At 39.0% G+C, this 72,089-nt stretch overlaps 3 protein-coding genes and 1 non-coding gene across 5 annotated transcripts; 2 read left to right on the top strand and 2 right to left on the bottom strand.

The window, feature by feature from the left end:
• Positions 1-33,172: 33,172 nt before the first annotated feature.
• On the bottom strand, positions 33,173-33,277 carry LOC117279419 (small nucleolar RNA R71). Its single transcript, XR_004509849.1, has one exon. It is a non-coding gene; the product is annotated as a small nucleolar RNA R71 (small nucleolar RNA).
• Positions 33,278-33,865: 588 nt separating this feature from the next.
• On the top strand, positions 33,866-34,627 carry LOC138898525 (uncharacterized). The gene is made up of 2 exons (XM_070184600.1): positions 33,866-34,491; positions 34,549-34,627. The coding sequence occupies exons 1-2, from the start codon at positions 33,866-33,868 to the stop codon at positions 34,625-34,627; spliced, it is 705 nt and encodes a 234-aa protein (XP_070040701.1).
• Positions 34,628-40,356: 5,729 nt separating this feature from the next.
• LOC138898524 (uncharacterized) lies at positions 40,357-45,408 on the bottom strand. The gene is made up of 3 exons (XM_070184599.1): positions 44,800-45,408; positions 44,428-44,505; positions 40,357-40,455 (listed from the first exon to the last, which is right to left on the bottom strand). Exons 1-3 carry the CDS (start codon positions 45,406-45,408, stop codon positions 40,357-40,359), a joined length of 786 nt encoding a protein of 261 aa, XP_070040700.1.
• A 538-nt stretch (positions 45,409-45,946) lies between these two features.
• On the top strand, positions 45,947-53,872 carry LOC104089359 (F-box protein CPR1-like). 2 transcript variants are annotated; one of them, XM_070186017.1, is made up of 2 exons: positions 45,947-47,058; positions 53,537-53,872. In XM_070186017.1, exons 1-2 carry the CDS (start codon positions 46,035-46,037, stop codon positions 53,548-53,550), a joined length of 1,038 nt encoding a protein of 345 aa, XP_070042118.1. In that variant the 5' UTR covers positions 45,947-46,034; the 3' UTR covers positions 53,551-53,872. The 2 variants fall into 2 exon arrangements, with proteins under 2 accessions (XP_070042118.1, XP_070042117.1); XM_070186016.1 differs by having other exon boundaries at positions 45,947-47,242.
• Positions 53,873-72,089: the final 18,217 nt, after the last annotated feature.

The following is a 72,089-nucleotide window of genomic DNA, read 5'->3' as shown; positions in this document are numbered from 1 at the left end:
CTTGAGTCGCCGGGCGGAGAGTTTGGGGAGCTTGGTATATCTTCCAGCAGCAGAGAGGCGATTGACATTGGATGTTCAGGCCTTAGCTAGTCAGTTTGTTAGATTGGATATTTCTGAGCTGAGTCGAGTATTGGCTAGTGTGGTCTCTCGGTCTTCTCTTTATGATCGTATCAGGGAGCGTCAGTATGAGGACCCCCATCTACTTGTCCTTATGGACACGGTCTAGCATAATGATGCTAAAGAGGTCACTATTGGGGATGATGGTGCATTGAGGATGTAGGACAGGATGTGTTTGCTCAATGTAGATGGTTTGCATGAGTTGATTCTCCAGGAGGCTCACAGTTTGCGGTATTCTATTCATCCAAGTGCTGCGAAGATGTATCATAACTTGAGACAGCATTACTGGTGGAGGAGAATGAAGAAGGACATAGTGGAGTATGTAGCTCGGTGCCTAAATTGCCAGCAGGTGAAGTATGAGCATCAACGACCAGATGGGTTGTTTCAGAAGTTAGAGATTCCGAGTGGAAGTGGGAGAGGATCACTATGGATTTCATTGTTGGGCTTCCACGGACTCAGCGGAAGTTTGATGCAATTTGGGTAATTGTAGACCGGCTGACCAAGTCAACTCATTTCATTCCTGTGATGACTACCTATTCTTCCGAGCAGCTGGATCGAGTGTATATCCGCGAGATCGTCAAGCTTCATGGCGTACCAGTATCTATCATTTCTGACTGGGGTACGTAGTTTACATCACGGTTCTGGAGGGTCATACAACATGAGTTGGGCACTCGAGTGTAGTTGAGCATATCATTTCACCCTCAGACGGATGGACAGTCCAAGTGCACTATTCAGATATTAGAGGATAAGATCTGTGCGTGTGTGATAGAGTTTGGGGGTTCGTGGGATCAGTTCTTGTCACTAGTGGAGTTTGCCTACAACAACAGTTATCAGTCGAGTATCCAGATGGCACCGTATGAGACTCTGTATGGTAGGCGATATAGGTCTTCAGTGGGTTGGTTCGAGCCTGACGAGGCTAAATTATTGGGTACAGACTTGGTTCAGGATGCTCTGGAGAAGGTTAGGATGATTCAGGATAGACTACGCACAACCTAGTCCATGCAGAAGAGTTATGCGGATCGGAAGGTTCGCGATGTTGCATTCATGGTTGGAGAGTGGGTGTTGCTCCGGGTGTCACCCATGAAGGGTGTTATGAGGTTCAGAAAGAAGGTCAAGCTGAGCCCGAGGTTTATCGGTCCATTTGAGGCATTGCGACGTGTTGGGGAGGTTGCTTATGAGCTTGCCTTGCTTCCCAGTCTAGCAGGAGTTCATCCAGTATTCCATGTTTCTATGCTCTGGAAGTATCACGACGATCCGTCCCACGTATTGGATTTCAGCTCAGTTCAGTTGGACAAGGATTTATCTTATATTGAGGAGCTGGTGGCGATCTTGGATAGGTAGGTTCTAAATCTGAGGTCGAAGAATATTGCTTCTGTGAAAGTTCTGTGGAGGGGTCAGCCGGTCGAGGAGGTGACTTGGGAGACCGAGCATGATATGTGCAGCCGTTATCCTCATCTTTTCATCACTTCAGGTATGTCTCTATGCTCGTTCAAAGGCGAATGATTGTTTTAAGAGGAGGAGGATGTAACGACCCGGCCGATCGTTTTGAGTGTATTAGCCCCGATCCCCTATTTACTATTTTCTCCGTATCTGTTTCTAATTATGTGACTTGCCCGGAGGCCTTGTTTTGGTTTCAGAGTGATTTGGGACATTTAGTCCCTAAAACGGAAGCTTAAGTCTTAGGATTTTGACTGTAGTCGAAATTTTGTGAAGACGACTCCGGAAAGGAGTTCCGTCGGTTCCGTTAGCTCCGTTGGATAATTTTGGACTTAGGACCGTATTTGGACTGTGCATCTAACGTCTATAGCTAATTTAGGCTTGAAATGGCGAAAATCGAATTTTTGAGAAGTTTGACTTTTTGATATCGGGGTTGGATTTCGATTCCGGAAGTTGGAGTAGGTCCGTAATGTTAAATATGAATTGTGTGCAAAAATTGAGGTCAATCGGACGTGGTTTGGTAGGTTTCGGCGTCGTTTATGGAATTTGAAAGTTTAGAAGTTCATTAAGCTTGAATTCGGGTGTAATTCATGATTTTGTTGTTGTTTGACGTGTTTTGAGGGCTCGACTAAGTTCGTATGGTGTTTTAGGACTTGTTGGTATATTGGTTGAGGTCCCGGGGGCCTCGGGTGTGTTTCAGATGCTTATCGGATCAAAATTTGGACTTGTGCAATTGCTGAGTTTCTGGTGTTCTGGTGTTTCGCACCTGCGAGTGGGGAACCGCAGGTGCGGACACGCACGTGCATTAGGCCAAGCACAGAAGCGGGGGTTGAGGAGATGGTCAGGGGTCGCAGGTGCGAGGGAATTTCCGCATCTGCGAACTTGCAGATGCGCTTGAAGTTCCGCAGATGCGGAGAGTGAGCTGGAGGGGTGACGCAGAAGCGGACCATTGTCCGCAGGCATGCACACGCAGGTGCGTCCCCTTTATTGCAGATGCGGACCCAGCCCTTTTAGTCATTTCTGCACCTGTGAGGGAAATTCCGCAGGTGCAGCAGTGTGTCCGCAGATGCGGAATAACTAGGCAGAAAATGAGATTTCGAGGGTTTGATTTCCATTTCGATTTTGGGACTTTGAGAGCTCGGTGTGAGGCGAGTTTTTGAGGTTTCTTCAAGAAGATTGTTGGGGTAAGTAATTCTAACTCGGATTGGACTATATTTCATGAATCTATTGCTATTTTTATCATCTAATTAGGGATTTGAGTTGTAAATTTGGGGAAAATGGTAAAAACTTCATAGGCTAAAATTTTGAGTTTTGGAAGGTGAATTGAGGTTGGATTCGAGTAATTCCTGTATGGTTGGACTCGTGAGTGGATGAGTGTTCGTATTTTGTGACTTTTGTCGGATTTCGAGACGTGGGCCCGGGAGTCGGTTTGAGCATATTTCGGATTTTGGCTTATAGTTTCGTGTTTTTCTTGTGGAATTGATTCTTTTAGCCTATATTAATTATATCGTGTTGCTTGTGGCTAGATTCGGGGTGTTTGAAGATTGATTTGAGGGGCAAAGCATTGCGGAGTAGGATTTTGCGCGGGTTGAGGTAAGTAACAGTTTTAAATTTGGTCCCGATGGTATGAAACCCCGGATTTTGGTATGATGTGACTATTTTGGAGGTGACGCACATGATAGGTGACGGGCGTGTGGGCGTGCACCGTGGGGGATTGTGACTTGGTCCGTCTCATGAGACTGTAAAGTCGAATAGCCTATTGTTAATTACTTGTTCTCTCTGTGTTATAGAAATTTGACTGCAAATCATGTTAGAAATCATACTTAGACTTTGTGATGGTATTGTTGGGACCCACAGAGGACACATACTTGTTGAAGTATTTGATAATTATTGTCTTGTACTCAGGCATAGTTTTACTTGCGTATTATATCTCAGTCTCTTCTTGATTCTTGTTGATACACTGTGTTATTTTTGTTTTGGCTGGTCTTTATGATTTCTGAGAGCCCGAGAGACTAGAGAGGTGGATAACTGAGTTAGGGCCTGAGTGTCGAGCTGTGAACTATATGTGTGTATATGGATCGGGTTGCACGCCGCAACGAGCCTTAGGGTTGTATATATGGATCGGGTTGCACGCCGCAACGAGCCTCAGGGCTGTATATATATATGGATCGGGTTGCACGCCACAACCAGCCTTATGGCTATTTATATAGGATCGGGTTGCACGTTGCAGCGATATAGCGCTTGGGCTGAAGGAGCCCTTCCGGAGTCTGCACACCCCCAGTGAGCGCAGGTACCTATTGATTGTGAGTACTGAGGGCTGAGAGCCGAGTGATTGAGATGTTGTGACGAGTTGAGTGACTGTTGCCCTGAGAGGATATACTTGCTTTTTCATTTGTTGATGCACTTAGTTGCTATCTGTCATTGTCGTGAAATTTCTGAGGGATTCTATATCTGGATTTACCTGCATTATAATTGTATAAGGCTGATTTGATTTGAACTACCGGATTTGAAAGCATGTCTATTATTTGCTGGAATTATTGAAAATGAACTGTATTTGTATAGCTCGTCACTACTTTTCTCAGTTCCTTATTTATTTCTGTTACTTGCTGAGTTGGTTGTACTCAAGCTATACTGTGCACTTCATGTGCAAATCCAGGTGTGTTTGATCACAGAGGTCGTTGAGTTCGTGCGTGATCAAGCACCGGAAACTACGAGGTAGCTGCCGGCATCCGCAGACCTCGTCTCTCTTTCTATGTTTTCCTTCTCTTCTGTATAGATACTTAGACACTGTTTTATTAGACTGGATATCTAGATGCTCATGACTCAGTGACACCCCGATGTCGGGTTATTTTTTCGCACTTATGTTTTATTTTGGGTTTTACTCCCCATTTTTATGAAAAACTACGGTTATTTTAAATGTCTTAGTTTATTTCTGTTAAATTTTGAAAGTGTTTTGGAAAGGTCGACTTGCCTAGTATTACGATAGGCGCCATCATGATGAGTTAGATTTTGGGTCGTGACAGAAAAATATAATTAAATTATCAAAATAAAAAACCTTCCAAGTACTCGAGAAGCAAAAGGTTCAAAAAAGGAGAAGGAAAAAACTTATTTTATGAGCACTTATAGTAACGTCAAAAATTCAAAAATGTTCGCTCTTGATCGTTTCCTCTGATGAACATTGCAAGAGCAATATCCTTCGTTACTTTTTTTCTCAGTCCAAGTACTCTAGTTGGTTATGGAAGTTAATTATACAAATAGACAAAAATTGATGATTTAACTCGAAAAATACTAAAAAGAAAGAAGTTTTTACCCGAGGAACAATGAAGAATATCTCTCATCTGAATATGTACAAAACTCTTGGATTTGTTGGACTTTGTTATACATCTGTTAAAAAACCTACAAAATCAATATTTTATTAGGAAAAAATAGAAAAAAGATTTTGGTACGAAATTTACCTTCTCACAAATTAAGCAGCATACTGGATTGATCTGCAGCCCTTCTAACACTGCTTATTCTTAAAATTCAAAATAAATAATGAAACAAAGAAGAGAAAATAAAAGGCCTATAACTTACTTGGATCAAATAAGTAAAAGAAAGTATCTTGCTTCTAATTCTTTATAGTGTCGAATATCTTGGAGAGATAAAGGATCCTCTTAACTGAAAAATGAGAAGAAGAAAAAAAGCAAAAACTGCATTAAAGGGAGGTGGACGTAGGAAGAGTACATTAAGGTATTACTAGTGTTAGATCTGCGGATAATTTGACAAAATATTAATCTTATAAAATTATAATATAATATATTATATTATTTTAATAAATATTATTTATATTTTATTATTTAATATAGTGTACAGAAATATAACAAAATCTATACAAAATCAAAGGATACACATTATATAGTAATCAAATAAATATTGTATTCCTTGTTTATTCTTATTATTAAATTAGCAAGTACTTAGTATTATACATTTACTAGTGTGGCTTTTGATACTACTTCTCTTTTAATATAACATAGATATATATATATATTTTTACTCTGAAAATATTTTTTTGAAAACTTATGTTATATTGTTCGAAATTCATCAATTCTCTAGATTTATTGATAATTGTTTTGAGTGTTATTTATTTATCTTTATTTTTTTTAGTTAATTCAAATATAAATATCAGAAAATTATATTTATCCCACTTTTTCCTACATTCTTTTCTACTGTAATATTTGATTGATTTTCTCAATTTTGTAGTTTATAGAAAATGTAAATATTATAATATTTTTTTACTAAATTATAATTGTGAATTCATCAAAAGTATAAAGAGATAAGCCTTTTATTATTTTATAAAAAACTATCAATATTTTAATAATTAATAATTTATTTTATATAATATTCTTATCTTATGTATAATATCCTAATAGTATCTTTATATTTTTATATTTTTTATTATAAAATTATGAGTTCTATTTATTAATTAAATTTTCTGTATGAGAAATTTAATTAGTATATATAGATATAGTTTTAGTATTTTTACATTGTTAATAGTAATTTTTATTAGAAATGACTTTGTTTAATATTATTTTCTATTACTTTCTTTTTGTAATATAATAGAAGATATATTTTTTTATTTTTTGTGATTTTAATTTTTTATTTTAAAATAATTTAAAAACTCCAACTTGAAACTACTCTCCAATTTGAATGCTTGTTTTTTTTAATTTTTGTTTTTTATTATAAAATATTTTATTTTATTATTTTATAGATATTTAAATTCAAAAATAATAATCAATAACTAATTATTAACTACTTATGCCATGTGACTTTTCTCTAGGCTGCCACTTGGCTTAAGGAGAGTTTTTTTTTCTCCTTTTAATAATATATAGATTTTATAGATATTTAAATTCAAAAATAATAACCAATAACTAATTATTAACTACTTATGCCATGTGGCTTTTTTCTAGGCGGCCACTTGGCTTAAGGAGAGAGTTTTTTCCTCTCCTTTTAATAATATATATAGATATAGATATAGATTAGGAGAATTAAAGTAGGTAGTTATTCATTTTTCAGTTTTTATCAAGAAAGTTTTACCTAGCTATACAATAATAGAAACATATTTACCACCTTTATTTAAGTTTCTTATTAATTACTTTGTATATCTGCTTTCACTTCCTGAAAAAATTCAATAGGACATAAACAGTTAACAAAGCACCTCACAAATAAAAGGCAAGGTATATTTAGGAAGTGCCACATGCAGGGCTATTCCATGCATGGTCTCTCTTTAAAACGTAGCAAACATCACTTTCAATTAGAAACTGCGCACTTTGTTTTAAGGTACCTATCACCTACATTTGAGACATGTCAAAGTTGTTTCCATTCAACTTCTAAACAATGAACACAAATAAATATATATCCAGAAGGAACGTGGTACAACTTCAAGTGGTATACATAATCTTTTATAAATACCAAAAGAATAAAAGTTAAATCACAAGCAATACTCATGTTAATTTACGTTAATTATAATATGCTACCAAACAATGGATAAGTAGTTGAGTTAGAGCTGGAGATTCACATAGAAACAATGACCGAGCCTGGAACCGGTTCTTTTGGACTCAAAAAACTAAAATATGTAGAAAAAAACTGGCCACCATAATATGTATAGCGCGGTATTTCACCGCGCTATAACTTAACGGTTGTTTGTCCGTTAAGGTATAGCGCGGTTATTTACCGCGCTATACTTAAGTATTGGGCCCACCAATAATTCTTCTGATATTAACTGATACACCGGTATTTCAACATGGTATAACGCGGTGAATTATCGCGCTATACGTAAAATTTGAGCCCACTAATAATTCTTTTGTACTTAGTTGACAGACCAATAATTCTACTGGGTATAGCGCACATATTTAAGGTGCTATACATCAATATTTTCCTTATTTAAAGAGTTTCAGGAGGATTTTGTAAAAATCTATTCAGAATCCTTCAAGTCTTCCGAAATATTTATTCGTTAAGTTATTTTGCATTTTGTCATAATGTCTGAAGAGCGAAGAATTAGGGTTTCATTATATTGGGGGAGAGGGGGTGAGGTTGTGGTGGCGCGAGGTTGTGGTGGAGAATAACCCAGTACACTATAGTTGTTCTCCACAGTGTCATGTTAAGTTGCCACTTACAATGGAGTACGATACATTGGTATCGTTGTTATATAAAAAAATGAGTGTGAGCAAATGTTCAGTGAATATTAAAGTAACCGAAAGATATCTGTATTTTGTTATTCCGCAAGGGGTTGCTTGTTATGCTGAGTTTAACATCGAAGATGATGAAACTCTGAGAGATTTTTTGAGGACTCTGGATGAACATCGGGAATATCTTGTGATAAAAATGTTGGAAATGTACGTCAAGGCTGAAGACGTTCGCAATAATGAGGTTCCGTCAAGTAGGGATATCTCTCAATTATCGGGTAGTTATTTTGGAGCAGTTCTAGCCGAACAGGTTCCGGGTGAAAGAGTTTGGCCTGATCTAAACTTATCTCCACAGGCGAATGAGGAGCGAGGAAATAATTTCTCCCCTAGTTTACATAATCCACAAGCCGAGTGGTAAACTTCAATTTTTCTTTGTGTTACGATGTTTATTTTTATGTAATGAATTTGTATTAACACTTATATATATTTCACAGGGGGTACCGGCCAGATATGAATTTTACATCAACACATTATGATTTGTAAGTGAAGTGATAAAGCTATATGTAAAGTTTGGATCAATTTGAGAAACTCATTATTTTATTGGTTGTGCAGTGAAAACGAGTAACTTGAAGGTCATGTCCTTACTCAATTGCCCGAAGATGACATATTTAATCGGGATCTGGCAGATGCGCAGAGTCAGGAAGAGAATAGTGATTATGACAACAATGCTGATGAGTCTGGAGATGACGCACCCTTCCCTGATGAGGGTGATGAGGAGGAGGAAGAGAATGTTGAACCTGATTTGACGAGGGAGCATGCTCCACCTCCCGTTAGACCAAGAGTGTACGAGTCCCACATGTCGTTTCATTCAAGGGAGATTCTCTACCTTGATCATTTGCCAAGTATGCCGGATGTGGATGCCCTCACAAGGATCTTGACGAAATTCAGACAACAATGTGGGATGAATCTAGAGCAACGGTGCTGTCAAAGGGCATGCTTTTTGCTGATAAAGCGCGCCTAAGCAGGGTGGTGTGAATATGCAGCATAAAAGAGTGTCGTGAGATCGTGGTTCATGAGTCATCTCCGCATGTATACAAGGTTATTTGTCGTAGATGGTTTATGGGTTGTAATTGTATATTGCGTGCGAGAAGGCTGAAAACAAATATATAGGGTGTGGGTAAATACATTGGCACCCACAATTGTGAAATAGACACATTCAGTGGGAATCATTTTAACTTGAATGTTGACTTGATTTCTCTTGTCTTGATTTCGCACATTAAAGCATCCATAAGGTACAAAATCAAAGAGGTTATAACATTTGTCCACTAGGTATATGGGTGTACCATTACCCAAAAAAAAGTATTTCTCGGGCGCAAATGTGCATTTGAAATTGTTTATGGTAACTGGGATAAGCCCTTTGCAACTCTACCCAGGTACATGGACGCATTGCAATACTTTAACCCCGGGACTGTTGTTGAATGGAAGCTTGAGCGGAGCACGGGAATAGCAAAACCCATATTCAGATATGTGTTCTGGGCATTTAAACCAGCCATTGATGGTTTTGTACATTGTCAGCCGGTAATATCCATAGACGACACTCATGTCTATGGAAAGTATGATATTAAGTTGTTGATCGTCGTTGCAGTAGATGCTAATGGAAGTATATTCCCCCTAGTATTTTCTATTTGTGCCAATGAAAGTAAAGAGATGTGGACATTATTTTTGAACCACTTGAAGGAGCACGTTGTCAGACAACGTGTAGGTGTTTGTCTAATATTTGATCATCATGGCGGTATTTTAAGTTCTGTACAGAATTTGCATACATGGTAGGAACTGTATGCCTACCACCGTTACTGTGTGAGGCACCTGAAGGCCAACTTCCAGAGGGCTTATCCGAACAAGGACTTGCATGATTTAATGTGGATGACTGCAACAGATCACCAAGAGTGTAAATTCAGAAGACAAATAGAATTGATCAGACATGAAGACCAAGAAGCCTATACTTGGTTGATACGACATGAGCTTGACAAGTGGATTTTGCATGTGGATGGTGGCATAAGATGGGAAATTCTGTCTATAAATGTGTCAGAGTCTTTTAACGGGTTATTGAAGTCTGCATGTGGATTGCCTGTCACTGCCATGGTGCGGATGTCATTCAAGCAGATGGCAGAGAGGTTTGTTGAAAGGTCTAGAGGTGCATCCTCATTGATGGAAAGGGGTGTTGAATTCATGCCAATACCAATGAAAAGATTTGAGAAATACAGGAAGCGAGCACAGTGGCATTTATTTTTGCAGTATTGCAACGAGCGAAATATTTTTGAAGTTCGCACCGTTATCCATCATAATCGGGGGAATAATACACACACCATCAATGAAATCAGAAGGTTATGCTCCTGTGAGAAATGGTCCATCTATCACATGTCGTGCTCACATGCCATAAAGTACTTTCAACATACAGGTTTCGCGGCAACGAGGTATGTTGATAAAGAATATAGTGTTGCTGCGTACTTAAACACCTATAGTGGACAGTTGCAGCCAGTGGGTGCTAAGCATTATTGGCCGCCGGAACCATTTAAAATGGTGTGTAACAAGGAGTATGTGCGTCAACGACAAGTGCAGAAAAGAACGAGTATACGGAACCAAATGGATGTTGGTGATACCGTTTATGCACGTAAATGTGGCATATGTTCCCAAACAGAACACGACCACTATAAATGTCCTTCAGCTGGTTTAAGTAGCGGTGGTAATTCAGCTCCCGGTGAAAGTTCATCCAATGTGCCCAATTATTAAGGATACACGTAGTATTTTGTTGCAGTAATTTGTTGTAATAAATGTATGTAAATGTTCAGCTTGCAAAATGTATAAAATAAAATTATTTTTCCAATGGGGTTAAATCTAATTGATATTTAGCATTAATACTTCAGTACAACAATTTAACATACAACCCAAGAAAAAAACAATAGACATTCGCCATTATCATCGCTGTCTGGCACGATTTCAATGTCACTGTCTTCATCTTCTTCGTCAACATCGTGTATGCACCCTTTGGGATCGAGGGCATCGTAATCTAGGCCAGAAATAAATGTAGATTTGAAGAATGGTATGATAAACCCATTAACCAGGAATACTACAAATCATGTTTGCAGTATGCTTGGAATATGACCGGTGAATACGAACTCCATATCTTTAAAGTACAACAACAACTTGCAGCGGTGAAGAAGAAATTGCTGGCCCACGATGGTACTGCTCCGGCGGAAAATAATAAGCCTTGTGTCCTAATCTCTCGTTATCTCGGGATTGCCTCAATGTATGGGAAACCAGATCTGTAACCTGGTGGCCATACTCGTGCAAAGCTGCCGCTCCCTCGCCGGTATGCTGTTGCATCTGCAGCCCCAATTGGTAGAACAGATGTAAGCCAATAGCCTGCACAATATGTAAAATATTAATTACGGAATGCTAGGTTAACATTATAAGTAAGTATAACAGATAACATACTAGTGCCTCATACCTCCTGGCATATAGAATGTACCGACCACCAGCGCGATGAATGGGATTCCCGACGAAATTCGGATAACACTGCGGTACCAGCCCATATACTCATGCTCACCATCTGTACGCTCAGGTGGAGGGGGTGGAGGAATCAGGTTATGCCGACGGTCCCAAATCTCAATCTGCGCCTCTAGCCAAACTACGTATGTCTCGTCAACCCTGGAACGATCATCTCGCTGGTAATATGTCCTAAGCCAAGCGGGAGGAGTAGGTACAAGCTGCGGTTGACCAAACTGGCGAAGGACTCGCTCGGTGGGATGATGCTCGACAATATCGAGACACATCAATGGGCGAAAAAGCTCCACATAAGTCGGTCGCTCGAGCAATAATCGGGCAAACCAACTATTACCTCGTCGTTGTATGGCCTCCATATGAACTATTAAGTAAAAACAGGAATCGTGAGTAAACACAACACATATAAAGCTAGACCAAGTAAACTTAAGTATACATGTACCTGCGCGCCCTCCAGCAAATCCAACAAATCCCTGCAATAGGGGAGATTATGTCGAGCCTTGACCTCGCGTCCGTAGCCTGGCCTAGCTAAAGGGAGAAACAGTGGAGGTGGTGCATCCGAAGAGATGGGTGGTAGAGGTGGCTGCAATTGCAGGAACCGTTCCCAAGCCCAAATAATTGACTATGTTTTCACCTGCAGCAGGGGCAAAAATCCGGCAACGTTTCGCTGGGTGCCCATGCTCGCCCGACACATCTGCCTATTCAAATAACCTAGAACAGCTGCACCCCAGCTGTAACCAGATAAATCATCTAGCCGCTCAAGATGATGAAGAAATCTCAAGCTGACTAAGTTTCTCGAAGTGTTCGGGAACAATACCCCACCAAACATAAGCAGCATCAACAATCTCTTATACGAGTCGATATGAAGATCAGCTGTATCATCTGTAATGTCCGCATCCATCGCCTCCAGATGCAGCCGGACGGGCGTCAACTACAAACGACTGGCCTCACTCAATGCAGCCTCCTCTGCTGGCTGGAAACCAGTGAGCCGCTGCAATATCTCCAGGTACTGCAATCCCGTATATTCTCTGAGAGCATGCGGGTAAGATACAGGATGTCCATCAATGGGCAGCCCATACAGAACCTCCACGTCTTGAAGCGTGATAGTAGCCTCGCCATTGGGTAAATGATTCGTGTGCGTCTCCGGTCACCACCGTTCTATCAAACCCGTGATCAATGACTAGTCCAACTGCAACCGGCCGATCTTTATGATCCTATAGAAACCCGTATCCTGAAGGCGTCTGACTATATGGGGATGGAGTGGGTGGGCCCTAAGAAAGTCCCACATATCGTCTACCCGTCTAGCGCGGAATGTCTGAGCCAAACACTGCCCCTCCCATATGTACGAAGACCTATGTTTGGCCTGTAGCAACAGTAGCTCTAGTGATGTAGATCCGGGATGCACATGCGGAACCTCCATGACGACTACTGTAAATTGAACAATATTAATTAAAGTACTTTTCTTTTTCATTGCTTAACATCTTTAAATATATTGCAATATCTTTAATATTAAAATTTATTCGATATTTTTACTATATTGTTAATTATGTTGATACATTTCTATATTATAATTTTATATTTTATATATTAGTTTATTATTTTATATGTTACTTTATTATTTTATATGTTAATTTACTATTTTATATGTTTATTTATTATTTAATATGTTTGTTTCTTATTTTATATGTTAGTTTATTATTTTATATGTAAGTTTATTATTTTATATGTTTGTTTGTTATTCACCTATTTTTGGTTATAATAAAATTAAATAATTAATTTTCATAACTATATAAGATTTAATTATTAAATATTCATATAACAATACTTAGTTTGACAAATATTGTTAACAGATATGTTTTGGGTTTGTGTTTGAACTAGAATTCGAGAGAGTTTGTGTTTGAACTATCAACTTTTTTCAGATATTTTTGGGTTTAACATATAATTAAATGATTAATTTCAATAACTACAAAGATACTACGCTTAAAGGGCACTACATTTTACTACGCTAAAATGCACTGCATTACAAATACGAGCACTACATTAAAATTACGGGCACAACATACCACTACAAGGGACTAAAGTCACATATTCATATATGTACAACAATAACATCTAAATAAAATTAATTATTCCTAAAATAATAATTTATCTATTTTACTAATCTTTTAGCAAATAACTAATCTAAAGCGGATAAAAACAACAAATTAATTTAATCACAAAACAATCACGAAAAAATATATAACAAAGTAAAAAAAAACTAATTAACATTATTTTTAACAACTAATAACAATTTCTCTATTTTACTAATTTTTTATCACACTATTAATATAATCCGGATAAAAAAACAAATTAATTAAATCGCAAAACAATCACAAAATAACAGAGAACACAGTAAAAATAACTAATTGGCATTTTTTATACATGAGTTTTAACAAAAAATAAGTCGGAATACCTCGATTTTAATTTTTTGGAAAGTGAAAGATTTGGAGCCGAAACGAGCAACCCACTACGAGATATCGCCTCAGATACGATGTGAGATCGAGAATCTACACTTTTTGTGGGACCGATGGGCTTCAACCGAGTTGTTTTTCATTAAAAAGGGGGGGGGGGGGGGCGCTGGTTTTTTGGGGTTTTTAATGGGGGGAGGGTTCTGGTTTTGGTGGTGGGGAAGGAGAAGGGTCCGTTTATTTATGTAGGTATAACGCCCTTATTTCTTGGGCTATACTATAGCTCGTTAGATAAGGACGTTATACCTTCCCGTCCATTTAAGTTCAAATAAAGCGCGGTATTTCACCGCGCTATACCTTAACGGACAAACGTGTTGTTAAGGTATCGCGTGGTGAAATACCGCACGGTGAAATACCATGCTATATATATTATGGTCCCAAATATGTTTTCCCACACATTTTGATTCTTTGAGTCCAAAAGAACCATATTTTGGTTTCGGACTCAACATTGACCCTCTCTAGCTCCATTAAATCTTAATCGCAAGGATTTTCAAATACAGACCCTTATTTACTGCGCTATACTATAACTCGTTAGATAATGGCGTTATACCTTCCCGTCCATTTAAGTTCAAATAAAGTGCGGTATTTCACCGCGCTATACCTTAACGGACAAACGTGTAGTTAAGGTATCGCGTGGTAAAATACCGCGTGGTGAAATACCACGCTATATATATTATGGTCCCAAATTTGTTTTCCCACACATTTTAGTTCTTTGAATCCAAAAGAATTATATTTTGGTTCCGGACTCAACATTGACCCTCTCTAGCTCCATTAAATCTTAATCGCAAGGATTTTCAAATACAGATGTTCTGGCTCTCTCCCCCCCCCCCCCCCCTTCCTTTTGGGTTTAAATGGTTAGTACTTCTTTCCCTTTTCTCCTTCATATTGTTCCAGTAATGCACAATAAGTTATTTCTCCCTCGCTTCCTCAGTTTAATGTCTCGCTAAAGACACAAATCAATAAATTGAACCATAATAAAAGTCGATGCATGTCTATCAAACGTCTATTACAAGGATTAACTACATTTCCTTGTTATAGCTTGGCTATATTGTAACGACCCGACTTGTCATTTTGAGAATTAACACCCCGTTTAGCGACTTAAGGTCCCGAGCAACTTCGTAATATGTATTATAACTTGCGTGTGCGGCCGAGTTTTATTTTCGGATGATTCGGGATTAAATTGAAAGAACAAATTCTTGTTTTTGAAGTTTAAGTGAAAAGAGTTGACCAGAGTTTGATTTTTGTGCAAACGACTCCGGAATGGAGTTTTGGTTATTTCAATAGTTTCGTATGGTGATTTCGAATTTAGGCGTATCTCCGGATTTGGATGTAGAAGTCCGTAGGATAATTCGGCGCATTTTGGCGAAAATTGAGAAATTGGAGTTTCGAAATATTTATAAGTTTGACCGAGAGTTGACCTTATTGATAACGGGCTCGGATTTTGATTTAGGAAATTTGAATAGCTTCGTTATGATCAAATTACTAAAGTTATACCACTCAGTTAATTTGACGGACAACGAAGCTCGCTTCGCCAGACCAGACGCGGATCGTGTGCTTGTAGTGGATGACGAAGTGAGGCACACTTCGCTAGAGTAGACGCGCCCGAGCTCCAGCTCTTTTTAAGCCAATTCGGGGTTCATTTTTTCCATTTCACTTGGACGGATTTTGGAGCTCTCAAGACCACCAACTCCTCTCTTCTTCAAGGTAAGCAATCCTCATTATCTTGGTGTGTAGTTCCATCATTTCTAAACTAGTATTGATGAAACCTACACATAAAATACTTAGATCTCCAAGAAATTTCTTTAAGGATTCAAAGGAGGGGTTTTCAAGATTTCTTCCAAAAAGGTAATCATACACCCTTAGACTTACATGTACGGATTTATTATGGGAATATGAGTATAAATTAAGTATTAGAACTCCTGGTATGGTGATTGGAAGCCATAAATTTCCAATTTAAATACATAACCACTGTAGAGTTTGAAAGGTGATTAGCTGATGTAAAGTTTTTTGGTTGGATGTGGATGAATAGTCGTGTGTGTGATGATTGAAAGTTTTAAATTTGTTTAAGAATGATGGTGGGATAAATTATTGGTAATGGTGGTAGTTGGATGAACTAATTATATGGTTAAGAGATGTAGAGATTTATGCACTCTAGGTGTTTGACAAAATGCCTAAATGGCCTAAAAATATGGAATTTCTTACTAATACTAGTCCAATTGAATTATATTGATGTAGATTGAAGTTGTAAGAGTAGTTGGAGGTTTTTACTTTGTGGTATACCGTAGTTGGTTGTAATTCGGTTGCTTACTTTGTGTTGTTGTTGGAGCGGGTTGCACGCCGCAACGGAATCTATTTGAAAGATTATATTGTTGGAGCGTGTTGCACGCCGCAACGGAATTTATTTAGAGGATTATATTGTTGGATCGGTTTACACGCCGCAACGGAATTTATTTAAAAGATTATATTATTGGAGCGGGTTGCATGCCGCAATATAATTTATTTGAAAGATTATATTGTTGGAGCGAGTTAAACGCCGCAACGGAATTAGCAAATATGAAATTATTGTGGTATTAAGGTTAATTCTAATTGTGATTCCCATGATGCATTTCATGTTAGGACGGTTATTGTAGTTTCTTAAATCACCTCATTGTATTTGATTATAATTAATTAACCGTCAATATATTAAAAATAAAATAATATGGACTTCCTGCGTGAGTCATGCATTTTATGTGATATGTTAAGTTGCTGAAAAATTTAGCAGATATAAATGAAAGAATTTTCAAGTTGTTCCACTTGTGTGTCTTTCAAAAACAAAACTCATACCTCATTCAAAGGTCTACTAATTTAAATGATGATTATATTTTTACTCTAAGTGATGTCTCAACCCTCTCATTATCTTATTGTCGTGTAAATTGCGTGAAAAATTATTATTTCATTTTACTTTAATAAATTTAATATTTATTTCGTTAAAACTTGATTGAATGTCTTATTTTGTATAAATATAATATTTTATCGGATCTCATATACTTCTAAACTAAACTCAATTGATATTATATTTGTACAACCTCTCCACTATTTTACTTTATTTAAATCCTAAAGTGCTTTAATGACTCATTTGATGTTTCACTGTATTTAAATTAAAAATTATATTTAATTATATTTAAATTATTCATTGGTCATCTTGGTTGATGTTGATACGGAAATTATACACATGGTAGCACGAGGATTTTGTCGTGCAAAAAGTGATTTGGAAAATGTGGGCACAAAATGCCACCTGTGCAAGAATTTGAAAGTTGTGAATCATGAATTGATATTTCGAGGAGTGATACCTCGGGTAATTTATGTTGAATTATATGCATCATAAATAATTTAATTGATTGATTTGTCAAATGATTCCTTACTTGAACCTACTCATATGTCATTTGTACTCTGACTATATTATTGCGTAATTACTTGATTGTTTTCTCGTTGTTATTCCGTGTTCTCATTGTTGATTTGAATTGGAAATTCTTCAGTTAATGGCCTTACATTGATATTCCTTCCTTGTTGGTTTTATATAGCATTTTGTACCGGTTTATATGTCTTGTAGGTGTCTTGACCTGGCCTTGTCACTACTCTACCGACGTTAGACTTGATACTTACTGAGTACCGTTATAGTGTACTCATACTACTCTTCTGCACATTTTTGTGTAGATCCAGGTACCTCGGTGTTGTTGATAATCTTGCTAATTGATTGGACATTGTTGTGGAGACTTAAGGTATACCTGTTGTCGCGTTCGCAGGCCCTGAGTCATCGTCTGATATTTTTTCTGCACTGTTGATTCTATTCCGGAACAGTTGTATTTAGAGATTATTCTAGTAAACTCTATAGAGCTTGTGACTTGTACTGCCGGTTTTGGAATTGTAGGAAATTTCTATTTCATATTTAATAATTGTTGGTTGAGTTACCACTAATTCAGTAACTGTTAAGCTTACCTAGTCCTTAAGATTAGGTGCCATCATGACATCCTACAGAGGTAAATTTGGGCCGTGATAAGTTGGTATCAGAGTTCTAGGTTCATAGGTTCTACGAGTCACGAACGAGTTTAGTAGAGTCTTGCGGATCGGTACATAGATGTTTGTACTTATCTTCAAGAGGCTATAGAACTGTTAGGAAATTTTCACTTCTTTCATTCCTGTCATGCGAAAATTGTTGATTTTGGAGTTTGAGCCTTGTATCTCTATTCTCTCACAAATGGTGAGGACACGTGCTACCGAGTCAGCTGAGCAGACAACCGCACATTCTTCTAGGACCGTAAGAGGATGGGGACATAGTAGAGGCCGAGGAAGGGCACATATCGCAGCTAGAGCACCTGTCGGAGTAGCAGTTGAGGAGCCACCAGTAGCTCCGGTTGGGGGACAGGTACCAGAACAACATGTTATTACTCCCGGACTTTAGGAGACTTTAGCACAGTTCCTGAACATGTTTGGTACATTAACTCAGGCGGGATCCATCTTTGTTTTACCAAATATTTCACAGATTGGGGGCAAAGTTCAGACTACTACCGCCCGTAATCCAGAGCAGCAGGTTCACATTGGTCAGGTTTCGGGTATAGTACCGGTACAACCTGTTATTTCGGTTCAGCCTGAGGTCAGGCCAGGGGCATCAGAATAAGAACAAAAGAGACTTGAGAGATTTAAAAGGTATAGTCTACCTACCTTCAATGGCACAACTACCGAGGATACCTAGGGATTTCTAGAAAAGTGTCACCGTATTCTCCGCAACATGGGTATTGTGGAAGTGAGCGGAGTTGCCTTCACTACATTTCAGCTATCAGAAGCAGCGTATCAATGGTGGCAAACTTATGAAGAGGGCAGACCAGCCGATGCAACACCACCAAGTTGGGCTCAATTTTTGGAAATATTTTTGAAAGATTTTTTTCCCCAGACTCTCCGGGATGCATGACGCACAAAGTTTGAACGGTTGCATCAGGGCACCATGACGGTGTTAGAATATGCTATCAAGTTCAGTGAGTTAGCCCGCCATGCACCTATCTTGGTTCCTACGGTTAGAGAGTGAGTCAGCAGATTTATTAAAGGGATCGATTATGATTTTAAATTATGTATGGCTTAAGAGTTGCAGACTGACATTCCATTTCAGCAAGTAGTAGAGACTGCCAGAATGTTAGAATGTGTTCGAAGTAAGAAAAAGGAGTCTAAGGAGGCCAAAAGGTTTCAGAACCCTAGAGGATTCAGTGGAATCTACTCTGCAGTTATGTCGGACAGTTGGTCAGCCTAGTCCATAATTCAGAATACTCGTAGTGATCCAGTTAGTAATTTTAGTACACCACCTACACGGGGTTCTTACAGTGGTTAATCCAGCTATCCGGCATATACTCAGTATGAGTATCTGCACCCGCGAAGGGGTTGTTATGAGTGTGGTGATACTAGGCATATCATGAGAGATTGTTCCAGACTTGGGAGAGGTGGATTTTATCAGAACACTCAGGCTACAGGCTCTATTCTAGTTACTACCCCACATGCATAGCCAGTTAGGGGTGGAGGACAGGAGGGTAGAGGGAGCCCTAGAGGGGGAGGCCCAGCCCGTTGATATAATTACTATGAATTGACTGAGACCAATACACCAGATGTTGTTACTGGTACGATCTCGATTTGTTATAAAAGAATATTTTCCTTAGTTTGATTCGGTTCTGAGTATCGAGGCGAGTCTTCCTATTATGCTTCACTTATGGGTGAGCTTCGTAATTCTGTAATCTACTTATGTGTTTACCCTTGTTGGGAGATTTTTATTGCGATATCTATGTCTATCAATTTTGTTTTGTACACTATTGTGGGCTATGATTCCAAGAATGACTTTCTATTACTTACTACCGTGGGTTTTGATATAATTTCGGGATAATTGATTATAATTTTATGAATTATATGCCCTGCCGGTATGGGAGTTTATTATGTGTTGTGAAATTGTTTCACGGAACTTATTAAAAAGAAGAAAGAAAAGAAATGAAAAAATTCAGTTGGCACAATATGCATATTACTTGTGATTTAGAGTTGAGGACGAGATCCTCGCATTTTTATATGATGTGAAATGTTTAAGCCGGGCTATAAGCCGCGGTGAAAGTTATATCAAGATGAGATCCTTGTAGTTAAATTGATGTGTTTTAAATTCTCCCTTTTGGGAAATTTAATTTGTACTACTAATAGGGAGTCATGCCTGTTAAACTTATTTGATAATTTTTTTATGTGATGTTGTGCATATTTAGCCATATTTGTGCTGTAATTATTGAGTTTTAGTCTACGAGGTGAGTGCCCGGGTGGCATAAAATATGACTCGTTAATTCTGATAAATAATTATGAGGTATTCATGTCTCGCGTGCTGCTGTCAGTGTTGTGAAAATTTTGAAACGAGGTTTTGGATAATATGAGGTGAATTGAGAATGCTATAACTAATTATGAACAACTATTATGATCGGAGATGTGGTTATGGGCAAATGTATGATGTGTACGTAGGCACGAGTTACCACAGCCGATTGAGACTAATACCGTGTGTTGATGTGAAAAAAAATCAGGTCTTTTGAAAATGTTTGGATTGTAAGAAATTGGTTTTAAAGTGTATAAATATGGATAAAGGAAATAATCTCAACTCAGATGGTGTTGTCGGACCTATGTTAAATTTGCGGTGATGTGGTATCACCCGCAAGTTTGTGTGTAAGAGTAAAATCAGCAATTTGATAACCTCAGAATAATTCTTTGCACGTTCGAGGACGAACATATGTTTAAGAGAGGGAGAATATAATGACCAAACTTGTCATTTCGAGAATTAGCGTCCCGGTTAGCGACTTAAGGTCCCGAGCAAATTCGTAGTATGTATTATGACTTGCGTGTGCGGTCGATTTTGGTTTTCGGATGATTCAAGATTAAATTGAAAGAACAAATTCTTATTTTTGAAGTTTAAGTGAAAAGAGTTGACCGGAGTTTGACTTTTGTGCAAACGACTCTGGAATGGAGTTTTGATTATTTCAATAGCTTTGTATGGTAATTTCGGACTTAGGCGTATCTCCGGATTTGGATTTAGAAGTCCGTAGGATAATTCGGTGTATTTTGGTGAAAATTAGAAAATTGGAGTTTTGAAGTATTTATAAGTTTGACTGAGGGTTGATCTTGTTGATAACGGGCTCGGATTTAGATTTAGGAAATTTGAATAGCTTCGTTATGATCAAATTACTAAAATTATACCACCCAGTTAATTTGGCAGACAGTGAAGCGAAGCTCGCTTGGCCAGACTAGACGCGAATCTTGTGCATGCAGTGGATAGCGAAGTGAGGCACACTTCGCTAGAGTAGACGCACCCAAGCTCCAGCACTTTTTAAGCCAATTCGGGGTTCATTTTTCCTATTTCATTTGGACGTATTTTGGAGCTCTTCTCCACTCTCTCAAGACCACCAACTCCTCTCTTCTTTAAGGTAAGAAATCCCCATTATCTTTGTGTGTAATTCCATCATTTCTACACTAGTATTGATGAAATCTACACATAAAATACTTAGATCTTCAAGAAATTTCTTCAAGGATTCAAAGGAGGGTTTTTCAAGATTTATTCCAAAAAGGTAATCCTATACCTTTAGACTTACATGTACGGATTTATTATGGGAATATGAGTATAAATTAAGTATTGGAACTCATGGTATGGTGATTGGAAGCCATAAATTTCCACTTTAAATACATAATCATTGTAGAGATTGAAAGGTGATTAGTTGATGTAAATTTTGTTGGTTGGATGTGGATGAATGGTCGTGTGTGTGATGATTGGAAGTTTTAAATTTATTTAAGAATGATGGTGGGATAAATTGTTGGCAAATGGTGGTAGTTGGATAAACTAATTCTATGGTTAAGAGGTGTAGAGATTTATGTACTCTAGGTATTTGACAAAATGGCTAAATGGCCTCAAAATCTGTAAATTCTTACTAATACTGGTCCAATTGAATTATATTGATGTGGATTGAAGTTTTAAGAGTCGTTGGAGGTTTTAATATCACTAAAGAACTGAATTAAGGAAGCTCCATTTTTGGCGATCTTATTTTCCAGGGATTTTCAAGGAAATCATTGGCATTTGAGTCGTCCGGAGGTGGCTTCACTCGTGAAGATTATTTAAAGTATTGGTTTAGTTTCGTCGAGGTAAGTGTCTTGTCTAGCTTCGTGTGGAGGAAACCACCCCTTAGGATTTGAGTTGATTGTGTCATCCGTGTTATGTGAAGTTCGTGTACGTGATGTGACGAGTGGATACACGACCTATATTTGATATTTTACTGTGATGACCCAAAATGTCATCTTTAAATTTAATAAGTAATTCTATATTCTAAGACCTCAAAAAGCACCATTATCATTCCTCGACTTGCGTGCGCAGTCCGTACAATTTTCCGAACAGTTTTTATGTGAAAAATAGATTAAAATGTGAAATAGAGCTTTAAAAACTCAACTGAGTTGACTTTAGTCAATATTTTGAGCAAATGGATGCGGATTAGTATTTTGACAATTCTGGTAGGTCTGTATCGTGATTTGAAATTTGGATGTATGCCCGGAATCAAATTCCGAGGTCCCTAGCTCGAGATATGGAATTTTGATGAAAAATTAAAAGCTTGAAAGCTTAATGATTTTTAAGAAATTACTGAAGTTGGATTTATTGACCTCGGGTCTGTATTTTAGTTCCGGAGCTCGGTATAGGTCCACTATAATATTTATGACTTGTCTGCCGAATTTGGTGAGAATCGGAGTTGATTTGACGTGATTCGAACGTCCGATTGTAAAAATATAAGATTTAAAGTTTTCTTGAAAAAATTCCTTTGAATTGGTGTCCGATTCGTAGTTCTTGGTGTTATTTTGGCGATTTGATCACGCGAGCAAGTTCGTATGATGTTTTAGGACTTGGGTGCATGTTTGTTTGGAGCCCCGAGGGCTCAGGTTGGTTTCGGGTGGTTAACGAATCATATTCGGACTTAGGAAATCTGGTTTTCTGTAGACTTCAGGCTTCTAGTGTGTTCTTCTTCGCGTTTGCGAAGGTACTCTCGCGAACGCGAAGAGCAAATTGGGACTGACATATTTTGTGCTTCGCGTTCGCGATAGAGTGACCGCGTTCGCGAAGGCTTGAGGTTCAAAGTTTCACGTTCGCGATAGAAGCCTCGCGTTCGCGAAGGGAAAGAGGCTGGCCAGGATAATTGCTTTCGCGTTCTCGAAGGGCATCTCGCATTCGCGAAGGCCAAACTAGGCAAGCTTCACGTTCACGAAGTAGCCCTCGCGTTCGCGAAGTGTAAAATGGGACATCACAAATTTGTGCTTCGCGAACGCGAGGCACTGACCGCGTTCGCGAAGGATAAAAGTCCCAGAAACAAAACTTAAGTTCTCGAAAATGGGATTCGTCCCATTTTCAACCCTTTCCCATTTTTGAGCTCGGGTAAGGCGATTTTTGGGCGATTTTTACGGGAAAACATTGGAGTAAGTGTTCCTTATCCTATATTGATTATGTTTCATGATTTCATACTCATTTATATCATGAATCCGTGAATTTATGGAAGAAAAATTAGATTTTTATAAAATCTTCCAAAAACGAAAATTTAAGATTTGAAGGTCCATTTGATATCGGAATTGGATAATTTTTGTATGGTTGGACTCGTCTCGGAATGGGTGTTTGAATTTTATAAGTTTTTTTGGGATTTGAGACGTGGGTCCCATTGCCAAATATTTTAATGAATTTCGGATTTTTATCCGGAAAATTTATAAATTCATATGAAACTAATTCCTATGATTCGTATTGAGTTTATCGAATTGTTTGTGAATAGATTTGAAGCTTTTGGAGATAAATTTAAAAGGAAAAGTTGTGGTCGAGTAATTGATTGGAATTTGCAAAGTGAGGTAAGTGTCATGGTTAACCTTGACTTGATGGAATAGAACCCTTAAATTATTTGTTATGTGAAAAGCATGTGAACGATGTAAAGGAGAGGTGACGAATGTCTATACGTCGTGAAATTAATTGTTTGCCTGCTTACTTGAAAAATCATAAATTATTTTAAATCATAAATTAATTATTATAATAATTGTTTCTCTCCTATTCTTTGTCATATATTAATTCTTGAATTTCTGCATTAATTGTTACATGCTATTTGAATTATGTGTTTTAATTGTTATTTGACATTTAGTATATTAAATATTAAACTGCCTATTTTCTCCCTGATTTCTATAATAATTTGCTATTTGTCATTGTTTGTTTCATAATTAAATCATAATTATTGAATGCTTGTTGTCTTATAATTTTATATTAATTGTTGCATTTATTGGGGAAATTTCTTCTATAAGAATTGATTGAAATGGATTTATTGGAGGATCGGGTTGCACGCCGCAACAGACTTACTAAAAAGTCCATATTGGAGGATCGGATTGCACGCCGCAACAGACTTATTAAAAAGTCTATATTGAAGGTTCGGGTTGCACGCCGCAACAGACTTATTAAAAGTCAATATTGGGGGATCGGATTGCACGCCGCAATAGACTTATTTAAAAGTCAATATTAGGGGATCGGATTGCACGCCGCAACAGACTTATTTAAAATTCTATATATATAGTTGATTGAAATAAATATATGACAGACTTGATTAAAAGGAATATATTGGGAGAGCGGGTTGCACGCTGCAACAGAATTAAATGTGAATATATTGTGAGAGCGGGTTGCACGCTGCAACAAAATTGGTTGAAATAATAATAGATTATGACTGCTGAGTTGGCTTCAATTATTATAAATGAGTTACCTGATTTATTTCTATTATTTGTTATTGTTATTAATATTGCGTACAGGTTAATATAAGTGAACCACCTTAGCCTCGTCACTACTTCGTCGAGGTTAGGCTCAACACTTACCAGTACATGGGGTCGGTTGTACTTATATTACACTCTGCACTTCTTGTACAGATTTTGGAGTTGGTCCCAGCGGCGTACCATAGACTTGCTCGGATTCCAGCTACCAGAGGAGACTTGAGGTATAACTGCATGGCGTCCGCAGTTCTGAAGTTCCCGTCTATTTTTCTTTAACTGTGTGTTTATTTTCAGACAGCTTTATTTTATTCAGACCTTTATTTGTATTTATTCTAGAAGCTCGTGCACTTGTGACACCAATTCTGGGATGGTATTTAGACACCGTTGTTTTTATGGATTATTTCATTATATTTCAAACTTTTCTTCCGCTTTTGGTTCCTTGATTATTAATAATGTAATAATTTTTTAAAAATTGGTTAATATTATTCTAACATTGGCTTGCCTAGTAAGTGAAATATTAGGCGCCATCACGGTCCGAAGGTGAAAATTTTGGGTTGTGACATTTACTGGTTTGGACTGTTAGGCTCCCTTCATGTAACTAATTATAACTATTGTTTCATGACTACATCTTTTGTGTTATAGTTGTTTGTACGTGCTTTACTTGAAATTGTTAGCACATGTTCCATTTTTGTTGTCGATATCACCTTATATGCCAATTGTTGATTGTAACCACTCGTTGAATTCATGCTTTACCTGCTACATGCCTTAATTGTCAGTTGATGCTCATAAATTGTTACCTTGGCTTATGGATTGTCACATTCTTGCTATTTGATTTCGTGAACAATCGTGTAGCCTTTTTCATTGGTTGTGACTTCTTTGTGTAGCCTCGTTATTCCTTTTTTACTTTGTGGTATACCGTAGTTGGTTGTAATTTGGTTGCTTACTTTGTATTGCTGTTGGAGCGGGTTGCACACCGCAACGGAATTTATTTGAAAGATTATATTATTGGATCGGGTTGCACGCCGCAACGGAATTTATTTGAAAGATTATATTGTTGGAGCAGGTTGCACGCCGCAACGGAATTTATTTGAAAGATTATATTATTGGAGCGGGTTGCACGCCGCAACGGAATTAACAAATATAAAATTATTGTGGTATTAAGATTAATTCCGATTGTGATTCTCATGATGTATTTCATGTTAGGACGGTTATTGTGGTTTCTTAAATCACCTCATTGTATTTGATTATAATTAATGAACCATCAATATATTAAAAATAGAATAATATGGTTTTTTTGTGTGAGTCATGCATTTTATGTGATATGTTAAGTTGCTGAAAAATTTAGCAGATATAAAAAAAAGAATTTTCAAGTTGTTCCACTTGTGTGTCTTTCAAAAATAAAATTCATACCTCATTCGAAGGTCTATTAATTTAAATATGGATTATATTTTTACTCTAATTGATGTCTCAACCCACTCATTATCTTATTGTCGTGTAAATTGTGTGAAAAATTATTATTTCGTTTTACTTTAATAAATCTCATATTTATTTAGTTAAAACTTGAATGAATATCTTATTTTGTATAAATACAACATTTTGTCGGATCTCATATACTTCTAAATTAAACTCAATTGATATTCTATTTGTACAACCTCTCCACTATTTTACCTTATTTAAATCTTAAATTGGTTTAATGACTCATTTGATGTTTCACTGCATTTAATTTGGAAATTGTATTTAATTGTGTTTAAATTATTCATTGGTCATCTTGGTTGATTTTGATACGGAAATTATACACATGGTAGGATGAGTATTTTGCCGTGCAAAAAGTGATTTGAAAGATGTGGGCACAAGATGCCACCTGTGCAAGAATTTAAAAGTTGTGAATCATGAATTGAGATTTCGAGGAGTGATACGTCGGGTAATTTATGTTGATATACATACATCATAAATAATTTAATTGATTGATTTGTCATATAATTCCTTACTTGACCCTACTCATATTTTATTTGTACTGTGACTATATTGTTACGCAATTGCTTGATTGTTTTCTCGTTATTATTCCGTGTTCTCATTGTTGATTTGAATTAGAAATTCTTTGGTTAATGTCCTTACATTGATAGTCCTTCCTTGTTGGCTTTATGTAGCATTTGGTACAGGTTTATATATCCGGTAGGTGTCTTGACCTGGCCTCGTTACTACTTTACCGAGGTTAGGCTTGATACTTACTATGTACCGCTGTGGTGTCCTCATACTACTCTTCTGCATATTTTTGTGTAGATCCAGGTACCTCGGTGTTGTTGATAATCTTGCTAATTGATTGGACATTGCTGTGGAGACTTAAGATATACCTGTTGTCGCGTTCGCATGCCCTGAGTCATCGTCTGATATTTTTCCTGCACTGTTGATTTTATTGCGAAACAGTTGTATTTAGAGATTATTCTAGTAAACTCTGCAGAGCTTGTGACTTGTACTACCGGTTTTGGGATTGTAGAAAATTTCTATTTCATATTTAATAATTATTGGTTGAGTTACCACTAATTTAATAACTGTTAGGCTTACCTAATCCTTAAAACTAGGTGTCATCACGACATCCTACTGAGGAAAATTTGGGTCGTGACATACATAGAATTGGATCAACATTTCAAAAGTAACATGATACATAGTTAATCCATACGAGTAGGAGTTACACTTGAAATGCTTTAAACAAGAGTTTTCAAGGTGATACATAAACATTGCACCTAATTATATAACTTTAATATTGTGGAAAGCATAACAAAATACATGAATTCTTAAGAAAAAAAAGAGTAAAACTATACTCTAAAGTCTAAACATGATAAAACAAAATTACTATTTTAGGAAGAGCTGTTGTTAAGTAACAAAGATGAGAAAAGTTTGTATTTTATTTACTTTATAATAGACGGGGCCTTCTTAAACAATGCCCATATATATTTTCCCTACATTTCCATGTCCTTTGGTACCCACACCCTACTCTCATGATAACAGCAGCTAAACCTGCTTCCTAAAATGATCTATCCATGCAATGTACCATTGCTTAGCTCAACGTTACTGCCAAAGTGAAAGGTGATTCAACATTTGATTGACCAAACAAGCAGAACAATGAAAAGTAGTCCTAAAACAAATTTTATATAGCTAGCCGGGAAAACAAAAATATCAGTGCAGGAGAAAATTAGAAATTAGCTAATAGCAGCGAGGAAAGTACCAAAACTAGATACTATATCAGATCTTAACTGTTGTTCCATAATTCCTGTGTTTCCTCCTTTATCCTTATTAACTTTTCACCTAAGAAAGATCATTGGAAAAGCTCCCTCGATCAAGGCAAGGGCTACAACTAGGCATTATTGGCGCACTCACCTGCGAAATAATGTTGAGTGTCATTAAGTTTGACGGTGAGGACACCAAAAACCTCAACCAAACAGCTGTTCTTGCAAAATATTGTTGTTTGGTGAAGCAAAAAGGAAAAAGGACTAACAAAATCTCCAAGCAGGTATTAGTTCAAAGATATCCGTAATATGCAACGTTTTGTGCTATATTTGAGAATAAAAACAAAATGTAACAGCACTTGAGAAAAATGTTTAGAGAGGTTTTACTAATTGTCTTCATCTGAAAATTTTCAGCCTTCCTTGTTGCATCATTACTTTATTCAGTAAAATTGGGCCAAACTAGGCTTTCGATGTAGATGTTTGACCAGTAAAAGGAATCACAGTTGGTAACCTCTCGATATCTGATCGAGTCATCCTTTGGATTATAAATCATGAAGTTGATCCATCCTCAAACAAAATTCTACCTTCACTTGACATGCAAAAGGGTGGAACGAGCATATTCCCCACACGATCAACAGGATAATTAATGGTAAACATCTTTGTCCAAGATTCTTTAACCCCATACTCATTCATAACCCATACATCTGTGTCAGTCTTCCGACTATCACATAACACAGAAAGAACACTTCTCAAGACTCCCAAGCACGGCATAAATTTAAAGTCTCCTTCTCCATAGCAGGGTGTATCCATTTTCCCCATTTCCCATCAGCCAAATCGATGTAACTGATATCCCAACCACTAAAGGAATGAAAATCATGAGAGGTAGTACTAGCCCAATGAAAATAAGCCTATGGCGGGTGTAGTCCTTCTTATTAGCGGACATTCTGAGATGAGTATTGATTAATTCAGGAATAGAGATTAAAGCGAGCCAAGATTTCGAAACACACCTGCATTGTAAAAGGGATTTGACTGGTAGATTTAACAGTATTTCAGTGATGAGCTCTGCTGGCAGAATAGGGATTTTTAAGCTCGATTCTTGCATTGAAGTTGATGGAAATTGAGAATGGTTAGTGGGTTTGCTCCGCTTTGGGTGTAGAAGAGAGGCTTCGTCTCCCTCAGATTCCATTTCGATTGCGCTCAAAACAATGGAGTAACAAATAACTTGTAAGAGTACTTTCTTTTCAAATATTGCTAAAGAGCATCAGTAACATGGAAATTGAGCCAGGTGAATGGGCCAATAACGCCAAGGTCCCTCCCGTGGTTGCTGTTTGATCCACGGCTTCAATAATCAGCGGCGGATTCAGGATTTATAAAACGGGTGCTTCACTTATTTTAGTATAAATTTACGGTGGTCAAACGTGATCACAGTAAATGCTCGTGGTCAATTATTTAAATTTTTAAGTATTATCTACGAATATATAACACAACCTGGCCAAAGCCAATGAATGCTCCAGCACCCATACGCTCAAAACGTAAATCTGCTTGTCTATAATATCTGTTTTGGGAATATTGTACTCTTTTAAGTGTGGGGTGGGAGAATTCTCTAAATAATTAGTAGTAGTATGTTAGAAAAATGTTAACTTTTTATTTTTGTTTTCGTAGTTGTGTACTATTTTAGTAACAATTCACAAAAAAAAAAAACGAAACAAAAAGTAGAAAAATTAGATTTTTTCCAACGATGGATCTCATTCGACAAATTTCTTGAGGGATTTAAGTCTAAAGAAAAAGGACAAAAAGATTTTCTTTTGTTAGGTAGTGTAATAACTCCCCCTTGGTTTTGCCTTGTGCCGCAGTTCTTTTCCAAGGGTTTTGTTTAAACCGGGTGTAGGTAGTTTTATTTTTTTAGAAGTAGGAGCCACTGGGAGATGAATTGAATTGAAGCAATATCTCTTGACTTTGTTATGCCTTGAGAATAGTGAGTACTTTGGTTGTGACGCTTAGGCTCAGTTTTTGACTCTTGTATAAGTACCTTAGATCGCATGATCTTAACTTTATTTAACTGTTTTGACTAGAGTGTCTTGATGAGTCCAATCCTGAGTGAGTTATGTGTCATGTGTGTGTGAGATTTGTGTATTATTTTGTGCATTGCATTTGATGTCTAGAACTTGCCCCGTGTATTTGCAAAGCGAAATAGTAGTTTTGTTTAGTCTTAGAAGTAATATAGGCGTTTCTTTGTTGAGCCAGATGTGTGTAGTTTACCCGCCTAATTGTTATGTAACTAGTTAACCCCTTTGAGCCTGTAATCCTGTTTCCTTGGCAACCACATTACAAGCCTTACCCATTTGTTTGAATTAACCAATTTTTTGAACCTTTTAACCTCTTATGAGCACTTGAATTGTTATGAACTTTGTAAAAATTAAAGTGTGAGGTGGTTGATTTGGCTTTTGAGTGAAACTAATGAAATAAGGAGAAAGGTGCACTGTTTTGAAAAAATAAGAGCCACTTGAATTGAAAAAATATATATATATAATTGTATTGCCGTGAAAAATACTCCTTAATAGTGGTGACTCTTGATGTAATTGTGCTTAAAGAAGTATGGAGTTAATAAACATTGATGTGAAGGTGGAGTTATGGTTTGACATAATCACATAAGTATGGGGTTTGAATGTTAAAGTATATGTATTAAAGTGCTTAGGAAAGTATAGTTACTCTTATATCCAAATGTATCCTACCCGACCTGCAGCCTACATTATAACCAATTAAAGTCCTACTTGATCCTAGATCGAATGAGCTCGATTAGTAGAGTAGTACACTACAGGCAAGCCTATGGCGCATCTTTTGTGGCATATGAATGTTATTTCTGAGAGTGAGTGAATTCTTTCCATCTTGAGTTCCTAGTTGTTCTTAAATTTTATTATGTGTGGAACTAATCTCTTTTGTTGTGTGAGGGCACTTGATTCATGAAGAAAAGGTAATGTCATTGACCTATATGTTAGAGTAAGTGAGTGAGTTGTGAATAATGCATGATACTTGAGAGTCAAATCTTGAGGTGAAGATGTTACACCCTTGTGCTTAGTCTATTTTAATGATTCTTGGTGTGATGAGTTAGGAGAATGGTTTAAAAAGGTCATTTCTATATAAAGCGTTGTTTAATTTGCTCGAGAACGAGCAACGTTTAAGTATGGGGTAGTGATGTTTGGCTATAATTCCATATTTTTAGCGCATTACTTACCTTGTATTTTGGGGCTTTAATGCTAAACTATACTATATTTGTGCTTAATTGAGTCTATTTTATGTGTAGGTACGTTGAACACAAAATTAAAAGCAAAGTAGAGATTTTATGAGTATTTTATACACTACAAGAATGGACCATGATTATTTATTAATTAGAAGCATTATGATGCTATATGGAGCAATGATTAAAGAGACCAAAAAAAAAAAACAAAGCAAGAATTGAAAGTGGAACGAAAGAAGAAACAAAGAATTGAAAAGAAATAAAGAAGAATTGAAAGTGGGACGAAGCAGCGAAAGTCGTTTCTTATATCCAAATGCTTCTAATCAAAGACAAAGCAACAGAATGAAAAATGAAAAAAAGCAGGCGACGCGAGATGTAATGCTCGCGATAGAGCATGCGACGCAAGCTTTCTAGCTCGCGTTTGAGAGTGCGACACGAGGCCTAAAGCGAGGAGGAGTTCGCTACAGAGCTTGCGAGGCACAGTGTACGTCGAGACGAGGCGTGCGTTTTGCCTTGCGAGGCGAGGCCTGTAGCGAGGATATTCCGGATTTTTAAAGCCTATTTTGTCTCCTATTTGGTTTTGGATTTGATTATTCCGTTTAGGTCACTTCCCTACACATATAAATAACCATTAAACAACATTCTTAGAGGTGTTTTTTGGCGACCGAAGTCAAGAGCATCACGGTGACAACTTGTGGAGAAGAAAATCATCAAGTTCTTCATCCCTTTATCTTTTATTTATAATTTATTTATGCACAATACTTGAAAAATTGTTACTACGAACGTGAGTGGCTAAAAACACATAGTTCTGGGGTTGTGATTTAGCCATGAATATTATTGCTTTACGTTGACTTAACCTTGATTATAATTCACTAATATATGGTTGTTTCTTCAATTCTGTGATTAATTGCTTAATTGTCTGGCCAGCAGTTAGGTTCTATTTACTATCTATGTTATGCTTGGGAAAGCCATATTTAGATTAGAGAAGAATTGAAAAGAGCACGATCTTAATTCTTAGGGGAGGCGGATTTGTGGTTAGGATAGGAATATACCTAGTCATCGTGCTTAATTAAATATCATAATCTTAATGCGTTCTTTGATAGATTGATTCCATAAAAATATAGGCGTTAATCTATTTTGAATAGGCGAGTAGTACTTCGAGAGAAGGCTGTGAGAGCAATTGTTTGATTAATTAGCAACCATGAGTGAATTGTATGAAATGGAGAGTTAACTAGAACATAATAGGATTGGTGAATCGATCACTACCCTAGAATATTTATCTCTACTGAATACACCACAATTATTTTACTACTTGATAATTTAGTTACTACTTAGAATTATAGTTTAGTATAATCACATTCTTGAACTCGATTTTAGCTTGACTGAATAACAATCTTGGTGATTTTAGTAGGTAGTTTATACAAGTTTATGTGGGTTCGATACTCGACTTATCATTTTATTACTTGTACGACCACGTATACTTGCGTGTACGTTTGGGAGCATCAAGTTTTTGGCGCCGTTGCTAGGGACTTGTATATCGACTACTTTCTAGTTTTTGCTTTAATTGTTTATTTCGTCAAGTCTAATGTTACTTGATTGTTGCTATGATCTCAGGAACTTTGATTGAATGTGTAGGGTCAGAAGCCAGGACAGGCTTCAAGTCTTTGACCCCGAACCTGAGAGAACATTTCATAGGAGGTTGACGGAAGCAAGGGATACAAATAATCTTCAGGCACTCGTTCAATTTCCTGTGAACATGGCAGAGGAGAAACACATGGCTGTTCAGGAGGTGGCGATGCCCAGCATTGCTAATGTCACCTCCAGCATTGTGAAGCCCAGAATTACTGGGCACTTTGAGCTGAAACAGAGCATGATCTAGCTACTTCATGTAAATGGGCAGTTTATGGGTCTTTCACACGAGGATCCACAACAGCATATCCTGAACTTCTTGAAGATTAGTGATACGTACATCACTAATGGGGTCACTCCAGACTATGGGAAGCTCACACTTTTCCCATTCTCTCTGTTGGGCGAAGCAAGCAATGGCTAAAGGCAGAACCATCTAATTCTATTACATCATGGAATGATTTGGCAAGGAAATTTCTGGCAAAGTTCTTCCCTTTAGGCAAAACTGCAAAGATCAGAAGTGAGATAGTCGCCTTCAAATAGAAAGAGGGGGAATCTCTATACTCAGCTTGGGAGAGGTTCAAGGGGCTGCTCAGAGATTGTCCTCATCATAATCAGACAAACAAAGTGTTAGCTCACACTTTCATAAAAGGGCTATATCCTGAGACAAAAATTGTGGTAGATGTTGTAGCTGGTGGTCAAGTGTTGGAGAAAAGTTTTGACGAGATATATGCATTATTGAACAAATTCTCCAAAAGCAATCCGGATTGGCAAGGAGAAATGGGCAGACACACGGTGCAAAAATCTGCAGGGGTTCTCGAGTTAGATTTCGTCTCGGCATTATCAGCGCAAATTTCTACACTAACCAACCAAGTCAATCAGATGACCTTGGTTATTAACAAGGTTAAGTAGCAAGCTCAACCAGTGTAACATGTTCAAGTGTTTTGTGAAGTATGTGGAGAGGGTCACACGAGCGACTTATGCCCAGTTAATCCAGAGTCTGTCCGCTTTGTGGGTAATGCAAATAGGGGCCAGACAAACCAATATGGGAATACTTACAATCCCAACTGGAGGAACCATCCAAACTTCTCTTGGGGTGGAAACCAAGGTGCTCAAAATCAATACCGACCACAAGTACCTCAACAACAATATAGACCAACTCAGACTGAACAATATGCAAACTCAACAAGTCACCTTGAGAAAATGATGAAGAAATTGGTGGCTGACCAGCAAGCCCAAGCCGGAGCAATGAGAAATTTGGAGCACCAAATAGGACAACTTGCCAATGCCCAAAATACTCGACCAGTTGGAGCTCTTCCAAGTGACACTGAGGCTAATCCTAAGGCATCTATTAATGTTGTCTCATTAAGGAATGAGAGACAATTAGAAGAAGTCCAGTCGAAAAAGAGAAAACAAGTAATCTTTAATGAGAAGTCGGCCACTATAGAGTCAGAATCAGAAAAATCAAAGGAGTCTGAGAAGCCAGCTGAAGAGGCGGTGGCTAAGCAACCCCCACCATTAGTTTCAAGGCCACCACCTCCGTTCCCTCAAAGATTGCAGAAAGTGAAGGATAATGTCGCGTATAAAAAATTTCATGATATTTTGAAGCAGGTGCAAATAAATATTCCATTGGTAGACATCCTGCAAGAAGTACCCAAATATGCAAAATACATCAAGGACGTAGTGGCAAATAAAAGGAGGCTGACTGAATTCGAGACTGTGGCACTCACTGAGGAATGTAGCTCTAGAATCCAAAGCAAGCTACCTCAGAAATTGAAGGATCCGGGTAGTTTCACAATCCAAATCTCGATTGGTAAACACGCAGTCGGGTGAGCTTTATGTGATCTTGGAGTGAGCATCAATCTGATGTTGCTATCTGTGTTCAGACAGCTGGGTTTGGGTGAGCTGCGCCCAACAACGGTAATCTTACAGTTGGCTGATCGCTCCCTTGCTCATCCGAAATGAGTGATTGAAGATGTGTTAGTTCAAGTGGGTTCTTTCGTATTTCTTGATGATTTAATTATCTTGGACTACGAGCCTGATCAGGAAGTCCCATTTATTTTGGGGCGTCTATTCTTGGCCACAGGCCGAGCTATTATTAATGTATGCGAATGAAAGATAATGATGAGAGTAGGAGATCAAGTGGAGGTATTTAATATGTACAAAGCACTCAAATTGCGAGCCCACTATGAAGAGCTATCCATGATTTCTGTAGTGGAAATTAATGATATGTCATTGGTGCCTTATATGTTCCCCATAGATCTTCTTGAACGAGCTTTGATTGGGAATAAAGAAGACATTGAAGATAAGATGATGAGCGAAAATGAACAAGTAATTGATACATCGTGCAATTATGTCCATGTGTTTGGGAAGTTTGAGGAGTTAGGCAGGCCTGTTACTCTGACCCTCCCTAAGCCATTTATTGAGGAAGCCCCAAAGCTAGAATTAAAGCCCCTTCCAGCACATCTGCGTTATGCTTATTTGGGGAACTCTGAAATATTGCCAGTAATTATCTCGTCTAGCCTGACTAATGTATAAGAAGAAAAATTGCTCAGAGTACTTCACGAGCATAAAAAGGCTATAGGGTGGACAATTGCTGACATCAAAGGAATCGGTCCATCGTTTTGCATGCATAAAATCTTTCTGGAAGATGGACACCACCCCAGTGTTGAGCAGCAGAAGAGATTGAATCCTATCATGAAAGAAGTCATGAAAAAGGAAGTAATTAAGTGGCTCGATGCAGGTATCATCTTTCCCATCTCTGACAGCAACTGGTTAAGCCCAGTACAATGTGTGCTTAAAAAGGGAGGGATGACTGTGGTTGAGAATGAAAAAAATGAGCTAATTCCTACTCGCACTGTGATGGGGTGGAGAGTTTGCATTGATTACAGAAAGCTCAACAAAGCAACCCGCAACCCGCTTCCATTCATTGACCAAATGTTGGACAGATTGGCGGGGCATGATTATTATTACTTCCTTGATGGTTATTCGGGGTACAACCAGATCATCATATGCCTAGAGGATCAGGAGAAGACCACGTTTACTTGTCTTTATGGCACTTTCGCCTTCAAGAGAACGCCGTTTGGTCTTTGTAATGCTCCAGCTACTTTCTAGAGATGCATGATGGCTATTTTCACCGATATGGTGAAAAAATTTGTGGAAGTTTTTATGGATGATTTTTCAGTCTTTGGGTCTTCTTATGATGATTGTTTAAAGAATTTGAGCAAGGTATTAGCCCGTTGTGAAGAAATAAATCTGGTATTGAATTGGAAAAAGTGCCATTTTATGGTGCAGGAAGGCATCGTGTTGGGTCACAGAGTGTCTAGGAGCGGCATTGAAGTTGATAAGGCGAAGGTGGAGGCGATTGAAAAATTACCTCCACCCATTTCTGTGACGGGTGTCCGGAGTTTCTTGGGACACGCGGGATTCTATCGATGCTTTATTAAAGATTTTTCTAAAATTGCTGCTCCTTTGTGCAGGTTGCTTGAAAAAGATGTGACTTTCAATTTTGACGACGCCTACCTGAAAACTTTCGAGGAGCTTAAAAAGAAGATGGTGGTTGCCCCCATTATTGCCATACCGGATTGGTCCTTACCATTTGAGCTTATGTGTGATGCAAGTGACCATGCTATTGGGGCAGTGCTAGGCTAGAGGAAGGATAAAATATTTTATTCCATCTACTATGCGAGTAAGACTCTTGATGATGCGCAGCTGAATTACACCACCACTGAAAAGGAGTTGTTAGCTGTGGTGTGGGCCTTTGAGAAATTTCAGGCATACTTGGTGGGAACAAAAGTCATAATCAATACCGATCATGCAGCAATCAGGTATCTATTTACAAAGAAGGAATCTAAGGCTAGATTGATGCGCTGGGTTTTTTTGTTGCAGGAATTTGATGCGGAAATACGAGATCTAAAGGGCACAGAGAACCAAGTAGTTGACCATCTATCAAGGCTGGAAAATCACAACCACATGGAGGAGGGTGGCCAAATTAAAGAAGTATTTCCTGATGAGCAACTTTTTGCTATCACCCAAGACGCTCCCACATGGTACGCGGACTATGTGAATTATCTGGTGAGCAGAGTACTTCCTCCTAAAATTGAATCTGAAGCTAGAAAGAGGTTTCTACATGATGTGAACTTCTACTATTGGGATGAGCCATATTTGTACAAGCAGTGTGCTGACCAAATAATGAGGAGATGCATACCTGAAAAGGAGGTCGAACTAGTGTTGTATAATTGTCATGCATCACCCTATGGAGGCCATCATGGAGGTGATAGAACAGCTGCAAAGGTATTACAATCCGGTTTATTTTGGCCAACATTATTCAAGGATGCTCATGTATTTGTTAAGAAGTGTGACCAGTATCAGATAACAGGAACAATCACAAAGAGGCATGAGATGCCTTTAAATAACATCCTGGAGGTCGAGATTTTTGATGTGTGGGGGATAGATTTTATGGGACCATTACCATTGTCCAGAGGAAACAAATACACTTTGCTAACAGTTGACTATGTGTCAAAATGGGCAGAGGCGATCGCATTGCCAATGACTAATGCCATGGTGGTAGCCGCATTTGTGAAAAAGAACATATTCTCGAGATTCGGGACTCCACGTGCTTTGATTAGTGATGAAGGGACACACTTTTGCAATCGGTTGATGAATAACCTTCTAGCTAAATATGGAGTCCGCCATAGAGTTGCGACGGCATATCATCCTCAAACAAGTAGACAAGTTAAGGTGTCTAATAGAGAAATAAAGCAAATCTTAGAGAAAACGGTGAGTGTGAATAGAAAAGATTGGGCTGCAAAATTAGATGATGCCTTGTGGGCATATAGAACTGCATACAAAACTCTAATTGGGGCGTCGCTGTATAGGCTAGTTTATGGGAAGGCATGTCACTTGCTTGTTGAACTTGAACACAAAGTATATTGGGCCATTAAGAAGTTAAATATGGACCTTGAAGCCGCGGGCGAGAAAAGACTCTTGCAGTTGAATGAGTTAAATGAGTTCAGGCTGCACTCGTATGAAAATGCTAACCTTTACAAAGAAAAGACAAAAAGATGGCACGACAAGCATATCAAACCGCGTCACTTTGAGCAGGCCAACATATATTATTATTCAATTATAGACTAAAGCTATTTTCTGGGAAGTTAAAATCGAGATGGTCAGGCCCGTTTGAGGTAGTGAGAGTCACTCCTTATGGTGCAATTGAGTTGCGAGCTTTGAATGGTGAAAGAAAATATTTGGTGAATGGACACAGAGTAAAGCATTATTAGGGAGGAATAATTGATCGTGAGAAGACCAAGGTTGTACTCGCTAATGAGTAAGCGAGATTTTGCGTCGTGCCGCGACGTTAAATCAGACGCTTGTTGGGAGGCAGCCCATCTTTACTGCTTTCGTTTATTTCTATTTGTTTTTCTTATTATTGTTGTAGTATTTGTTTTTTAGGATTATAAGCATAGTAAGCAAAGCCATTGGAAGAGTGCAAAAGCGAATTAGATGGTGAGAACTAAGTGTGGGGTGCCACCCAAAGGACCATGCTTGGGGGAAGTCTGAGTACCCGTGAGCCGCTATTATTTCGGCCTTTGTCCTTTCAGGGAGTTTCTTGTCCACCCTCGTTATTGTTTTGCTTATTTGTGCATTGGGGTCATTGCACTCTTTTAAGTGTGGTGTGGGAGAATTCTTTAGATAATTAGTAGTAGGATGTTAGAAAAATGTTAACTTCTTATTTTTGTTTTCGGAGTTGTGTAGTATTTTAGTAACAATTCACAAAAAAGAAAAAGTAGAAAAATTGGATTTTTCCCGATGATGGGTCTCATTCGGGAGGTTTCTTGAGAGATTTAAGTATAAATAAAAAGGACAAAAAGATTTTTTTTTGTTAGGTAGTGTAATAACTCCCCCTTGGTTTTTCTTTGTGCCGCATTTCTTTTTCAAGGGTTTTGTTTGAACCGGGTGTAGGTAGTTTTATTTTTTTAGGAGTAGGAGCCACTTTGAGATGAATTGAATTGAATAAATATCTCTTGACTTTGTTATGCCTTGAGAATAGTGAGTACTTTGGTTATGCCACTTAGGCTCAGTTTTTGACTCTTGTATAAGTATCTTAAATCGTATGATCTTAACTTTGCTTAACTGCTTTGACTAGAGTGTCTTGATGAGTCCAATCCTGAGTGAGTTATGTGCCATGTGTGTGTGAGGTTTGTGTATTATTTTGTGCATTGCATTTGATGTCTAGAACTTGCCCTGTGTGTTTGCAAAGCGAAATAGTAGTTTTGGTCAGTCTTGGAAGTGATATAGGCATTTCTTTGTTGAGCCAGATATGTGTAGTTTACCCGCCTAATTGTTATGTAACGTAGTTAACCTCTTTGAGCCTGTAATCCTGTTTCCTTGGCAACCACATTACAAGTCTTACCCATTTGTTTGAATTAACCCATATTTTGAACCTTTTAACCTCTCATGAGCGCTTGAATTATTATGAACTTTGTAAAAGTTAATGTGTGAGGTAGTTGGTTTGGCTTTTGAGTGGAACTAATGAAATAAAGAGAAAGGTGCACTATTTTGAAAAAATAAGAGCTACTTGAATTGAAAAAAGAAAAAAGAAAAATATAGTTATATTGTTATTGAAAAATACTCCTTAAAAGTGGTGACTTGATGTAATTGTGCTTAAAGAAGTATGGAGTTAATATACATTGATGTGAATGTGGAGTTATGGTTTGACATAAGTATGGGGTTTGAATGTTAAAGTATATGTATTAAAGTACTTAGGGAGGTGTAGTCACTCTTACATCCAAATGTATCCTACCCGACCCGCAACCTACATTACAACCAATTAAAGTCCTACTTGATCTTAGACTGAATGAGCTCGATTAGTAGAGTTGTACACTACAGGCAAGCCCATGGTGCATCTTTTGTGGCATATGAATGTTATTTCTGAGAGTGAGTGAATTCTTTCCATCTTGAGTTCCTAGTTGTTCTTAAATTTTATTATGTGTGGAACTAGTCTCTTTTGTTGTGTGAGGGCACTTGATTCATAAAGGAAAGGTAATGTCATTGACTTCTATATTAGAGTAAGTGAGTGAGTTATGAATAATGCATGGTACTTGCAAGTCAAATCTTGATGTGAAGATGTTACACCCTTATGCTTAGTTTACCTTAAAGATTCTTAGTATGATGAGTTAGTAGAATGGTTTAAAAAGGTTGTGTCTATATAAAGCGTTGTTTAATTTACTCGAGGACGAGCAACGTTTAAGTATGGGGTAGTGATGTTTGGCTATAATTTCATATTTTTAGCGCATTACTTACCTTGTATTTTGGGGCTTTAATACTAAACTATACTATATTTGTACTTAATTGAATCTATTTTATATGTAGGTACGTTGAAGACGAAATTAGGTGCAAAGTAAAAAATTTATATGTATTTTATATACTACAAGAATGGACCATGATCATTTATTGATTAGAAGCATTATGATGCTATATGGAGCAAAGATTGAAGAGACAAAAAAGAAGAAGAAACAAAGCGAGAATTGAAAGTGGAACTATAGAAGAAAGAAAGAATTGAAAAGAAAGAAAGAAGAATTGAAAGTGGGACGAAGCAGTGAAAGTCGTGTCTTATATCCAAATGCTTCTAATCAAAGACAAAGCAACAGAATGAAAAATGAAAAAAAGCAGGCGACGCGAGATGTAATGCTCGCTCAATTGCCCTTCCCGTTATCATCAAACAAAAGACTACCATACACGCCTTTTGCCGGCAAGCTACCCCAGAGCCGACGCCTCCCTTTCTGCCTTTCTATCTATACTTCCCATCCCAGCAAATTATGGAACAAGCATTCACTATTTTACTAAAAATGGAACGAAATGATCTTGTTTTCTTCCTCGGTTGAAAAGAGATGTCTTGAGCAATCGGAGAAGCACTTTGATAAACAGATTTGAAACTACCCTCTTACTCGCACGCCTACCAACTAGAATGAGGACAGTCAGACTAACCCTAAAAAAGAACTCTCACTCGAGAAAGCGGCCCCCTTTCTGCCTTTCTTGCTTGATTCGTCATATCGATTTGGGTTTTTCCGCACCATATTTTGATCTGCCTCTTCTTCGATCCGGAATTCCCAGCAAATCCTGCGCTCAAGCATGCGAAGAAAGCTCGAAGAGCTTCTATTAGGATATTTTGTGAGCTCCTTCGCCTAGCGGAAACCTCCGCTTTTGTCAAGCAGGCATGATTGTCACGTCGATCGAATAGAGCATGCGACACAAGCTTTCTAGCTCAAGCTTTCTAGCTCAAGTTTGAGAGTGCTACACGAGGCCTAAAGCGAGGAGGAGCTCGCTACAGAGTTTGCGAGGCACAGTGTATACCGAGACGAGGCGTGAGTTTTGCCTCGCGAGGCGAGGCCTGTAGCGAGGGTGTTTCGGATTTTTAAAGCCTATTTTGTCTCCTATTTGATTTTGGACTTGGTTATTTCGTTTAGGTCTCTTCCCTGCACATATAAATAGTCATTAAATACCATTCTTAGAGGTGTCTTTTGGCGACCGGAGGCAAGAGAATTACGTGGACAACTTGTGGAGAAGAAAATCATCGAGTTCTTCATCCCTTTATCTTTTCTTTATAATTTATTTATGCACAATACATGTAAAATTGTTACTACGAACATGAGTGGCTAAAAACCCATAGTTCAGGGGTTGTGATTTAGTCATGAATATTGTTGTTTTACGTTGACTTAACCTTGATTACAATTCACTAATATATGATTGTTTCTTCAATTCTGTGATTAATTGCTTAATTATCTGGCCAGCAGTTAGGTTCTATTTACTATCTATGCTATGCTTGGGAAAACCATGTTTAGATTAGAGAAGAAATGAAGAGAGCACGATCTTAACTCTTGGGGGGAGGGGGGGGGGAAGGGAAATTTGTGGTTGGGATAGGAATATACCTAGTCACCGTGCTTAATTAAATATCGTAATCTTAATGCGTTCTTGATAGATTGATTCCATAGGAATATAGGTGTTAATCTATTTTGAATAGGCGAGTAGTACTTCGGGAGAAGGCTATGAGAGCAATTGTTCGATTAATTAGCAACCATGAGTGAATTGTATGAAAGGGAGAGTTAACTAGAACATAATAGGATTGATGAATCGATCACAACCCTGGAATATTTGTCTTCACTGAATACACCACAATTGTTTTACTACTTGATAATTTAGTTACTACTTAGAATTATAGTTTATTATAATCACATTCTTGAACTCGATTTTGGCTTGACTGAATAACAATCTTGGTGATTTTAGTGGGTAGTTGATACAAGTTTCTGTGGGTTCGACACTCGACTTATTATTTTATTATTTGTACGACCACGTATGCTTGGGTGTGCGTTTGGGAGCAACACATTGACATACGTAATGTTAAATGTCTTTACCTTTCATGAAAAAAAGTGATAAATCTCTATTATTTGTTATGCTATCAACTATGTATTGAGATATTCTAGAATTTTGACCTTAGCAACTGTAGCCAAACAAGACAATGAAAGAAAACAGCTAATCCTTGTAGAAGAACATTGTCAAGAGTTTAGCACACATGCATTGACTTATATTATGATTCTATTTGTTGATTTGCATTTGTTGTGAGCCATTCAATTGAGGAAGTAAGAGAAAATCAGAAGGGGTGTGTGAAGGGCGGCTAAGCACATGTGTGACCTAAAGCTAAAGTTTAATGCGATGCCTAAATTTTTAAAAGAAAGTGGTGATCTATAGTTTTATTTGAAATTTATTTTTCTAGCTGTTTGAGATGTAAAGTTGTTTATATTATTTTTTATAATCGATTTCTTCTAATAATTCCTTTAAATTGATAATATAACCAACTCATTTAATTTTTTTTGAGACATTATTGATCTTAGATTAGATTTTATCAATTATAATTTTAAAAAGCTTATTTTCACTGAGGTAACTGTTATAGAAAAACTCTACTTTTATACTAGCCTTATTGAGAGAAGGACACAGCTAATGACATATGAATCTCCAGTTTTAAATTACCTAACTACTCATTTTGGACATCATAATATGATAAGTGGATTGGCCTGAGTACTGCTTGTGATTATTGTTAACTTTAATAATTCTTTTGATATTTATAATAGACAACATATACCACTTGAAGTTGCACCGTCTAGACATCAGATAAGTTAACTATGGTATTTTTGTTTTTGTTCATTGCTTAAGTTGAATCGGGTAAATAGGAAAATTTAAATAAATTGGGTAAATAATTTTAAAATTTCTTATTTATAGAAAAAGTTCCCAAAAAATAATACTCATAGAAATGACACCAGGTAGTCAGGGCTGCTATTTAAAAATTAACAGTACGTATTGAATTTTAGTTTTTTTCGTGACAAAACCTGAAGATGAGATTAGTTTAAAATTTTAAAATAAAATAAGTAATGACTAATCTCTAAATAGTATATATCTGTGTATTTGCCCAAAAATAACAACAACAACAACAAGAATACCAACTCAGTGAAATCCCACTAGTGGGGTCTGGGGAGGGTAGTGTGTACGCAGACCTTACCCCTACCCCGAAGAGGTAGAGGCTGTTTCCGAAAGACCCTCAGCTCAAGAGGACAAAAAGACAAAATAAGACAATATCAGTATCATCACAGAAATCATAAGAAAAATATGAACAACATGAAATCCACAAGAAAGATGCAAAACAAAAACGAAAAAAAAAGCAAAAACAAAAACGATAGCTAGTAAATAGGTCCGACACTGAAACGCAAAATAGTAAGACACGACATTGCCACTAGCTAGCTTAGACAAAAACCCTACCAGACTAGTCTCACAATGGTACGAATTAAGACAAGACTCAACTACTTCCTAACCTACAACCCTAATACTCGACCACCACATCTTCCTATCAAGTGCCATGTCCTCGAAAATCTGAAGCCTCGCCATGTCCTGCCTGATCACCTCTCCCCAATACTTCTTCAGCCGCCCTCTACCTCTTCTCGTGCCCTCCATAACCAGCCGCTCACACCTCCTTACCGGGGCATCTAGGCTCCTCCTTTGTACATGCCTGAACCATCTGAGCCTCGCTTCCCGCATCTTGTCATCAATGGGAGCCACGCGCACCTTCTCCCGAATATTAACATTCCTGATCTTATCCATCCTAGTGTGCCCGCACATCCACCTCAACATCCTCATTTTCGCTACTCTCATCTTCTAGATATGTGAGTTCTTAACAGCCCAACACTCAGCCCCGTACATCATGGCCGGTCTAACTACCACTTTATAGAACTTACCTTTGAGTATCGGTGGCACTTTCTTGTCACACAGGACTCCAGATGCTAACCTCCATTTCATCCATCCTACCCCAATACGGTGTATGACATCCTCGTCGATCTCCCCTCCCCCTGAATAACCGACCCAAGGTACTTGAAGCTACCTCTACTTGGGATGACCTGTGAGTCAAGCCTCACATCCACGCCCACTTCCCCAGGCTCAGCGCTGAACTTATACTCCAGGTATTCCGTCTTCGTCCTACTCAGCTTGAAACCCTTAGACTCAAGAGCATGTCTCCAAACCTCCAGCCTCTCGTTAACACCAGCTCGCGTTTCATCAATCAAAACTATGTCTTCGGCGAATAGCATGCACCATGGCACCTCCCCTTGAATATGGTGTGTTAATGCGTCCAACACAAGGGCGAATAGGAACGGACTGAGCGCGGAGCCCTGATGTAGCCCCATAACAACCGCAAAATGCTTAGAATCGCCTCCTACTATCCTTACCTGTGTCTTAGCCCCATCATACATGTCCTTAATCGCCATAATGTAAGGAACTGATACACCTTTTGCCTCCAAGCATCTCTAGAGAACTTCTCTAGGAACATTGTCATATGCTTTCTCTAGGTCAATAAAAATCATGTGCAGGTCCTTCTTCCTATCTCTGTATTGTTCCACCAACCGCCTAACAAGGTGTATAGCTTCTGTAGTAGAACGACCCGGCATGAACCCGAACTGGTTGTCGGAAACAGACACCGACATCCTCACCCTCGCTTCAACCACCCTCTCCCACACTTTCATGATATGACTCAGTAATTTGATACCCATATAATTGTTACAACTCTGGATATCATCTTTGTTCTTATACAATGAAACCACCGTACTCCACCTCCACTCATCCGGCATCCTCTTCGCCTTAAATATAACATTGAACAATCCAGTCAACCACTCCAAACCTGCTCTCCCCACACACTTCCAAAATTCCACCGGAATCTCGTCAGGCCCTGTCGCTTTGCCCCTACTCATCTTACTCATAGCTCCCACGACCTCCTCCACCTTGATGCACCTGCAGTATCCAAAGTCACGGTGACTCTCGGAATGCTCCAATTCACCTAGCACGATATCCCGATCTCCTTCTTCATTCAGAAGTATATGAAAGTAAGTCTGACATCTCTTCTTAATCTGGGAATCTTCCATCAATACTCTACCATCGTCGTCCTTGATGGATCTCACTTTGTCCAAATCCCGAACCTTCCTCTCTCTCAACTTGGCCAGCCGGAATAGCTTCTTCTCCCCATCTTTTTCCCCCAGTTCCTTGTACATACGACCATAAGCTGCAGTCTTAGCCTCTGTGACCGCCAGCTTAGCTTCCTTCCTAGCTACCTTATACCTCTCCATGTACGCACGCCTCTCATCCTCACCTATGCTTCCCACTAACTTCAGGTGCACCGCTTTCTTCGCTTCTACTTTACCCTGGACCCACTTCATTGCACCACCAGTCTCCTTTGTGCCCGCCAACGATGCCCGTCGAGACCCCTAACACCTCTCTCGCAGCCTCCCTTATACAGTATGTTGTCGTTGACCACATAGTGCTCGCGTCACCACTGCTCCTCCAAGCTCCCAGAGCCGACAACCGCCCCTCTAACTCTTGGGCTTTATCCTTAGTTAAGGCTCCCCACCTGATTCTCGGTCTTCCTCGAGCAGACCTTTTCCTCCTCTTCAACATAATACCAACGTCCATTATCAAGAGCACATGCTGCGTCATGAGTATCTCACCTGGAATCACCTTGCAATCCTTGCACAACCCTCTGTCACACCTCATGAGGATGAGATAGTCAATCTGAGTCTTCGCCACCGTATTTTAAAAAGTAACCAAATGCTCCTCCCTCTTCGGAAAGGTAGAGTTCGCAATCACCAACCCAAAAGCCTTAGCGAAGTCCAGCAACTTAGCCCAAAAATAACGTGTACAACTATACAACCAAAAGAAATAGGAGTATAGGTTCAATTTAGATTTTAGAAGAACCTCTCAACCGTATAAATAGTAAGAAAGACCTCTTACTTACACGGTACCATCCTTCTCTCCACAGCAAAACCCTCAAATTTGTGCAACCCAAATGGAATCCAAAGTAGATGAAGCCTCCGATCGGCGCGCACAACACAGCAAACCTATGAACCATTCTCAACTTCCGTCATCTTCAATACAAGATTCAAGCTTTAACAGAGTACTTATTCTTCCACCAGAACTCATTACTGAAATACTCTTAAGGCTTCCTGTGAAATCACTCTTGAAATTCAGGTGTGTTTCAAAATCTTGGCTTTCCTTAATCTCTAGCCCTGAATTTGTCAATACCCATCTCAGTACATGTGTTAATAACACAGAATACACCCACCACAGGCTTATGTTGGGTTTAGATAAAGGTCTTAAAGTATATTCTGTTAGGTCTTTACTTTATGAGGATGAGTCTGTGGAGGCGACCCACTTGGATTTTCCCACGAAAGGCTACTTCAGTATTGTCGGTTCTGTAAATGGGTTGATCTGTCTTAGAACTGGGCCAAATAATATGCTTCTATGGAATCCATCTATGAGGAAGTTAAAAAATTGTACTGCTTTTATAGCTGCACCAAAGGGTGTCTTCTACCTCTGGGGTTTTGGATATGATGAGGTTCATGATGATTATAAGGTAGTGCGTATGTTCTATGCTATTAATGGTGGCAATTCATGTGATGTTAAGGTCGAAATATATAGTTTAAAGAGTGATTCTTGGAAGGGAATTGATGGTTTCCAATATGGGAAGATACACTCTTGTTTGGGTAAGTTGGTGAATGGGAAGCTTCATTGGATTACGTCTGGTGCTCATCCTGGTAGTAATGACGGGGACATCATTTTTATTGATTTGGCTGATGAGAAATGGGGAATGTTGGAACAGCCTTGCCATGGAGAAAATGAGTTCTATTTTAATCTTGGAGTGTTGGGAAGTTATCTTTCCGTGTTTCGTACTTATCAAAGTACTTGGGCCGATGTGTGGGTTATGAAGGAATATGGGGTCAAAGAGTCTTGGGCAAAAATTTATACCATCAAATTTGATGAGGATATTCCTAAGCATGGGCGGTCTCCATTGTTTTGCAAGTCAAATAAAGGTGAAATTTTACTTGCGCTTGGATCAAGATTCATGATATACAATCCAAAGGCTAACTCGTTACGATACCCAAAGATTTCTAAAAGTTATTTCTCTTTTTCTGATGGAATCTGTGTCGAAAGCCTAGTTTGTCCATTTTTACAAAATGAACCAAGGATGCAACAATGAAGGCTAAAAGCACTCAGGTGAATGACAATTGTGTAGCTAATGACATGTGTTAGTTTATAGATATGTATAGTGTAGTCTTGTCCCATATTGGAAGATGAGTAATATCTTCTTGTAGTGTATAGCTATAAATAGGGACCTCTTGTATTGTATTTATCATCTAATATCAATAACATATTTTCTCCCGTACCTTCTCACATGGTATCAGAGCATTAGTGAGAAAAGATCGTTGTGCGTCATTCCAGCGTTAACCGGGAAGAAAGAACTTAGTCATCGTGTAATTTTTCCGGTGACCTAAGGCTTGTCTAAGTGAAAGTCACTTTCTATCGGTGTTGTGCTAAAACCAACATCACCACGAGGTAGATCACCCTCCGACTACCAACCCCTGAAATTTTATCCAGCAGAAAAGCCGCCACGCTCCTCCACGCGCCGGCAACAACTTTTCCGGCGAGGGTTCTGGCCATTTTTTCGCGAAGCTTCTTCAGGACAGTGTGCTCTCCTCAAAATTCCGAGCCTACCCATCTAATTCAAATTAAATTCCGGCCACTTTTATATTTTTCCGGCGTGAACAGTGACCTTTCTGGCCATTTTCTGAAAATATTTCTTCAGGACAACTTGCTCGCAAAGGAATTCCGAGTCTATCCATCCTGGTTACAACAAATTCTGACAACTTTGGAATTTTCCGGCGAACTACAGTGTTTCCGGCGTGAACAGCGTTCCGGCACAGAACAGTGTTCTGTTTTCCTGCTGTAAACAGTGTTTTTCAAGCTATTTCTTCAGTTTTCTCACAGGAGTTACTTATTTTCACTATTTCAAGTTAACCATACTACTACAAATTGTAGCGACATGGGAACCGATGCTTTGAATAGTCGGATGGTTTCTTTAGCAGAGTATATTGAGTTCCTTCAGTATAAAGCATGTAAGCAGACATCTTCTGAGATAGCTTCTGTTGTTCAAACAGGTAATAGCGTGACTTGTTTCTCCCAATCTTCATCCTCTGAGTCTTGGGTCATTGATTCAGGTGCATCAGATCATATTTCTGGTAACAAATCTCTTTTCACTACTATTTCGTATTCTCAATCTCTTCCAAAAGTCACAATGGTCAATGGGTTTCAAACCATGGCAACTGCAATAGGTCAAGCAAGCCCACTTCCTTCCTTACCTTTAGATTCAGTCCTTTATGTTCCCAATAGTCCTTTTAATCTCATAGCTATTAGTCGCTTAGCCAAATCACTTAAATGCGCTGTTTTATTTCTTGATGACCATGTTTTTATACAGGAACGCAGTACAGGGCGGATCATTGGTACCGGGCGTGAATCAAACGAACTTTATTACCTTATCCTTGCTAAATCACATGGACTCACATCTTGTCTTCCTTCTACAACTTGTCCTGTTACTGATTCACTAGATTTATTACATAAACGGTTGGGACATCCCAGTTTGTCAAAACTTCAGAAAATGGTATCTGGTTTATCTCACCTGTCAGCTCTAGAGTGTGAGTCATGTCAGCTCGGTAAGCATACCCGCTCCCATTTCCCTCGGCGTCTTGATAATCGAGCAGAGTCACCTTTTACTTTTGTCCATTCAGATGTTTGGGGTCCTAGTCGGGTTAGTTCCACCTTAGGATTCCGCTACTTTATCAGTTTCATTGATGATTATTCTAGGTGCACTTGGATATTTTTGATAAAAAATCGATCTGAGCTGTTTTCTATTTTCCAGACCTTCCACGTTGAAATTCAAAATCAATTTGGGGTTTCTATTCGCACATTTCGTAGTGATAATGCCCGAGAGTATTTGTCTTCCCCATTTCAGCAGTTTATGAAATCTCATGGGATTATTCATCAAACATCTTGTCCGTACACATCTCAACAAAATGGGGTAGCTGAAAGAAAGAATAGCCATCTTATTGAAACTGTTCGTACCCTACTCATATAATCTCATGCTCCGTTGCGATTTTGGGGGGATGCCGTTCTTACATCTTGCTATCTTATTAATCGTATGCCATTTTCAGCTATCCAGAACCAAGTTCCATTCCCTGTCATGTTTTCCCATTTACCTTTGTTCTCTCTTCCACCCCGTATCTTTGGAAGCACTTGTTTTGTCCATAACCTTACTCCAGGAACAGATAAGTTAGCTCCTCGTGCTTTTAAGTGCGTATTTCTGGGTTTCTCGAGAACACAAAAGGGGTATCGATGCTACTCTCCTGACCTCCAGCGGTACCTTATGTCCGCTGATGTTACCTTCTTTGAAACCTAATCATACTTTACAGGTTCGGGTCATCACTTAGATATTTCTGAGGTACTACCAGTTTCATCTTTTGGAGATTCAGTCACTCCAGCTCCACCACCTACAGCTCCAGTTGTAGCTCTACCACCTACAGCTCCAGTTGTAGCTCTACCACCTATAGCTCCAGTTTCACCACCTACAGCTCCGGTTGTAGCTCCACCACCTATAGCTCCAGTTCCTCCACATAATCCAGTTCAACCTTCTGCAGCTCCACCACTCTTGACTTATCATCGTCGTCCACATCCAGCATCAGGCCCAGGTGATTCACGCCCCGCATCAGATTCTGCACCTACTGCGGACTTGTCTCCTCTTAGTCAACCAATTGCACTCCGCAAAGGTGTACGATCCACACTTAATCCTAATCCCCACTATGTCGGTTTAAGTTATCATCGTCTGTCATCACCACATTATGCTTTTATATCTTCTTTGTCCACTGTTTCTATCCCTAAGTCTACAGGTGAGGCACTATCTCATCCAGGATGACAACATGCTATGATTGACGAGATGTCTGCTTTACATGCGAGTGACACTTGGGAGCTTGTTCCTATTCCTGCAAGTAAGTCTACTGTTGGTTGTCGTTGGGTTTATGCAGTCAAAGTCGGCTCGGATGGCCAGGTTGATCGGCTTAAGGCTCGTCCTGTTGCAAAAGGATATATTCAGATTTTTGGGCTTGATTATAGTGATACTTTCTCTCCCGTGGCTAAAGTAGCATTTGTTCGTCTCTTTTTGTCCATGGCTGTTGTACGTCATTGGCCTCTTTATCAGTTAGACATTAAGAATACTTTTCTCCACGGTGATCTTGAGGAAGAAGTTTATATGGAGCAACCACCTAGTTTTGTTGCTCAGGGGGAGTTTAATGGTTGTGTGTGCAGATTGCGCAAGTCACTATATGGTTTGAAACAGTCCCCTCGAGCTTGGTTTGGTAAGTTCAGCACAATTATTCAGGAGTTCGACATGACTCGTAGTGAGGCTGATCACTCTGTGTTTTATCGGCATTCTGCTCCTAATCTGTATATTTATCTAGTGATTTATGTTGATCATATTGTTAGTACTGGTAATGATCAGGATGGTATTACTAATCTGAAGCAACATCTCTTTCAGCACTTCCAGACTAAGGATCTGGGTAGATTGAAGTATTTTCTAGGTATTGAGGTCGCTCAGTCTAGCTCAGATATTGTTATTTCACAGCGGAAGTATGCCTTGGACATTCTTGAGGAGACTGGAATGATGGGTTGCAGACCTATTGACTTTCCTATGGATTCGAATGCTAAGCTTCTGCCTGGACAGAGGGAACCTCTTAGAGACCCTACGAGATATAGGAGGTTGGTTGGCAAATTGAATTACCTCACAGTGACTAGACCTGGCATTTCTTTTTCGGTGAGTGTTGTAAGTCAGTTTATGAATTCTCCCTGTGATAGTCACTGGGATGCAGTTGTTCGCATTCTTCGGTATATAAATTCAGCTCCAGGCAAAAGATTACTATTCGAGGATCGAGGCCACGAGCAGATTGTTGGGTGCACAGATGCTGATTGGGCAGGATCATCTTTTGATAGACGTTCTACGTCTGAATATTGTATTCTAGTAGGAGGTAATTTGGTCTCGTGGAAGAGCAAGAAACAGAATGTAGTTGCTCGATCTAGTACCGAAGCCGAATATCGGGCCATGGCTATGGCGACGTGTGAGTTAGTTTGGGTCAAGCAGTTGCTCAAAGAGTTAAAGTTCGGAGAAATCAGCAAGATAGAACTAGTATGTGATAACCAAGCTGCTCTTCATATTGCGTCAAATCCGGTGTTCCATGAGAGGACTAAACACATTGAGATCGACTGTCACTTTGTCAGAGAAAAAATACTTTCAGGAGATATTGTTACAAAGTTTGTAAAGTCGAATGATCAACTAGCAGATATTTTCACTAAGTCTCTTACTGGTTCTCGTATTAGTTACATGTGTAACAAGCTCGGTACATATGATGTGTATGCATCGGCTTGAGGGGAGTGTTAGTTTATAGATATGTATAGTGTAGTCTTGTCCCACATTGGAAGAGGAGTAATATCTCCTTGTAGTGTATAGCTATAAATAGGGACCTCTTGTATTGTATTTATCATCTAATATCAATAACATATTTTCTCCCGTGCCTTCTCACAACATGTAAGAGCTCCACTTCTGTGCATTTTTTACTAGTGCTGTTAAATTCTATTTCTTTTCTTTTCAGGCATAGAACAAGATACGCATGTGTAAAAGGACATCTTTTAATCATCTACTTGTGATCTTGTTAGTCATTTTCCCTTTTTGCAGTATCTTCATGAAACAATATTACTTGCAAGAACTGTTATTTTGGTTGTAGTGCTCGGTGTCTTTGACTTCAATCTAAATGGTTATGGATTTTGTTTCTCTTCTTGACCTGTGTTTTCATAGGGATGTGCCTCTAGACATGGAAATTGTGGCGGGTAATTGCGCCAATAATGCCTAGGTATAGCCATTGCCAGTGTTATTGTTTGATCTAGGGGGGCTTCTTTGAGTATTCTCCTTTAAGGGAAAACTTAATAGGGGGAAAGTGGATACTCATGAGCTATTGAAGAAGGGTTAAGTTATGACATAGTATCTAGTTTTGGTGTTTTTCCTTGCTGCAAATAGATAATTGCTTAATTTGTTAAGGACTAATTTTGGTGTTTTGACTGCTTTTATTTGCTAATAGCTAATTTTGTATTTTCTTCGGTAGTGCGTCCTCATTCTTTTACGTATTTGGTCAATCAAATGTTGAATCTTTATCACTTTGGCTGTATGATTGACATGAGCAAGAGTATCTGTAGGAAAAAGCATTTTAGGTAGTGAATTTAGCTACCATAATCACGAGAGCGTGGTAGGAGTATCAAAGACCAAGGTAATATTGGAGAAAGATATTTAGGATGAGCTTTGTTTAGGAGGGTCATGCTATTCTAATTGATAAAAGTTCTACTTTTTTCGTCGTTACTTCAAACAAGTAGTGCTCCTACTATATAGTAAATCTATATCTTGTTTCGAAATGGAGAGGCAATTTGTATCTAAATATTGACTTTTTAAAAGAATACTTGTATATTCTGTTTTGTCTTTCAAAATATTGGAAGGTAGAATAATTAGGTGTCACGGTAAATCGGTAATCACCAAGTAAGAGATGAAAGGTTGAAAATCCTTGTTTGAATTCATTTGAACCTAGTAGCTTTGGCTCGGACCATGTGTATGCATCAAAAAGTTTACTAAATAATTACCAATAATTGATTTCAAACCCAGCAAATCAAACGAGTTTTGGTAGAATTCCTAGCTTGAACCTATGAAGTTCAAATCCCGATCCGCCTCTGAGTCTAACTTATTTGTTATGTCATCAACTGTCTATTGTTATTTTGGGAATTTGACTTGTCAGTGTAGTCAAGCAATTCAAACAAGGAATAACTAATCCTTGTAGGAAAAAAATGTCAAGAGTTTGACACGCTAGTCTTGACTTGTATTGTGATTTTATTTGCTGTTTTGCATCTATCTAAGCCATTAAACCAAGGAAGCAGTGAAGATATGAGTAGGTCAAAGTAACTTACTGTACATTAGTGGAGCAATATGATGGAGAAAGAAAATGAAGCCAAGAGGGGTGTGCATTTGGAAATTGTCGCTAGTTAGATTTGTTGTATCAAGAGAGGGCATGGTTATATGTAAAGCTTATAGCTATAAATCAACTTAATACCCACGTCTCGCAGCATTATATGTTGCACACGGATTATTATTCTTAACTACTCCCCTTGACGCTGCACTATCTTGCTGGCTAGACTTTAAGATAGATTAAATTTGTTCATGTTCGATGCTTAGATTTTGAATCGAAGCACCTCTTAAATGTCTTAACTGTAAATGGTAGGGAATAGGAGCTTGTCTTTCTTGATTAAACAAGACAAATAGTTGCTAATGGAAGTAACTTTTGCTGTGCTTTCTAAATCGACGCATTTTGTTTTACTTGTCATGTTGTATCAGTGAGGTGCTTTGTTAACTGTTATGTACTATTGAACTTTCAGGAGGTGAAAACTGATGTTAGGAACAAATAATCGACCCTCTACTGATGGCACACGCAAAATGATGAAGCATTATATTAGCTCATGTGATGTGCTAATGTTATTTCCATGCCCAGAGAGCAGGACATTTTCTTATTGTTGTCCAGAGAGCAAGACACATACTTGTGATAATCCTATTTCCACTTGCTTATTGCTTTTATGTATTCTGTGAGTAAATTTTGCCTTGAAGGTTAATCGTGACACACGTTTAACAAGCTTCTCCAGCTTACCTTGAATGTTTGTAGATAGTATCAAATGTAGATTGATCTGCTACTTATATTTATGATAATGTTTGTTAGATTTGTTCAAGTTTTAAAACTCTTAGTCAAAGAAAAGGAGAACAAAAAGAAGGAAAAGAAAGAACAAGGACAATCACTCAGTAACGAAGCTCGGTATGGTGATAAAAAAAGCAACGTTTAAAACTAGGATAAACCTGGTACATGCATATACGCCTGTCACATCGCATATATGTCACCCTCAATCACGTTGCATTTAGCCAAGCTTAGAAAAAATTCCCTCAAATTAAGGTCAAAGTCTGAACTTACCTCTATCTGGGCAAGCTGGGATAATATCTTTCTTTTGTTAATGGGGAGGAATCATTTGGAATCAATGAGATTAGAGAAAGCCCCACAAAATAGTACCAGTTCGTTGAAATGAAGAGAAACTCTGTTAATAAAATTCTTTTGATTAACATTCTTGGTTTTTTAAATACACAGAAGATGGAAATACATTCATCAAGTGTACTTCTGTTTTGTGTTTCAGAAACTTACTCAAGAATAGAGAAAGTTGAACTTTTGTTGATTATGGGGATTAAGAGATAAGAGTTGGCCAGTGGAAAATGGTATTTTTGGTGATCGGTTCTGTTATGAATCAAAATGACCAAAAGACTAAGGCAGAGGTCACATTTGTGATCTTAGCAAATTACGTTTGGGACCTGGGTTAGATGGACCATATACCTATATATACAATAGGAAACATTCTATTAGGCTTAAGCTATGAACTTGGTTTAATTTATTTTACTTAGTTTCTTAGAGGATAGATCTGGAACCTCCCCCCCTTCTCCCTTTTTTATTTCTTCTTCCTATGGAAGATTTGGTTACTTGTTTTAAGCATTTGTAATTATTTGAAGATGAACTCTTATATTTGTATATGTGGTTCCCATTATTCATTTCAATATAATATGGGTTCACTACATTGGTGCTCTCGTTGCTCGTACTCCATGCCTTTGGACTCTCATGCCATGATCTATACTTCCATCAATACCATACGGGATTTAGTGAAGGAGATGCAAGAGAACAACACTCGTATGATCTCTTCTATTTGCCGTATGCAGTCAGTGCTGCACGAAATGCAATTAGACTCCACTGAATTCGTTGATGCTCCAGAAATTTCAGATGCTACAGCTATCACCTCTACACTAGACTCAGTTGATACAAACACCAAGGTGGCCAATATCGTGAAATCGCATCTCGATTCACAACTTCCTGTTCTTGTTGTCGGAGATACAATACCCAAAACAATGGTTCCTAATGGTGTGCCCTATGCTTCTATTTCTGTAACGCAACTTCAATCTTCACCTCTATCATTCTCAGTTAAGCTACCGAGTCTTCCACTTAAAGCCTGCGGACAGGAGCTTGACATGGAGTTTGGCTGCAAGATGTTTGACATATTGCCGAAGTGGGATATTTTTGCACATTTTCGTGGTCCTAATAGAGCTATTAGTTCGCTTCCATATGATTTTGGCTTTCACGACTGCAAGTGGGTAGATACTGGCAGGTAAGGGCTTCAGATGATGCAAAAACAGAGGAGACCACTCTGAAAGATACAACGAACAGTGCTGCGATAGACTGTACCAGCGACAGTCATTCTGATTTGATTGTCGGAAACTCACTCTTGTTGGACAATTCTGAGGCACCTTCTGAGATGTTACAAAATTCCATAGCAGATTCATTACCGGGATATTCTGCAATTCTGGGACACCAGGTGTTCGACACAATGTCCAATAGACACTGCTACTCCAAGTCCTGCGAAGTTGTTTATGCTGCGCTTGGCATTGATTACTCTTACCGATACAATAGTGATTTTGCATTCAAGCTTAAGAAACTCACTGTCTATTACAGCGACATTCGGGGTGTTGCGGAGGTACAAGATGAACTAAAGGAAATTGTTCACTATCTACATGACCCCAAGCGTTGCACTCGTCTTAATGGTCCGTTTGCAAATACAATATTGTTTACTTATTTCCTTGAAATTGGTAACACTATATTGGCTAGAACACTAGCTGGAATTGTGACTATGCGTATGCTACTTAGTTTTCTGTTTGATCTCGGTTTAGACGATGGACACTCACACAACGTTGCCAAAATGTTCGATAATAGTTTTCAATCGGATCTCCCATTAATTGGATGCCCGACGAGTGAAAGTAAATTGATTTGTTGGTTCTACCTTGTAAAGAGGTTGGCAGCTGGTGAGCGGTTCACAGTTAGAGTTCCTGCTTGATCCTATTTGATCAAATACTTAACAACAAACTTAAGGCGAAAACGCAAATTATGTTATAAAATAAAGATAGTAAAGTAAAGACAAGTATAGAGAGAAACTGATATATTATTCAAACTTCAAACTTATGTACATAACGAACTGAATTCTCCTCTATTTATAGAAGAAAGAAAACTGATGTGTAAGCTACTACTGCAAGCTGCTTGTAAGCTGTTGTCTAAGCTGCTACTTTAAGCTGTTGTGCCAGATATAGATAATCTTCTACCATGAGTAATATTTATCCATAACGGAGTACCGAAAGGATAAGCTTCTTCAGAAAACTTATTTACAACAGAGTACTAAATGAACATCTATAATAAAATATATTTATAACACTCCCCCTTGGATATTCATTAAAAGATAATGTGCCTCATTAAAACCTTACTTAGAGAAAATCCTGTGGGAAAAAAAATCCTAGTGAAGGAAAAAGAGTACACATATTTAGTAATACGCATTGCTAGCTGCCTCATTAAAAACCTTATAAGGAAAACCTTGTAGGAAAAAACCTTAGTAAGGAAAAAAGAGTACATCGCGTATTTTACTCCCCCTAATGAAAACCTTGTTTCAAATATTTAAGTCTCCGCATTCCAATCTTTTATACCATCTTCTCAAAAGTTGAAGTTGGTAAAGATTTAGTGAATAAATCTGCCGGATTGTCACTTGAACGGATTTGTTGCACATCAATGTCACCATTTTTCTGAAGATCGTGTGTGTAGAATAATTTTGGTGAAATGTGCTTCGTTCTATCTCCTTTTATAAATCCCCCCTTCAATTGGGCTATGCATGCAGCATTGTCTTCGTATAAAATTGTGGGTCTTTTCTCACATTCCAAACCACATTTTTCTCGAATAAAATGAATTATTGATCTCAACCATACGCATTCCCTACTTGCTTCATAAATAGCTATTATTTCAGCATGATTTGAAAAAGTAGCAACAATAGATTGCTTTGTGGAGCGCCATGATATGATAGTACCTCCACATGTAAAAACATACCCGGTTTGAGATCTAGCTTTACGGGGATCAGATAAATAACCTGCATCTGCATAAACAACAAGATCTGCACTATCTTTGTTAGCATAAAACAAACCCATATCAAGAGTTCCCTTTAAATATCGCAATATATGTTTAATCTCGTTTCAATGTCTCAGTGTAGGAGAAGAACTATATCTTGCTAATAAATTAACAGAAAATGCTATGTCAGGCCTTGTAGCATTAGCAAGATACATTAGTGCACCAATTGCACTGAGATAGGGTACTTTGGGACCAAGGAGTTCCTCATCCTCTTCTGGAGGTCGGAACAAATCTTTATTCACTTCAAGTGATCGAACAACCATTAGTGTACTCAATGGGTGCGCTTTGTCCATGTAAAAGCGTTTTAAGACTCTCTATGTATAGGCAGATTGATGGATAAAGATCACATCTGCTAAATGTTCAATTTGCAGACCAAGACAAAGTTTTTTCTTTCCAAGATCTTTCATCTCAAATTCTTTCTTAAGATATTCAATTGCCTTTTGGAGCTCTTCTGAAGTTCCAACAAGATTTATGTCATCAATATAAACAGCAAGTATAACAAATTCTAAAGCCATTTTCTTTATAAAAATACATGGACAAATAACATTATTTATGTAACCCTCTTTCAGCAAATATTCACCGAGGCGATTATACCACATGCGCCCAGATTGCTTTAAACCGTACAAAGATCTTTGTAATCTGATTGAGTACATTTTACGAGATTTTGAATATGCTTCAGGCATTTTAAATCCTTCAGGAATTTTCATGTAAATTTCATTATTAAGTTACCCGTACAGATAAGCTGTAATCACATCCATTAGATGTATTTCAAGCCTTTCACATAAGGCGAAACTGATGAGATATGAAAATGTTATGGCATCCATAACTGGTGAATATGTTTCTTCATAATCGACTCCAGGTCGTTATGAGAATCCTTGTGCAACAAGGCGAGCCTTGTATCTTTCAACTTTATTTTTATCATTCTTTTTTCGCACAAAACCCCATTTATGACCAACTGGCTTTATACCAGCAGGTGTTTGGGCTACTGGTCCAAAGACCTCTCTTTTAGCAAGTGACTTCAATTCCGATTGAATTGACTCTTGCCATTTTGGCCAATCAGTTCTTTATCGACATTCTTCGACAGATCGGGGTTCAAGATTCTCACTATCTTGCGTAATGTTAAGCGCAACATTATATGCAAAAATATTATCCACCACTATTTTAGATCGATTTAAATTAATCCCATCACTAGTAGAACTTATTAAAAGTTCCTCACTCACTTGAGTCTCTGGTTCATTGATTTCTTCAGGAATCTCAGAACTAATCAGATCTTGGGTCTCTTCAGGAGATCCCTTCATAATATTATTTTGATCATTTGTCGATTTTCTTTTTCTAGGATTTCAATCCTTAGAACCCAAAGGTCTACCACGCTTCAGGCGTGCTTTAGGTTCACTAGCTTTTATGCTAGTAGATGGTCCTGCTGGGACATCAATTCGGAAAGGCACATTCTCTGCAGGGATATGTGACTTAGTTATCCTTTTCAAATCAATAAATGCATCTGGCATTTGATTTGTTATATTCTGTATATGGATGATCTTCTGGACCTCCTGATTACATATAGGGGTACGTGCATCAAAGTGAGATAATGATAAAACTTTTCACATAATTTCTATTTTGATATCCTTTTTCTCTCCCCCTAATTGTGAGAAATTTATTTCATCAAATCGACAATCTGCAAATCGAGCAGTAAATAAATCTCTCTTCAATGGTTCAAGATAGCGAATAATAGAGGGTGATTCAAACCCAATATATTGGTGGGTGAATAGGTCCACAAGGGGACTCAATGTCTAGTGATCATTTTTCCTTGATAACAAGCATCACAAGAAAATCATCATTTGTAAGAATCTTCAGGTTCTTTAGTGGATGCCCACTCGAATTTTCAGTAACTCGTCTCATCATTATTGATCCAGGATGGCCCAAACGGCCATGCCAAAGCACAAAAGTATTTGAATCAGTAAACTTCTGGTTTAAGATAGAGTGTGCTTCAACTGTACTAATCTTTGAATAGTATAAGCCAGAAGATAAAGTTGGTAACTTTTCTACAATGAATTTCTGGTCTGAAATATTCTTTGTAATACAAAGATATTCCATGTTCATTTCATCTATTGTCTCAACATGATACCCATTTCGGCGGATATCTATAAAAACTCAACAAGTTTCTTCGGGACTTGGAGGAGAACAATGCATTGTCGATAATAAGTTTTGTTCCCTTAGACAGAAATACAGTAGCTCTTCCGGAGCCTTCAATCAAACTTATATTACTAGAAATTGTTGAAACATTTGCTTTTTCCTTATGCAAATAAGAAAAGTAATTCTGATCTTTGAATATAGCATGAGTTGTTCCACTATCAATTACACAAATATCTTCGTGATTGGTCTTTGATCCAAATATAATTTGAGGATTATCCATATTCTTCAAAATGAAATAAACAAAATAAATATGATAGTAAATATCATTTTCAAAGTATAACTTTTATTTATGTACAAAAATTACAAAACCATACTATCTACTACAAACAACAAAAATTAAAATATTTACATTTCTACATATTCACTACCGATCACATGACTTGTTTCTCCTTCCGGGAGTGCAAAATAATCAGCTACATCCAAATGCATGAAGTCTAAATTATCTTCAGAAATAAAATTTGCTTCAGTATTTTTCTCTGTCTTCTTCAGGGAGGCTTGATACAGCTCAACCAGGTGCTTTGGCATACGACATGTACGTGACCAGTGCCATTTTCCTCCACATCTATAGCATGCATTTTCTGGCTTTGCTGCTTGCACCGCTTCATGCTTTTGTTCCTTCTTTTTCCACTGCTGGTGGTGAGGAGGGTTCTTTGGTGCATTGTTATTACCACGATTAGAGTTTCCTCCTCGACCACGGCCATGACCATGACTAGGGCCACATCCTCTTCCACGCTTAGCTTGGTGGAAGTTCGTCTCATTCACTTCAGGGAATGGACAAGAACCAGTAGGTCGGCTTTCATGGTTTTTCATTAATAGCCCATTATGTTGCTCGACTACAAGAAGATGTGAGATAAGTTCAAAATACTTTTTGAACCCCATCTCTCGATATTGCTGCTGCAGGAGCGTATTCGAGGCATGAAAAGTGGTGAAAGTTTTCTCCAACATATTATGATCAATAATATTATTACCACATAGTTTCAATTGGGAAATAATTCTAAATATAGTAGAATTATACTCACTGATAGATTTAAAATCTTGTATCCTTAGATGAGTCCAATCATAACGTGCCTGTGGAAGAACGACCATCTTCAGGTGGTCATATCTATCTTTCAAATTATTCCACAGTATGACTGGATCTTTAACAGTCAGATATTCCATTTTCAGGCCCTTATCAAGGTGATGGCGTAGGAATATCATTGCTTTGGCACGGTCTTGGTTTGATGCCTGATTTTTATCTTTGATGGTGTCTGCCAGACCCATCGCAGCAAGATGAATTTCGGCATCAAGCACCCAAGACATGTAGCTTTTGCGTGATATATCTAGGGCTATAAACTCAAGTTTAGAAAGATTTGACATTATTTAGAAAAAGAAAGTCCGTACCTTTGATACTTTCAAAGTATTTTCTTGAGATGGCAGAGTCTCGTGCTGATAACGTGTTATAAAATAAAGACAGTAAAGTAAACACAAGTATAGAGAGAAACTGATATATTATTCAAACTTCAAACTTATGTACATAATAAACTGAATTCTCCTCTATTTATAGAAGAAAGGAAGTTGCTGCTGCAAGCTGCTTGTAAGCTGCTACTTTAAGTTGTTGTGCCGGATATAGATAATCTTCTACCATGAGTAATATTTATCCATAACGGAGTACCGAAAGGATAAGCTTCTTCAGGAAGCTTATTTACAACGAATTACTAAATGAACATCCATAATAAAATATATTTATAACAAATTCCAATTAATAACAGTGTTTGCTTAGTAGGAAGGTTTTTGTCCCTTTATCTAGAAAATGTGTTACGTTAAAAACATTTTAGAATTATATTACCCATATAAATGGAAACTTAACACGACACATGAACAACTAAATGATATAATGGTTATTAAATAATTCATTAATTTTGTGAAGATTCAAAAGCAGAAAGATCAAAAGGGACCATTTCAGCCAATTGAATGTTACATGTATTTAGCGAAGTATCGCAAGGACCAAAATACGAATTTGTCGATATCAAGGTCTAAAAATGCAAATTCCTTTTAAAAAACAAACGACTTCTCATTTGAGTTCCGTTACAAAAAGTGATAGAACAGTTTACTGAAAAACGCACAATAGAGAGAAGCGTTCATAGCGACGGCAAAATTTTTTTAGCGCCACAATAAAATTAGACGATCCGCAATAAAATAGTTTATGCAAAATTACAAAAAAAAAAAAAAAAAAAGTTAACTCGGTAATAGTAACCACACTATTGGAATTTAAACTTGTTTACCCTAAAAACGGATAATAATTGAATTTATATGCGGTTTTAAGGATACGCGATATAACTTGGCACAAATTAAGAGAATATATTAATAATGAAATTGACGATAAAAGAAATAAATGCGAACCACATGAATCGAATAGTCTTGGCCCTCAAATTCGATCACCCTTGAACCAAGAGATGTTTAAGATGATATATGAACAGAGTAACAAGGTAATGAAAGCTAGAAATGATAATATATTACTTTATGTTGCGTAAATGTGATGTCTTTTACAAATGATCAGACTCCCTTTATATAGTAGGGGAGTCCTACTCTTGATACAGTTCTAAATGAAGTAAGAAATCTCATGATTGGCTAATTAATCGGCCTATCCTTGATACGTGCCGAGATCTCCTCCGTGATCTTCGCTCGATCGCGGATATTTTGTCCTTATGTTATTCGGCTTAGCACATTTCCCTCGATCTCGCCTGATCTTGATTTTGTTCGGTCCCGGGGTCTCGAGCTTGACGATATAACCTCGCACTTCGGTTCGATATGATTCGAGGCCGAACCTTAATCTATCACATTCCAGTCTCGATCGATCATGTAAGGGGTGAGCCCGATTTTGACCGTATACAGATAGTCCCCTCGTTTCTCGGAGAGAAGATGACGAGAAATGATATGAACTTCCGAATCTCGTCTCGATGGGCCATGACGTAAGCGACGATTGGCCACTGAGACACCCGGTTGTGATGTAAGTGACAAACAGATCCCGAAACATCCCGTCGGTCCAATTACCAAGGTGTTAAATGCATGCCAGTTGCTGTTAGGCCACTATGGGTTCTGAACCGTCACTAGCAAGCTATAAGTACCCCAATTTTTCTTCATTCAAACTTTATGTTCAAAGCTCCTCCCATTCTTGTTTTTTTTTTCAAAAATCCCTTTGTTGCAACTCTTGTATCCAAATTTATTGAACCTTTAGGAAACCGCATACCTTTCCAATTCCCTTTTCTTCTGTTCTACAATGGCGAAAACTTCTAAACCTGTATCGCAAAATGAGGTCGCCTCTTCTTCACGACCCGCCGGCGACGGGGCTGTGGAGGAACTTCACCCTGAGGAGTTTGTTCTGACAAGGTGCCCTACCATTGCCGATTTTAAGGTTGAAAAGACTTCCTCGGTACCGAGTCGATCCGATCCGATCTCGAGATACATATGCACAATAACCAAAGATTTCCTCACCAAGGTTAGAGAGGACTGCAACTGGACCAATAAACATGTGGTGGTACCTTCGCTCGACGAATCGATCACAACCCATGTGGAGAGTTTCCTAAGTGTTTACACTTACCCCTTCACTTTGGGTCCTTTAGACCCTATCATCATTGCCTTCTGCAAAAGGTACGACGTGACTCTTGGCCAGATCCATCCTTCCTTCTGGAAAGTAGTGATTCTCCTCCGATTCTTCGTCAGCAAAATCGAGGGGTGTCCATTCACCCTCGATCACCTTATGCGTCTCTACAGTCTCCGATTCTATCCGGGGGGAGGGGGGAGGGGGGATGATTAAACTTGCTCGTTGGGCCAGTAAGGCCCCGTTCTCGAGTATAGATGAGGCTCGGGACCGAGGCTAGATGGGCCGTTTTTTCCTAATAAGGACCTCAGATCTGATCCTGGCCGAGGACATGCCATTTTCTGAGAAGTGGAACATGAAACGTAAGTACTACTTTGCCTTGAAGATTCAATCTTGTTTTTTTTCCTCTTATCTCTTTTCTTATAGATGTCTTTGGTGTTGCAGTTGTGGCCCAGATGCCGGACATAGTTCCTGGACTTAAGGAATGGGTCAAGGGCCTTGTGTCATAGAGGCCATATTTCGAGCGTGTTTGGATGGAACTATCGAGGGGTCGATGGCAGGCCCCTATACATGGTAAGTTTCCTTTTCTGATGCAATAATGTTTGATTTCCTCATTTCGTTGTCTAATTCTTATCCATTTTCTCTTGTAGGTATCCCCAAGGACGTTGCTATGAGGCCTTCATCCGCTGATGAGGATGTGCCTCTCGATTCCCTTGCCCCGAGGCATGGTGACAAGAAGAAAAGAAAGGATCTGAGTTCCCCGAACTTGGAAAAGAAAAAACCAAAGAAGAGGTCACGCAAGCCCAAGGGAAATACCGTCGCTTTATCCTCGGACTCAATCTATCAGCTGAGGGACGAGTTTGAAGAAGAAGAAGAAGAAAAAATCCAATCTGGTGGCCCGTGTGCGGGCATGTGTCTTGATACAAGGGCCCTCTGAATCGGAGGAGGTCGATGAAGGAGTTTTGGACGAAGCTCCCTAACCAGAAGGGGTTGAGGCCACTCTGCCCCAAGCTAAGGGGGTCGAGAGAGAGACCAGGGGCGATGCTTCTCAACCAGAGGGAGATACCCCGAGAGACGAGCTTGGGGTGATTGACATTACCGGTCCCCCCCCCCCCCAGATTTCAGACGATATGATCCGCGAGGCCGGTTTGTTAGAGAGCCATTCTTATGAGGGGCTTCAGGGGGCGACTGATATCCATCACTTCTTGGACGGATTAGAGTCCACTGCTTCGGAAGATGTCACCGGGTTTGGTGACTTGTCGTTGCCAAGGAAGGTGCCGTCATCGAGTGCCACTGGGTCTTCTTCAAGCCCAAAATTGGTGGACCGATTCCCTACCCCAAGTGTCAACCCTGACTACATGTGGTCGATATATTTTTCAGTCCCAGAGGATGCTCGGGTTTTCTCTGCCCCCGTGGGGGTTGCTAGCTACCTCAGCTGCTTGGTGGCCGAAGAAGACCAGGCCATGATGGACGCGGTGGAAGCACCCTGCCTATTCAATGAGGCCCAACATGGTTTGAATCGGGTAACTTCGAGCGTTACTTCATTTACTTGTTTTAAATTTAAAGTTGTAAATAATTCTAACACCTTTCTTCATGCTTGCAAGCCTCGGTATTGCACCATGAAGCTTTCCTCCGAATCCAAGAGGAGTTAACCTAGCACGGAGTTGAGGTTCGGGAGCTCACTGAGAAGAGAGATACTTACAAGCTTCTGAGTAAGAAGCTTCAGGTCGAGCTAGAAGAGACTTGGAAAGAGCATGATGGTTTGGTCGAACAGGTAATACGAATATTCGATCTTAGAGATGATGATTCAAACACTTTGGCTAATGACCCGAAACTACAGGCTCAAAAGAGAATTGAACAGATCGGGTAGCTCCAGGTAGAGGTGGACGCGGTGAATGCCGAGGCCGAAGAATGGAAGAAAAATATGGACCATCTGGCCTTGAAAAATGAAACTGCCCGGGCACAGTTGGCTTTTGCCGAGGTTCAGCTTCAGGTTGCAAAGAAGAAAAATTTGGTGCAAGCCAAAAGTATTGGGGAGCTCCAATATGCGCTTAACTAGGCTATTTCTAGCCAAGAGAGACTGGCTAAGGAGCTCGAGCGACCAAATCGGAGGTGGCCGTGGCCAATGCCAAGGCCAATGCCATGGTGGCCCAATTTAAGGTTGACATCGAGGCCATTCAGGAACAGGCCAAGAGCATGGCAGGTCATGCAAAGTGGTAAGCTCGGAGGGAAGCCCTCGAGGGGGTCCGTGCATAGGGCTTCGATATATCGGCAGAAATCGAGAATGGCAAGGCTGAAGAAGCTAGGGCCCTAAAGCTGGCTTTCCCCGAGAAAGGCTCCGAGAACTTGTCTGAATCCGAAAGTGGGGAAGACCCCGAGGATGAAGACGCTTCCTCCGATAAGGATTAGGCCACTTAGGTTTTTAGATGTTTTTACTTTTTGTTTTTTATATCTGTTTGAGGTCGTTTTGGCCATTGTACATTCCTTTATCGGGCCATTCTGGCCTTTGTATATAACATGTAATAGGGCTATTCAACCTTTGTAAAAATTTTGATATATATATATATATATATATATATATATATATATATATATATATATATATATAAGGCTTTTCCCTTTCATGGCTTTCAAATTTCTTCTTTGTTTTATTTGTATTCGCAAAGGTCGAGATGCCTTAGCATGAAATAATAAGGTTGTGTTCGAAGGTTCGAACAAACCTTACCTTTATTTCCTTTCTGGGTTAAGGCATTATAGGGGGTTGATGTTACCGAAAACATTTCCCCGAAAATATCTTAAGTTTATAGCTTTGCCGAGGGCAGCCTTTAGAACCGGTAATTTGGTTGTAGCCTTTTAGTTCGGGAGCTGCCCATTGGACTTATTTTTCTGAGTTATCCGGGCTTACCCAAGATAGTAGTCCCCGAGTGGGGTGGCCGTGGCCTTTAGAAATCGAGGAGTTATCTAATAGTCTTTTACCTTGAGTCCCAGTGACTTGGGATGTTTGAGTTTTTCGGACGGCAGTCCCCGAGTGAGGGAGAGGTCGTTCGTATTCCGGTTATGTATTTCCCTTAGGCTCGTTATTTTCGGAAGTACGAAACTCTTTAAAGGATGTAAAGAGGATAAATTTTAAAACATAAGATGATTGCAAGGAAAGTACTTCTCTTTATTCTTGAGGAAAACAGTCATACATGCGTACATGTTTTATGCCAGGGTTTGAGTGATCTATGTGGGCATGGATCGTTTTGACCGTTTGGCCCTTACAATAAATCTTATCTATCGAGACCCTTCCTTTACGAAGTAATTTCCTCGCTAGAGTTGATATCCGAAGGCAATGCATATCTGAGGGTAATCCCCCCCCAGTATTCGAGATTGATTGCAAAGGAACCTCGGATATTGTTGAATTGATATTTGGTGTTGATTCGTAATCGGGCTTGATTCTAAGCTAGCACGATCCATTGTTGCCTCGTTAAAAACCTTGCCAAAAAACCTATTTGGGACAAAACCGGTCTAAGGAAAAAAGAGTGCAATACGTGCTTTCAGACCTAAAGACTTTGTGTCGCTTCTCGTTGATCACCTGCAAGTGTTAGTCTGAAATCCAGAAAACCCAAAAAAAAGGGGTCATACCTTAGCAGTAATATCGTTTTAGGTGAGACATATTCCAATTGCTCGGTAGTTGTTCTCCATTCATTGTTCCGAGCTTGTAGGACCCTTTCCCGATGACCTCAAGAATCTGGTACGGTCCTTCCCAATTCGGAGCCAATTTCCCTTCGTTCGGATTCTGGGTGTTTAGGGTGACTTTCCTTAGCACTAGTCCCCGACATTAAAATATCGAAGATTGGATCTTCGATTGTAGTACCTCTCGATCCGTAATTTTTGGGCAGCCAATCGAACAAGGGCGGCTTCGCGCCTTTCGTCCAACAACTCCAAGCTCGTACACATGGCCTCATCATTTGACTCCTTTGTCGCATATCTGTATATGATACTTGGCTCCCCGACTTCGACTAGAATCAGGGCTTCGGCGCCATAAACCAATAAGAATGGAGTATCCCCTGTACTGGTCTTCACATTCGTGCGATATGCCCAAAGGACTTTGGGTAGTATCTCCTTCTATTTTTCTTTGGCGTCGGTTAGCCTCTTCTTAAGATTTTGGATGATGGTTTTGTTGGTCGATTCGGCTTGCCCGTTTCCACTATGATGATAAGGTGTTGATAGGATTATTTTGATCTTATGAATTTCGAGAAATTTGGTTACTTTGTTGCTGATGAACCGTTTCCCATTGTCACACACAATTTCAGATGGCATCCCGAACTGACATATGATGTGGTCCCAAATAAATTCGATGACTTCCTTCTCCCTAACCTTCTCGTAGGCATATGCTTCAACCCACTTAGAAAAATAGTCAGTAATAAATAAGATAAATTGAGCTTTACCTGGTGCCCAAGGAAGAGGGCCAATGATTTCCATTCCCCACTTCATAAATGGCCATGGAGACAAGACCTAATGGAGTAGTTTCCCAGGTTGGTGAATCATTGGTGCATGTCTTTGGCATTTGTCACATTTTCGAACAAACTCTTTCGCATCTTTTTCCATGTCGATCCAGTAATAGCCGACTCTAATTACCTTCTGAACCAATGATTCGGTGTCGGAAAGGTTTCTGCAACTGCCTTCGTGAATTTCCCTCAGAACATACTCGGTATCTCCCGGTCCCAAACATATCGCTAGCGGGCCATCGAACATTCTTGTGAACAAGGTTCCGTCTTTGGACAAGGTGAATCGGGATGCCTTTGTGCACAGGGCCCTCGATTCCTTTGGATCAGATGGAAGTTTTCCGGTCTTCAAATACTCTCTGTATTTGTTTCTTCAATCCCAGGTTAAGCTTGTGGAGTTTAACTCGGCGTCGCCTTCTTCAACTACCGACCTCATGAGTTGCATGATGGTCCCTGAGTTGAGCTCGTCGTCCTTGACCGACGACCCTAAGTTTTCGAGGGCATCGGCCTCACTATTTTGATCTCGAGGAACGTGCTGCAAAGTCCATTCCTTAAATTGATGTAAAGTTACTTGTAACTTATCTAGGTATCTTTGCATTTGTTCTTCTCTAACTTCGAATGTTCCGTTAACCTGATTCACCAAAAGGAGGGAGTCACACTTGGCTTCGATCACCTCCGCCCCCAAGCCTTTGACTAGTTCGAGACCCGCAATCATGGCCTTATATTCGGCCTCGTTGTTAGTCAATTTCAAAGTTCTAATAGATTGTCTAACCATATTGCTTGTGGGCAGTTTTAGTACGATGCCGAGTCCGGACCCCTTTGCGTTTGATGCACCATCCATAAAGAGGGTCCATATTCCTGAGGACGTACCTGAGTTTACCAACAACTCTCTTTCGACCTCGGGTATTAGGGCCGGCGTGAAGTTATCCACAAAGTCTGCCAAAATTTGAGACTTAATGGTTGTTCGGGGTCGATATTCAATATCGTACCCGCTAATTTCTACGGCCCATTTGGCCAACTGTCCCGAAAGCTCGAGTTTATGCATTATATTTCGCAATAGATAAGTTGTTACAACACATATGGGGTGACATTGAAAGTACGATTTTAGTTTCCTAGAGGCACTTATCAAAGCGAGCACCAATATTTCTAGGTGGGGATATCTATTTTCAGCCTCACCCAAGGTCCGGCTAACATAATAAATCAGAAATTGTGTACCTTGTTCTTCCCAGACTAGGACTCCACTTACCGTTATCTCTGATACTGCCAAATATAAGTACAGTTGTTCGTATGCCCTCAGCGTGTGAAGTAGCGGTGGGCTCGATAAGTATCGTTTAAGCTCTTCCAAGGCCCGATGGCATTCCGGAGTCCATCTGAAGTTATTTTTCTTATTCAGCAACAAGAAAAATCAATGACTCTTATCGGAGGACCTCGAGACGAATCGCCCCAGGGCGGCTATGGGCCCGGTTAGCCTCTGCACGACCTTCACATTGTCTACTGCCGTGATGTCCTCGATAGCTTTGATCTTGTCGGGGTTGATCTCGATTCCTCGGTTGGATACCATGAATCCGAGAAATTTGCCTGACCCGACACCGAAAATGCATATTTCCGGATTCAACTTCATGTTGTATTTCCTTAATATATTGAAGGTTTCCTGCAAATGTTTCAAATAGTCATCTGCTCGCAGGGACTTAACTAATATATCATCAATGTAAACTTTCATAGATTTCCCTATTTGTTCTTCGAACATCCGGTTTACTAGGCGTTGGTAAGTGGCACCATCATTTTTTAATCTAAAAGGCATAACGTTATAGTAGTAGGTACCATATTTAGTGATGAACAAGGTCTTTTCCTAATCATCCGGGTTCATTTGTATTTGGTTGTACCCGAAATAGGCATCGAGAAAACTGAGGATCTCGTGGACGGCTGTGGCATCGATCATGCGATCGATGTTAGGCAAAGGAAAAGAATCCTTGGGGCATGCTTTATTTAAATCCTTGTAATCTACACACATTCTTAGTTTGTACCCTTTCTTAGGGACTACTACTACGTTTGCTAGCCATTCGGGGTATTTTACTTCCCGGATGGACCCTATTTTAAGAAGCTTAGTTACCTCGTCTTTGATGAAGGCATGCTTAATCTCGGACTGGGGTTTTCTTTTTTGCTTCACCGGATAGAACTTCGGGTCCAAGCTTAGTTTATCTGTAGTGATTTCCGATGGGATCCCTATCATGTCGAGATGGGACCAAGTAAAACAATTCATGTTAGCTATAAGAAATTGAATAAGTTTTTTCCTGAGGGTTAACCCTGTACCTAGGTATACCTTTTGGTCGGGCAGATGTTCGATTAGTATGACTTGCACCAGCTTTTCGACTGTTGATTTGGTAGGGTCGGAGTCATCGAGGACTATGAAGGATTGAGGGACCCCATAATCATCATCTTCATCAGTCCCTGCTTCTCTAGTTAGGTCAAGGCCGGCGTCTGTGATTGCTATTTGGCTTCCTGTTTTGCCTTCGAATTTGACCCATTCATCGATGAGAGTGTCGATATTGAAATCACTTCGTCAACGACAAACATTTCTTTTGTGGCGGGTTGCTCCCCGTAGATTGTTTTGATTCCCTCCGGTGTCGGGAATTTTAAAACCTGGTGAAGGGTTGAGGGCACTACCCTCATGTTGTGGATCCATGGTCTCCCGAACAGGGCGTTATGCCTCATATCCCCTTCGATCACATGGAACTTGGTTTCCTGGATGGTCCCGACTACGTTTACTGGTAAAGTTATTTCGCCCTTAGTAGTTTCACAAGCCATGTTGAATCTTTTTAGCACTCGGGCCGCGGACACAACTTGGTCCTGTAGGCCGAGTTGTTCTACGACCCTTGATCGAATGATGTTGGCCGAACTACCTGGATCAATTAACACACGTTTAGCTCGAGTCTTATTCATGAGTAAAGATATTACCAGTGCATCGTTATGGGGCTTTATGATTCCTTTTGTGTCCTCGTCGTTGAAGGATAAGGTTCCTTCTAGTACATAATCCCGAGTTCGTTTCTCCCTTGTGATCGACACCTTAGTGCATTTTAACACTGGACCTTGGGGAATACGACCCCTCCGACAATCATGTGAATGACATGTTGAGGTTTTTCTTGCTCGTTTTGTTTGTTGGAATCTCTATTTCTGAAATGATTCTTGGCTCGATCACTCAGAAACTCCCGAAGGTGCCCGTCGTTGAATAACCGGGCTACTTCTTCTCTCAATTGTCGACAATCTTCCGTTATGTGGCCATGGGTGCCATGATATTTGCACATTTGGTTAGGATTTCTCTGGGCTGGATCGGTCTGCAAAGGTCGAGGCCGTTTAGTATCTTTGATGTGTCCGATAGTCGATACAATGGCGACTGCGTCAACATTGAAGTTATATTCTGACAATTATGGTGCTTCTTTAGGTCCGATATGCCTGTCGAATCCATTCTTGATCATGACCCCTCGAGAGCTCTGGCCTCGGTCATTTCTCCTTTCACTTCGTACAGGATTTTGCCTAGATCTGTTGCTCCTATGATCTCTATTACACGGCTGGTATCGATCCCTGTTCAAACTTGGTTCTCGATCAATGTCCCTCTTGATTCTGTCAACGGGCATGATAGGATAAACGGACCCGGAAGGAGCCCCCAACTGGTCGTCTTCGACTCTAATCTTCGATTGATATCGATTATGTATATCGGCCCAGGTAACAACCGGGTATTCTATCAAATTCTGCTTCAACTGATGCGAAGCCACTGAGTTTCGTACATTGAGCCCTTGGGTGAAAGCTTGAACGGCCCAATCATCGGCGACCGGTGGTAGATCTATTCGCTCCATTTGGAATCGAGACACAAATTCTCTGAGCATCTCATTGTCCTTCTGCCTTACCTTGAAAAGGTCCGACTTCCTAGACTCAACCTTGATGGCTCCGGTGTGTGCCTTTACAAAAGAATCTGCAAGCATAGGAAAATAATCAATATAGTTAGGTGGTAAATTATGGTACCATATCATAGCTCCCTTTGACAGGGTCTCCCCGAATTTCTTTAGTAACACGGATTCATTCTCGTCGCCCTATATATCATTCCTGTTAATTGCACATGTGGAAGAGGTGACATGCTCGTTTGGGTCGGTCATTCTATTGTACTTAGGAATCTCGGGCATGCGGAACTTCTTGAGGATCGGTTTGGGAGACGTGCTGGGGGGGAAGGGCTTTTGAACGAATGTTTTGGAATCCAAACCCTTCAATATTGGTGGTGCCCCCGGGATTTGATCGACCCTAGAGTTATAAGTTTCCACCTTCTTGTCGTTTGCCTCGATATTCTTTTCCCCCAACTCAACTCATTTTGTTAGTTCCTCGAGCATCTTCATGATTGCGGGATCGTCCCCCGATTCATTCCCGTTTGATTTCCTTGACACCGATTCGACCCTATGAACAACTTCCTAGGACGGCTCGGGCTCGATCCTGCTTGGTGCATGATTCTGGTTTTGGAGTTGGGCTATCGCGGCTTGTTGAACCTTCAACATCTCGCAGATCACCCGAAGGCTGACCTCGCCCTCTTCGCCGCCATGTGTGCTCTGAGCGGCTGATCGAACATCCTTACAGATGCTACTCTCAGGATCGACCGCCAATTTGCATTTACG

Source organism: Nicotiana tomentosiformis, chromosome 9 (genome assembly GCF_000390325.3).
Source record: "Nicotiana tomentosiformis chromosome 9, ASM39032v3, whole genome shotgun sequence".
NCBI classification, from domain to species: Eukaryota; Viridiplantae; Streptophyta; class Magnoliopsida; order Solanales; family Solanaceae; genus Nicotiana; species Nicotiana tomentosiformis.
This window is presented reverse-complemented; position numbering and strand designations above follow the sequence as displayed.

What these genes read in the sequence shown, in the direction of transcription:
- LOC138898525 (XM_070184600.1), top strand. Translation starts at nt 33,866, where the DNA reads ATGATGAAGAAATTGGTGGCTGACCAGCAAGCCCAAGCCGGAGCAATG. An exon ending in ATTGGTAAACACGCAGTCGG is followed by an intron (nt 34,492 to 34,548) that starts GTGAGCTTTATG and finishes ATCTGTGTTCAG; the next exon opens with ACAGCTGGGTTTGGGTGAGC.
- LOC138898524 (XM_070184599.1), bottom strand. Translation starts at nt 45,408, where the DNA reads ATGAAGTGGGTCCAGGGTAAAGTAGAAGCGAAGAAAGCGGTGCACCTG. An exon ending in ATGAGTGGAGGTGGAGTACG is followed by an intron (nt 44,506 to 44,799) that starts GTGGTTTCATTG and finishes GAAGTTCTCTAG; the next exon opens with AGATGCTTGGAGGCAAAAGG. An exon ending in ATGATGGGGCTAAGACACAG is followed by an intron (nt 40,456 to 44,427) that starts GTAAGGATAGTA and finishes TGGGAAGTATAG; the next exon opens with ATAGAAAGGCAGAAAGGGAG.
- LOC104089359 (XM_070186016.1), top strand. Translation starts at nt 46,035, where the DNA reads ATGGAATCCAAAGTAGATGAAGCCTCCGATCGGCGCGCACAACACAGC.